The sequence below is a fragment of the Toxotes jaculatrix genome, chromosome 24 (assembly GCF_017976425.1).
Source record: "Toxotes jaculatrix isolate fToxJac2 chromosome 24, fToxJac2.pri, whole genome shotgun sequence".
NCBI classification, from domain to species: Eukaryota; Metazoa; Chordata; class Actinopteri; family Toxotidae; genus Toxotes; species Toxotes jaculatrix.
This window is the reverse complement of record NC_054417.1, coordinates 10319709-10391797: the sequence shown is the minus strand read 5'-3', so window position 1 is coordinate 10391797 and position 72089 is coordinate 10319709. Positions and strand designations below refer to the sequence as shown.

General features: G+C 43.8%; 1 protein-coding gene across 2 annotated transcripts; it reads right to left on the bottom strand.

Annotated features, from left to right (window-relative positions):
- Window positions 1-35591: 35591 nt before the first annotated feature.
- On the bottom strand, window positions 35592-63510 carry LOC121178129 (fidgetin-like). Of its 2 annotated transcripts, XM_041032656.1 has the most exons (3): window positions 63387-63500; window positions 62323-62353; window positions 35592-37873 (listed from the first exon to the last, which is right to left on the bottom strand). In XM_041032656.1, the coding sequence occupies exons 2-3, from the start codon at window positions 62345-62347 to the stop codon at window positions 35592-35594; spliced, it is 2307 nt and encodes a 768-aa protein (XP_040888590.1). In that variant the 5' UTR covers window positions 62348-62353; window positions 63387-63500. The 2 variants fall into 2 exon arrangements, with proteins under 2 accessions (XP_040888590.1, XP_040888589.1); XM_041032655.1 differs by lacking the exon at window positions 62323-62353 and having other exon boundaries at window positions 63387-63510.
- Between the last annotated feature and the right edge of the window lie 8579 nt (window positions 63511-72089).

The window sequence follows — 72089 nt, the reverse complement described above, 5'->3', positions numbered from 1 at the left end:
ATCAGCTGTCTTAGTTTACTCAAGCCATAATGATGTAATTAAACACAATTAATCAGAGCTGTCAGGAGCTGACGGTGTGATGCCATTGGTGCACCTCTGTGGCCTTCGGTGTAACAGGAGCCCCAGCTTCAGCTGCTGCCTATCGAGGGCAAGGGGAACTATAGAAGCCGTCCTATAAACTTAGACAATGACTGCTACAGCGCGGGCAGGATTCAGTTCCTCTTATAGGGCACCTCTGAAAGCAGCTGGCCTCATTAGAGGCTGCAAAGTTATGGAGATGTGAGGAGGGAAGTCACCTGTGAGAACCATCAGGATAATTTTACACTTGAGCGTCCCGTTAATTGCGGCTTGACAAATGCTTTCTAGCAGCAGTCTTTATAGATCTCTATAGGTGACTCACTGTATGATGTTATCCTCACCCTAAATATTTTATTAAGTGGCTGCCAGTGAGCGTATGAAGCAGAGGCCAGGGGCATCTCACAGCGAGCTCCAAAGCTTGGTTAGAAAATCAAATATATACGCAGCTGGAAGGGAAACGCTTCCGCTGAAGTTAAATCTCAGAGTCTCAGGGAATTTGATGGGGTAATAAAGAGGAAACCGTTGTTCTCATTGTAATGTATGGAAGAGCTCATCTCATGGAAAATCTGCTAAGATTATACCGCCCTCTGTTGGTGATGTGATTTAAACACACCTATTAAATGTCTGCTATTAAATGCTGCAGGAATCATAACACAAAAACTCACACCTGCCAGGAGAAATCATCTTTTTTTTTTTTCCCTGAAAAGCCTTTAAAATCTACCTGAAAACCTCAGCACAGATTTTTTTTTTTTTTTTTTACCTGACACTAAGCAGCACCTTGAAAAAGTTCTGAACTCCCGTCTAACACACCTGACCCTGGTATTCACCAGGGCCTGAACGGGGTTAATTTGATGAATCGCGATCATTTACAAAGAGCTTGTTCTCTGGAGGGAACACAACGAGCCAATAATGCAACACCGTCTGAAAGAGGAGCCACGACTTTCGCGTTGTCTGAGAGGACAATCACAGGCGTCAGTTGACCTCGGCTGTAAAGGTCAAGACTCAGGGTTGAGCTGGATTTCACAATCAATCATTGACTGCACCTTGTCAAATTAAACCCAGGCCGGTGTGGCTGAGTATCACTCGCTGTCATTAACTATATAACAACTAAAGTAAAGAGCAGGAGCAGAATGAAACTGGAGGAGTGAACTTCAGCAGCTGAGAGTAATACACCTGCCCATCTGTCTGCTTCCTTTCCTCCATTACTCAGGCTTAATAACATGTGTGTCCGAGGGGGGGGGGGGGGGTGCGTCTGTGCGTCTGTGCAGGACCACGAGAGAGATGAGAGGCCTTGTCGCGTCTGGAGGGATCTAAACCACTTAGAGGATGAGCAGCGGCCTGAGCTCCCTTCAGACATCGGAGCGCAGCATTCTGTTGAGAATAAGATCCTGGAGGAGCCCTGTTTAGCCACAGATAGCGGCTAAGTGCCCTGTTAGTTCACTCTATCTCCAAACCCTTCAAGCTCGATTCCCGAGAGCCTCTTAAGAGATGCTGTGCAGCTTCTTCTTTCTTTTTTTTTTTCTTTCTCCTCTCAAAAGCAGCTGAGCTCAGAAAAACACATTTGTCACACTGGGGAGCTTTACAGGTATCAACGCCTGTTACAGCCCATCAACCTCCTCATACAGGATAGGTTTATAGACACAGGCCACATTTATTAAACCATTAAATGAAAGAAGTGTTTGCTCTTTATTTTCTCAGCAGAGCTTTTATGAGCACGCTGCATTCCCATATGAAGTTCAGAGCGGCGTTAAAGGATAAAGTGGTGATATTCTATATATTTGTTGTTGACACAAATGCAGTGGCTGCAGTGAGAAGGATGCTGAGCGCCCCCCCGTGCAGGATCACCTTATATGGGCTATAGGTTTACTGACACTAATACACCTGGGTCACGTCAAAGTTGTTAAAGATTTCACGAAGAACGCTTACTGTAACTTCTCTATTTTCAGGCCCAGATCCCAGACCTGGAGCGCACCTGTCAATCAAACTCTCACACACAGACACACAGTCTCTTTCCATTGATCTGAGGTGGCAGGGAGTCACTTTCAGGCAAAGGGAGCAGGGTCTGGGTTGGAGACGGAGGGGGAAAGGAGATCCTCTGGTCACGTGGTGTTGTTTGGGTTTGGCTGGGAATCTCCTAACGAACACGTACAGCTCAAAGTCTGAACTACAAGGGGAAACAGTTCAATATTTTAACAGCTTAACAGACAGGCAGACAGGAGAAGTTTTTATTTTCTTCTTCCTGTTTGTTTGATTTTGAGATTTTTTTTTTATTTGCTTCCTGTTTTGCAGGTATTTAACCTGCTTTACGGGACATTGTGGTTAATCAGTGTGTCATTAAGAAGGTGTTAAAGTGGAAATAACTAAATGATAAATACTTACACTCACACACTTTCTTTTTGATTGTTATTTAAATATTCATGCTGTCTACTTAACACCGGAAACCCTATAAGGAGAGAATGGCCCAGTTTTCTTTCAGTCTGTGGGATGTTGTCAATAAAACAGCCATATTCATCAAATTACAACCCCACTTAGACAAAGTAATGTACACTGTGCATCATTATATGCTTCCATTAACCCATCATGTGACTGTCACATCAACTACACCCTGTTCTAATCTCAGGGAAGCTGTTTTCTGCATCTCTTAGTTCAGTTTCAGTTGATTTGAGTCATGAATCATAAAAAAAAGTGGTCAATTTTGATCATAAAAGCAGAAATAGAACAAAGGCAAAAAGGTTATTTCATGCAAGATGACAAAAAAAAAAGCATGGTGTCTAATATTAGAACAACACTATGATACATCTCAATGTTCGCCTCTTTCAGAAATCACATACTATCTGTCTGCACAGTGAGAGGGTCATTTTTTTTTTTAAAAAAAGGTAAAGCTGAATAAAGCTGGTTGAACAGTTGCAGTGTAGTGTAAAATATGCACCGATGTGAACCCTGCGTGTTTGAAATGGGAGAGTGCTCACTGCCTTCAGAACCAGCAGATGGCAGTCCTTTTGCATGAATGAGAAAAAAAACGAGAGCACAAATGAACCCCGGACACCAAAAAACTCCAAAGACCACATTCAACTATGGCAGTGATTCAATGATCAGTGATGACTTCTCTATCAAAATACTAATACTAATACTAATAATAATAATATTAATAATAATAAAATCTTTATTTTCATCACAGTGTTTTACACAGTGTCAAAATAAAATTTCAGATTTTGTTTTTTTGGCTTTGGATTGTTTAGGAACATTACGATGAACACTTACTAAAGTAAGAAATAATGTCCACATAATACAATAAAAAATATTGTGTGAATAATAGAATAACTTTCTGTGCATAATGTGACAAGTTCCTATAAGTGCACATTGTTACATTACATGTTTAATTTTGAGCCACTATAGCATCAAATGCATCCATCACCTTGTGTTTGAGTTACTTTCTAAGAAACAACTCCCCCCTGTAGCGGCACTTTTTTGTTTTTTAAATTTAGTTTTACATGGAATGATGTGTTCCATGTTTTTAAGGCCTTTTCTACCAGAGCTGAGATCTTACCCAGCACGGTCTCAAGGTGGCGATAAAGATCAGGAAACGCAGCAGCGCACACTGGACCAAGTGTGCTTCATTTCTCCTCCATGTAACAGACAGAAAAATGTTTCCAAGCGAGAGAGAGAGAGAAAAAAAAAAAACATCCCTGATCTCTTCCTGTGCAATCAAGGAGTGGATGAAATTAAGAGCTGTTAATACTTAAGGCGAATGATACCTTTTTAATTCCTCCTTAAACTGTAGTCAGATGTGAGGGAAAGGCCAACAAATTCAACCGTGGTTGCATTTGAATTCTAAAACAGGATGAGGAACAGATGATGAATATTTAACCAGGAGAGTTTACAGAGTTGAGCTCCGACAATGTAAATATGCCGCTTTGCTCTATTACACCACGTTCCTATTTAAATCTCATCTTTCACATCCCCCCCCCCCCCCCCCCCCAAAAAAAAATAAAATAAATGTCATTAAACCTTTTATTTTTTTTCAAATCTCATAATGTGAAATGTTAAATGATTACTACCCTGCTATACATAATTATCATCACTCTAATGATGGTTTTGGAACGACCCACTTATTCTGCCATTTTCTTGCACGTCTTACTTGATGATATCCAAACAGGTGCAATTTGAAGAATCCTTATGTTTGTTCCGAGGTCATCAAGCTGATTGCAGCCTCTTTGTCTGTGTTTTCATAATGTGTGTGTGTTGTATTGCATCACTGAGGTGTGTGTGTGTGTGGGGGGGGCAAGAACCTACAGGTGGGCTTTTTCTCCCGAGGTTGTGGGAGTGAAGGAGGAAGTAACTAAATCAATATCATGTGAATTATTAAGAGCTTCCTCCGTTGTCACGCACCGTGGATCTCCAGCTCCCTCCTCCTGTCCCTTCTCTTGTTTTCTTTCTCTCTTCCTTCATTTCCCTTTGTAAGTTTCCCCCTTTTACCATCAAATGAACACACACACACACACACACACCCTACTCACACATGTACACATACTATATGCTTTGTAAAAATACACATACGCATCAGCACACCGTTTCCACGCATGTGCACGCACGCACGCCGGCCGCACACACACACACACATGCACTGGTCTTTAAGCTCACCCTTGTTGGAGTGCTCATTAGTCAGTGCAGTGATGCAGAGTAGCCCTGTCATTAGCTGAGAGCTCTGTGTCCTCCACTCCCATCCCTCTGTTTTATTCTTCCTCCTCTACTAAGGATTCGTCTTCATTTTATCTCCGAAGCCAGAGGCATTCCAGAGATCTACATGACAAAGATCTCCCTAATCCCACTGAAGTCTAAATACCCTCTGCAGACTGTCTTTATTAGCAGAATTGAGATCAGGTATCCTAATTGCCTTTGCCATGCGTGTCACTTGTTACTGCCAAAGCTGAAACAGTTGAAGAAAGAGTTTGTGTAACCGTGCCTTTGTGTCTTCTCTGGATCAGAAATGTGACCAGGTAGTCGGTTTGGTCCAGCGGTTTGCAAACAGCTGCCGACAGTTTCACCTTGAGATATTTCCTTTTGATGGATTTTTATTTATTTATTTTTATGTTATTGCATCCATCTTAACATCAACTGTAAATGTCAGGCTTGGGTGTCAGCCCCTCAGAATCAAAGACTAATGGCCTTAACAATACATCGTTGAGGAGGCAGAGATTAAATGAGCGGTCTATGTGATCCAGCATGCAACACAGACCTGAGACATGTTTGGAGACACATTTGTGAGTTGAAGTGCACCTGTGTTGTAACCGGCAGGGGAAGTTCACGCCCCATTTTCTGTGAAAGGCATTTTGGGAAATGAGTAACTGAAGCAGAGCTGCTGAGTACAGGCTTAAGAAGAGAAGAAGAGTCTATGTGCAGTGTTTGTAGCACGTCAGGAAATCCCAACCTAACAAGAAGAACCACAGACAAACTGGGACACAATCCTCCATCGCTCCTTCCCTTCCTGTCTCTCTCTCTCCCAGCTTTAGCTCTCATGACACTAATGCTTGTTCGTCATGTTTAGCCTCCACGTGAATCCATCACAAAGAGAAGATGTATTTATTCTGTCGTCAGGAAGCCCACCCCACATCTCCAATCCTAATTTGTCTAAGCGGAGACGGGTCCGACACGCAGACTGATGGGATACGCTGCTGTACGCGTGTTATCCTATCAGTCTTCTCTCTCGCCCGTCGCTGCTGTTTCTTATCTCTGATTTGGCCTCTTGTTTACTGACACCATCAGTTAAAACACAACATCCTCTTATATCTACACAACTAATGACTGTTGTAGAATCTATCAATCTGAGGACAGAGCGGGAGATGCCGCCGAGGAGTAAAACTGTTAAAACCCGAAGTGTAAAGTTGTTGGAAAACACGGCAGGTAAATTTCCCAGGAGGCCTTCTTAACAAATATGAGTCTCAGTTCCTTGCAAAACCAAATTTGCCAGAATGTGAGCGATTTCTGTCACATAAACACTCATCCCATCCAACCTGCTGTGTTACCAACTACCATCAACAATGCAATTAATGAACACAATGATGATAGCGCCAGGAGGACAATCCTCTTTGCTCATCATGCATTCCGCACTGCATGCTATTACAAATGACCAAACACTCCATATAATAGCACATCATTTAGCCGATGTCCTTCGCTGGCTTGGCTCCCTGCATACTCCGCGCTGGCCATCAAAATCTCTGTGATAGAGCACATTAATTACACCCATCCAGAGACAGCTATGATTACAATTTCACACGTTTGAATGGACTACAGCCATTTGCCACAAAACTGCAGAGGCAGAGCAATGACTTTGTGAAGCAGGAGGAGGGACAGAGGAGAGAGGGATGGGATGGTGGTGGTGGTGGTGGGGGGGTGTTCGTAATTCTCCGGAGAACTGCAGATGCGGGATATGTGGACGCATGGATGCTGACAGCTCTGGCGTTTAAGCAATGCGCTGTAATTGCAATGCAAATGGACCTGAATCTGTATCTTAACACATCTTCATTAGCCAGTTCACAAGTGTCTGCAGCTCGGATGGAGGGACAATGGAGGGCTGAAGTTAATTCTTAGTAGGCTGGTTCTGTTTTCATATTCGACAACTTTAATTAAGCGATAGATTAAGTTTTGAAGGGATGGTTTAATGCATTGAATCCCATGAGTGCTCTAATAAACAGCAGAATAGAATCAGTCAGTGGATATCTAATGGGGTTGAAAATAGACACAGACATCTATATTTCCACCACCAAGTGCCTTTTTTCCCCCCATTAATTTAAATAGATCTTAAACATTGCACTAAATGTCTTGGTGTCTTGCAAATAGATATTCCTTAAAGGAAAAGTTCCGTATTTTGGGAAATAAACACAGTAATTAAACATTACAAAGTCGATATGACTGACAGGAAACAGGAAATGCTCGCCTATTTGGAAACGAGGTTGGCGAGAGCATTGAGTCGACACCAAAACATTTTAAAAAAAAGAATGCAGAATCCGGTGATCATTTTCGGTTGCTTCATCACTGAGAGCGACCCATTTTACAGTCACTTCATCCACTGTTAATATAAAAATATTGATTGGTGCAGCTTAAAAAAAAAAAAAAAAAAAAAAGCAGAGGGCATCAACAAGGGCACAGATTTGGTTGAGGATTTTCAGGTCTGACTTAATCATGAAGAACAGCTTTGGTGAGTAATAATCACTGATGGGGATGAAGTATGTGGCAGCACACATTATGTTCATTTTCTGCAGCGAAGGGTGTCTATGTTCCATTTTTTTTTTTTTTTCTGTGTGTGTGTCTGGAATCGTTTTGACCTGTAATCCCCCAGATTATAGTGGCTAAACTGCCCACTGTGTGTTTTCATGCTCTTTATCAACTCCTGGTATGCTAGGGCTGAGAGGACTGCTGGCCTCTGGATGCCCTTAGCCTGACATTCAGGGATCACAGGGGTAGCTCGCTGTGCGCGCGCTTGCAGGGGTAGCGCACGCGTGTGCTCCGAGTGGGTCGGCGTGAGCGCAGACATCGCCAATGCCCTTGGGGGCGGAAACCGGCTCCTAGGAGGTAACAGTAGGTCAAGGGGCACAGCAATTAGGAAGCAGTTGGAACCATTAATTAGCCAATATATCACTTACACTATTGTTGATATAGACTATGTACTATAAGCTGGAAATAACCTCTGGACAACTTTCCCTCCTCATCATATTCCTGGGGAATATTGGGCTCAAGTCTTATAATAATTAACACCCACGTCTTTAGTTCATCTCCTTAAATAACCCAAAATCTGGTGAGTAACACTCCAAGAAATGATAATGGAAGGAAATAACAAATAAGTAAGTGAACCTTGGAGATGATGCCTGGCATTGAGAGAGAATCTTTCAACTCTTTGCCCCGTCTTCAGGCAACATGTCTCCTGAATTCACATCAGGAATTTTTTTTTTCTTCCCTTCTTTTTTCGGGTTTCAGAGGGTTTCACCTGTGAGCCGAGCCCACCTTGAGCAGTTTGATTTTCCTCTCTGTGCCTCCAAGCCAGGCTGTGAACTTTCAAAGGCTGCGAGTAAAGCCGCGGTGAAAACTTGGAGAGGGGAATCTAAAGCCTGCGAGCTCAGGAGCTCCGTGGCTGAAAGGGATGGTGGATGGGCAGAGGCGCTTTTAGCTAGGGTTGTTTAGAAACCATAGAAATGCGGATAGTAATGGGGATTGACAAGGCCACCCACGTGAGGGAAGGACAGTCTACAGAGACGGACGAGAGTGGTTGCATGAGAAGGACACGATGTGCACGGACGTGATTGAGCAAGCCGACCTCTTCATGGAAACGTCATCAAGCCCCTTGTGTGGTGCGCACGGGGTGATATCCTGGCGAGCAACACGCCCTGCCAACCCTTCAGTTCAACGATAAGGCTTCTTCCTGCTGCTGCTGCTGCTACCTCTCTAACCCGCAACCAGAGGATAAGCGAGAACACGGCAGTGCTCCTCAGGAGTAGCAGAGGCCATTTTGTCAAGCCACTGAGTGACTGACAGGAGCTGACGATAAAGGCAGCGAGGAGCGGCGTTGAAGGATAGCGGCCTCGGTGATGGAGTGCTCATGGGGAAGTGTAGCTATTGAATCCTCTTTTTAATCTGTCTGTCAAGGTTATTGAAAGTGCTGTCTTCGTTATTACATGCCAGCCTTGGACGTGGAGGGGCCATAAGTATGAGGACACACCCTGTTCTGGTGGGCAGAAAAACAAGCTGTAAGCAAACGCACACGTAAGAAAAAAGTGTAAAGTGAGACAGATGCACAAACCTGCACACGCCTTTAAAGACACTGAGACAAATGTGCATTGCAGCTGAGGATATTGTTGCATTAAGAACATTGCAATAAAGCTTTTGCGTCATTATAAAAACCAAGCCTGGCAATGAAAACAGAGAACAAGGAGCACTACATCTATATTGAACCTTTAAATGTTCAGAGGTGGACAAGACCATTGATCCCATCAAGTCCTGGTTCTCACACGGTGAGGATTTTTGATGCACTCTTCATTCCGATGGCTGTTCTGTTTGCCCTCACACAATCTGCGTCTGGCCCTGCTGTTGTTCCAGCTCAGGTTAGACCGAGGAGGGGGTGTGGTGGGGGGGCTCCACTCCAAACCGGACCCCTTTTTCAATCGATGTTCATCAGCGGGTCCAGCAATAACTTGTCAATGGGATTCTCATTAGAATTCAAGTATGCTTTTGAATAATATTGTATGGTAGTGAAACACGCTGACAGATGACTGGGTGAGTGGCAGTTGAGAGCTTGTCATGGAGTGAATTTTAATCAAAAGAGGGGATAGAGTCAGGGAGAAATTGACGTGTCTGTATCAGACCACTGATAGCGCATGTTCCTGTTTGGTCTGATAATCGTTTGAAGGAGTTTATCACGTTTTATACAGGTTTACATCACGTTCCCGACAAAAAGCTGCCTATTTTTTTTTTTTTTTTTTAAGAAGCCCATGTTACACTCAACTCCGAGCTCATTGGTTGGTACTGAAGATGTCTCCAGTCACACCGGGGCATCATATTTATTATCAGTCATCTCATGTTCAGGCCAAAACAGCTCCACACTAATAGTTTTGGACATTTCTTGGGGACTGTTTCCAATGATGGACGAACACACGTGTTGTGTGTCATGTATCATTGGACAATAACAAGTATACAACACTACCACACACACATCCTTTAAAGGGATGTTTATATAAAGTCAGTTTGGAGTGGAAAGCAAACTTCCTGAAAACAACAACAAAAAAAAAAAAAAATCATCCCTCTGTTCGTTTGTTGTATCCTGGGTTGTGCGAATTGCATGACCAACCAAATGGAACTAAATGTAATTAAGATCTACTCAAGGTTAATTTGGTCAGTAATGGTATTACGTATGTATGGAGTAGCCTTTTCCTAAATACCAGTCCATTAAATCTGTGTTATTAAAAGACGATGCTGAAATGAGACCAAGCATATACACATTAAAAATAATGAGTTTGTTCTGTGTGTGTGTGTGTGTGGTGTGTGTGTGTTTGTTTTTTTTTTCTTGAAAGATAAGAGTGTAACTCAGGTTGGATCTTAATGTTTATTATCACTGATTGTCTCTTCATTGGTTCCGTTTTTTTTTTTTTTTTTTAATTTATTAATTTATGTCTTCATCATTCCTCTTCCTCGTCCCTCTGTATGGAACAAGTTATTCATGCGCATTGGTTAAAATCGATTGGTCGGCGTCCACTCATTTGAGCTCCTTTCAAACTACAAATAAAAGACAGTTCTTTTAGAATCGCGCTTTGGTAAGCAAAGGAGTGCTACTTGAAAACGGGCATCTTGCCAAGAGAAATAACCTTCTATTCTCTTATTCATTTCATTTGAAAACTTGGTCACAGATTGCCCTTATAAAGAATTATTTTCATATGCCAAAAGCGTTGCTTTGTCATCTCTTGTAAGGATAGCTTCTATCAACAAAGTGGTCTGAAATTACCAAATAATCCGTCAAGAGCCACTGCTTTTCAGAGGGCTCTACCTTGTATCAAAGGCTTACCTTGCCTTGTATTCAAATTTTTCCTGCATTATTTGACCATTCATTTCTTTAGAATAATAAACCCCTGGAAGATATAAAATCTCTGAAAGATGTATTCTAGTGGAGCAAAATCACTTATTTACTCATGAAAAGCCAGTAATTTGTGCTGTCCCTGAACCATCAATGGCCATCAAGAAAGGCGTAACAAAAGCTACAGTATATGAATACGCTCTTAGTCTATTCAACTCTTTCAATATGTCCTTAATCAATACAATATATGAATCTGCTGTTGACTGTTTAGAGTATGAAAAAGAATGCCTTTCATGCTATACAGTAGCCAAAGTGCGTTTTACATGCATGCATATGTGCATGTGTGTATGGGAGTATTTGTTTAAGAGGGAGATTGCTGTGACCATAACATTATCAGCTACAGTTTACACTCCAGTAGCAATTAGAATGTCTGCTCGTGTGTGTGTGTGTACATACTGTATATGTGCACTTGTGTGTGTGTGTATGTGTGTGTGTCTAGTCACAACATATGCTGGAGTCAGTGGGGAATAGTTTCCCCCAGAGAGTATTCCACACAGCCCTGCAGTCAGTGTCTCAAATTAGAGGGAGCAGCAGCATAGCTGTGCCTCATCCACTTTAATAGCATTTTAACTGTTATTGGAGCTCTTATATATGAGCATTCAGTGATGCTGGTCATGCCGGCACGCCTATGAAAAGGACAGTGCCACAATAGCCTCCAACTGAACTGTGACAGGCCAATTAATGAGCCTTCATTGGGAAACAGTCGTTACATAGGTCACCTAAGAAGTGTAATTAGAATGCATTGTAGATTCTTATTTTTATTGAGAGCGTTAAATTGAAAGAGGGAGCGCAATCAATGGCAAGTTGTTATAACGATGTCGGTTGATAGATTTGGGTGGGGAAGGGGGAAGAAAGAAAAAAAAAAACGGTGACTGTTTACGGTAGCGGCTCCCATGCAAGAGCGAGCGCATGTGTTTGCAACCACACACACACACACATGTACACACACAACATGCATAAATGTCGCCCATGAGGCTTGATAGATGTGTCACAGTGGGGATGTGAATGGGAGCCAATTACATTTATAATGTCAAACGTGGTGCAGAAATTAGCTTCAGTATTATTATGTGAAAGCTAATTGCAAGGAAATGCTAAAATGATTTAAATCACCAGGGCTATTTCAAGACATTAAGACATTTTGAAGATAGCTACAGCACTAACAATTTGTACCACCCATTTTATAATTACATTTAATAGGTTGTCTTATCAGTACTCTAAAAGTGGATTCGGATTATCGCAGGCTGGACCAGACCGACAGAACAAAATTGTATTTTTTTTTTTTTTTTTTGAGTGATGAGTGCTGGCTATTCTGCTCATAGGAGAAGAGAGAGAGAGAGAGAGAGAGAGATAATATTCTGGGGGTTAAACTCTTGGATTGCCTCTTCAAAAGGTAAAACGGAGCAGAACGCTATTGGCGGGGGCCACGCTTTGTATTTTCAAGAAGGCAGTCTGGAAGGTCTACTATTGGCATTCACTGCCACTTAACTACCCACCGCAATAGATTTCCTACAGTATGCACAGACACATACAGAAGCATGTTGCCAAGCCGTCCTCAGAATTGACCCCCATCCAGCGGCACTGACCTCACCATTGTTGGCGCTCTCAGCATTCAGATTGTATGCTAATAAGGCCAGCGGATGGAGGACAGGGGAGCCGGAGACATGCTTTGTTATTAAGTGTACGCAACACTTGAGTTGCCGCTACTTATTAATGTTCAGGGTCCAACACCTCAATAGTGCTGTGCATTGTGTTGGTTTTACAGAGCGATACAGTAAGACATGTAAGTATTGTCCATAAAGGCTGATTGTGTAAAGGTCAAAGGAATTAAATGTTGTCTTTAGGAAAATCTTGATTTTTAAAAAAAAAAACTCTAAGCACAGGAGTTTTCCCACCAAATTTATTTCACTTACTGTAGATCGGTTTGAAGGACACTCAGCACTTAATATACAGCAATTCATTGTTGAATACAAAATGGTGAGTCCTGCCTCCGGGTTAGCTGCGTGTGTCACAAGTGCTGTCTGAACTGTGACTCGGAGTCACAAAAAGAGCTACAGGAGATGGTGTTGGTGAAGGAGAATTACAGCGAGAGGAGCCGAAGAAAGGAGGAGACATGATCAGGAAAGTGTGGGATTGTGCGTGCGCCATGAAAGGGAACTTGGAGGGGAGGGAGATCTGTATTCTGTGAGCGTAGGCCGCCAAGGGCTTAGGGCTCTCTGTCCGCAGCACCTGAAAGCCTTATCCACAGGTGTACAATCAGCAACATAAGCAATAGGCCCCTTTACCCTAAGACCACATCATCCGCGGGCCAGCAACGCAGCCCCAGGGTGCCGCTTGGAGCTTAGCAGGAGATTAAGGTCTGAATCTTGTGAAGGAGGAAATGTATCATTCATAAAGCAACATTTCCTAATGCTGTATGATGTCTACGCCATGTCTTAATCATTTAACCTCTGGCTCAAATGAATTACCTTTTTTTTTTTTCATATCAAACATATTCTATTCAAAGATCCGTACATTTATCTACAGGAGGATTTGTAGTTTTTTGATGAACTGTGTCGCAGTTTACCAGCTCGTGCAGAAGAAATCATACCCAGCCATGATCTGCAGAAAAAATCAGGTGACACATAACTGCCAGCATCCAAAGCATCTGTGATTTTGAGCAGCAAACTTTAGATTTTCTTCTTCCCTTTACTAGAAGTCATCTCGCCAACCCTCACAATCATCTCATGAGCCCTTTTGGAGGTCATGCAATCATCTCAGTGCTATTTCAATACACCTAGAAACACATTCTTCTGTTTTGTTTTATTATCTCCACAACTTTTGGTAGTGGGTTTGTATTTACCGTCCAGAACATCAACCTGAAGAATCATCCATGTTAGTGTTTGAGCGACAGTCGGCAGCGGGGAGTTTTGTGGTGAAAGCCAGGGGTTGGGGATGATGTTGGCCTTGATTTGAGAGCGGCGGTAATCAAGCTCTATGTGCGGTTAATTCTATGTTCCATTATGTGCTTACATGCATAGGCACACGGTGAATGATTGTGCTCACACACACACACACACAAGCACACATCAAACAGACACAGCTCTATATGTGAAGCATCTCTGTCTCTCTACCTCACTGAGAGTCATTAGCCATTCCAGACGCAGGGTGATCAGCAGAGCCAGCCTGGCCTGAGACAATTAGAGACCCCAGAGGTGGCTGCACATCACAATGAGCCCCGCGGCCATGATTAAAACATCAGCCGCTCTCTATGCAACGCTGACGGGAGGAGAGAGAAGGGGGGGGGGGGGGGGGGAGATCACAAAAAAAAAGATGAAGGGATTGAGAGTTTAGTTCTATCAGCTCCTTATGTTCCTGATTAAAAGAGGGGTTTGTTCATCATTTTATGAGCTGGAAAAAGTCATCAAATGGGGGGCTGGGATTCATGTATTCTTTATTGTACACACATACCTCCCTCTTTTTTTTGGCACCACACGCGTTACAATTGGACGTGGTTCGTTTGAAATAGTCCCATTTAGACGTGGAAGACAGAGTCGCGCATGCACCTTGGCTGCTCCCTTATTATTTCACCTGATCCAATAGTGAACTCATCCTACGTTTTCAGAGAGAGCTGTGAAAATATTCACGGAGCTCAAACCCACAGACGCACTTGCATAAGTCTACAACAGGCAGTGGATTACCACCACTGCTGCAATGTTGCTATCTCCTTTGACATTTGTGGCTTTGATATGTATCTCAGCGAGGGGAGATTTAGATAACAAATCCCTCAAGTGCTTCATTGAGCCAAGGTGCATACAACTGAAAAAAAAAAGCTCACAGAGACGGTCAAAATAACTGGAACATCACTTGAAATAGGACCTGAGCTTTGAAGTAACTAATTCACGGTTACAAAGGCAAGTCAATGCATCTTTAGCGCCAGTCATTGAAGTTCTCAGGCGCTTTAAAGGCCAATATGAATGTGACCATTTACATTCAAAGCACATTCGCTTTCGAGTTTGAGCGCAATAGTTTGGCTAAAAAGGCATTCTGTGTCAAGTGCCTGTGTCAGGATGTAGGTTTACTGAGTTATCTGGAGAACTTTTCTCAGTCAGCTGAACAGTGGCCTCATTCCCCGAGACTGCCAAGTAACTTAAAAGACATCTTAATTAGGTGACCTGTCTGAGAGCGAGTGGAATGGGACCACAGGCAAGGAGACAACAGTGTCCCCCCGGTGAGGGAGGCGCAGTGGGTTCACTTAGTGGTATTATTTTGCAGTAAAACAACTAAAACAGGGCACGGTCGCCTCACGGAAAGAAGGTTCTGGGTCCGAATGTGTGAGGTTTGCACGTCCTCCCACAGTCTTTGTCCGCAAAGACATGCAGATTAGGTTAATTGGCGACTCTAAATTGTCCATAGGTGTGAATGTGTCAGCCCCATTCAGGGTGTGCCCTCCGCCTCTCGCCCCAAAATCAGCTGGGATTGGCTCCACCCACCCCGTGACCCTTAAAAGGATATGAAGTATAGAAAATGGATTAATGGACAACTAAAGTATGTATTTGTGATGTGGCCAATAGTATGTCTCAAACACAGAGACAGGACAGAAAGTCCAAAGCAGGTGGTTTATTGTGAGGTGGTTTATGGAGTGGAGAACCGGTGTATGTATGCAGCTGTCTTCAGGTGGAGTTGATGAGATGATTGAGAGCAGGTGTGCAGGTAAATTGGTGGGAGGACTACAACAGTGAGGCTTGCAGCAACACAACTTCTGAGTGAGCTGAGCTGAGCCAGAGTGTATTTGACAGTTCGAACCCAGAACCTACTTGTTGAGAGTGGACAATGCTGAGCCACCCTGTGCCCTTACTGCAAGATCAGAACAAGTTATTTAATTTAAACATTTGTAAGGAATGTTAAGGTTTAGTTCTGGGTGTGGAGCTAATTGACGTTGTGTTGTTGTCGATGTGAAACTGGAAGAAATGAATGAAAGACTGCACTCAGTCACACATTCTCGGGGAACGGAGGCTTGCCCAGGCGTGGCGTCACGACCATGGCTTCCTATTAAATTGGTAATTAGAACAACGATTCAGTCCAACAGACTTGTAATTTATTTTGGTGCCCTCTGTTTGTTTACTTCTCTGTTCAACTCTTAATGAATTGCAAAGGACTCAAAATAAACTGCATTAAAACGTAAGTCGAGGCTTTTTGTTTGCTGGCCGACACAACACTTTTAAAGGGAACTTCAGCAGTTTAGAATTGTTTTAATAACGTTTGGAGACTCAAAAAAAAAAACCTCAGCAGCAGAGTGCTATCATCCCTTGTAATGGAATCTTTTTGGTTTCTGCATTTCAGTTTAGTATTTCCTGTTTTATTTTGGTAATTACATCCCTAGTATATCTTTTCCTGATTTACTTCCTGTCTTTTTTTTCCCTCCCCCTCCTTGTTGATTGTTTGCTCCGCCCTAATGCGTGTCACCTGTTGTCGATTACCTCTGGTGTATTTCAGACTCTGTGCTCCCTTGTCTTCTTTTCAGTTCGTCTCTGTCCATGTCCTCAGCGTCCTCACTCAAGTTGATTTGAAAGTTTAAAAAAACCCAAATGGTCCTGATTTCCATAAGGTATTGACATTCTTTTGTTTCATCCGTCTCAAAACTTGGTGTTGTAGCAACAAAGCAAGTGTTTAATATGACATTTGATATCTAAATCCTACATCAGGGTCAGAGCAACGCTGAATTATTATTGTGTCGCTCAAACATGCATAACGCTCTAACAAGAAACTCATGAATATCAATCTTTGACTGCTCTATTATTAGCCAGCCTGAGACCACACTGACAATACTCTGCTCCAGTCAGAGAAAAACCAACCTATTCACTGGTATTCCCACTGTGATCTGCCCTTGTATCCCCAGTCCTCACTGCCTCTGCTGACCCTCATCTCCCCCCTGACTCCTCCTCCAACTCCTGCCACCCCACCCTGCTCCACCTCCCCTCAAGAGCCCGGCTGTCCTCTGATCTGGAGCGACACCACCACTTACCCAAGGCAGCGGTCCTCCCAGAGAAGGTTGAGCTATCCCAGAGTCCCTGTGGTGTGCAGCCCCGTGTCCCTCTGTTCTTATGGTTCAGTCACCATTGAGCAAAGCCACATGGGAGCTCCACTCCAGCGCCTGCCTAACCCACAGTGGTCCCACAGAAACTCCCTGCACATCCACTGTGCAGTTTGTTGTTCTTTTGTGGAGCCTTGAGAGGATGAGACGTCGCAGGTTTCAACTTTGTGACGGATAAAGAAATAAATCAAGGTAAACCACTGAAGGTCAAAGGTCAACTCTGCAAATAATCATGGTGTTTTCACTGAAATCTAACTCAAACTGAGAAAATGGAGCAAATGGCGCATAATTAGACAGAAGTTTGCTGGTTAAAACCTAAATGAAGGGGAAAACAACGCTTGTCGGACGCAATATCGTAGCTAATGTGTCTGAGTTGTGGCTGCCGATGCTGTCTCGTTGCATTTGAGATGTTGCCGCATCCCCTTCCTATTCTGACACACGCTATAACGGCTAATTAAATGTGATAGCTGGTATTATTCAATTCGGAAACAGTCGTACCTCAAAGAGCAAAGAAAATTACAAAATTGATTTGATGACAGCTAAATTGCAAGAGAAGGCCTTGATTTAACCAGCCAATGTAAATGAGTCCAATTTAGAATCATGTAATGCGGCCGGTAGAACGCGGCAGAAAATGATCAGGCCGGCCAGTCACAGATATTAAAATGAATTATATCTAATCGGAATTTTAGTCACGCTACATTAACTAATAGAAAGTTATTAACATTTCAAGAGCGAGAGGGGAGAGGGAAAAAAAAAAAAAAGGCTTTTGCCTGCAAAATTAACAGTGGCTGGGCTGACCTGTGGGGCCTGTGGATGTGAACACTGTAATGACAGCATAATGGCATATTTACATTTAAAACCTCACTGGCTAATATTCAAATTCAGAATTAGACGTGAGTCAAGGAATATTTGGTTTGCCCTCCTGGCCTCTCTGCGGAGGGTTTCTCTGATTTCAATTGATTTCAATAGTACAGTCTAACTTTTAATTTCCTTCGATATTTCTACCTAATCTCTTTGTTTTTTTTTTCTTTTTTAACCCCCCCCTAAACACACACACTCACTTGTCACTGCTGTCTTTGGTATGGTTGTAGTACGTCTTTAATCTAGCATGTTACAGTAAACCGCCAGCTCCTTCCCTTGTTCCGTCTTTACTTGCTTCCTTCATCTTTTCATTAGAGTGTATCTATAGAAATATTGTGTTTGCCTTTGTTTCTCTCTCATGATGAGCTCAGTCTGTCATTAGGCTAGAAGGCCATCCCTGACAGCTATTTTACATCTGGCAACAGAGTTTTGTATTTTAAGTGTTTTATATTCATTTTCTTTTTGCTCGCCAATATCACTTCAGTCTCCTCTGTGTCTTCAATCCGCTCCATTTTTAAGTTCAAGGGCTGCGGAGAACACAGAAGAGTGCTTAAAGACACCGCTTTTTGAGGCTGTTGATACCTGCCAGGTTTTTGCTAATTTTCAAAGTACACTGACTATATTCCGTAATGAAACGGCACCCACCAGTCAGCCAAGGACAGCGCAGCATTCAAAGACGTTTCATCACTTATCACACACTACCAACCGAGCCATTAGCATTCACAACATATTAGAAGTTTCACGGACATCATACGAGATCGATTCGGATGAACTCAAAGCGTAGTCAGTCCTTAATAAAGGCATCAAAATCTTTCAGCGCTCACAAAGTTTGTTTTTATGACCGGGGGGTTATTCAAATTCCAGTGTTTTTCAGTAAGTGAATAGAACAGTTTACATGCACACAATGTGAATATGTGTCTGTATAGATCTGTGTGTGTGTGTGCATCTTTGTGTGTGTGTGTGTGTGTCTCTGTTATTGTTTCTGGGTTTTCGCTGGAGTTGGGCTGACCTCTGGCTCAACACGTTCAGCGCCAGACATCACCGCTCCTCTGCTCTCCTCATTTCCACTCCTCCGCTTGTCTGCAACTGCTCTGTTCATCCGCAGCAAGAGATGAAATTTTTACATGGGACAGACTGCCTTTTTTATAATTTAGCACAGTATGGGGAAGAGCAGGAACGGATAGCAAGTAGTATAGTGTAGCGATGTGTTTAATGTTTGATTTAAAAAAAAAAAAAAGAGAGAACCGTGCTGCATTCCACGAGGTTGTCATTGTGGTTTTAAAAGCATTCAGGTCTGAGGAGGGGTTAGCATGAATGTGTGTTTGTGTTTGTGTTTGTGTGTGTCTGTGCGTGACGCAGAGACACATGTGGAGAGACAAAATCTGGGTTCATTTGTGTCAGGATGGAATCATAAAATGTTCCAGTCACAAAATGTACAATGGTATTTGAGGAGAACGTGAAGGCTTGTTTCTCTTTGTCCTTTTAGGTTGACACTTTTAGCTTTTGACATTCATGTGGTTTGTGTGTGTGTGTGTGTGTGTGTGTGTCTGTCTGTCTTGGGCTGCTTTTAGGGGCAAATTCCAGACTGAAGATCAGTGAATTGGGGACAGCTTGTCCAACTGGAGACAAAAGCTGCATCCTCAGTTGGAATAAAGCTGAATTTAGAGGCCAGTGGTTAAGGTTGTAGTTAGGCAAGTAGTGGTTATAGTTAGGGTTAGGGTACATCTCTAGGAAATGAATCAATGTAATGTCCCCAGAAGTGACAAGTAGTACACCTTGCATGTTCCAGCAGTCTGTTTAAAAAAATAAAAAACCAAAGAACGTCTCTCTCTGACGTCCAGCCAGCAGACCTTCCTCTCAGCCCACCATCTGCTCCCCAGGTCACCAGACCCCCCCCCCCCGCCCTCCAATCTCCCCCCACCCTGCTGCCTGCAAGCTTAGTAACTGTTTCAGTATGCACTGATGTGTGACGTGCTAAGAGACTGAGCTCTGATTCTCTGTCTGCAGAACTTTTCCCTCCACGGCAGCCATTTTTAAACACAGCTCTTTCGCTTAGTGCAGGGATTTTTTTTTTTTTTTTTATTGTCCATCTATGTCCAAACACTTTGATGTTAGAAACGCCTCACACTAATCTCGGGAAGGAGGAATTTGACATTGCACGTTCTTGTCTCAAAAGCCAACCATTTAAAATGTATCAGTCACAGCAAGTTAACGCTAAAGCTAAAACTTAACGCTAAGCCAGAAGGTCGCCTGTGTAACGCAGGTAAATACACAAAAACTTGACTGTGAGTCTATTTCTGTCTGCTGCGTTTCAGAATGTGGCAGCTCTGTTGCTCAGGTGATAAATGCACAAACAGAAAAAGATAGCTTGTGCCAAAAGTTGTTTTTTTTAAATATATTTTTTGTTGCAATGGTTTCGCCTGCAAAGGGAAAGAAAGAGCTGTAACGTAAAGTGATAAGTGCCTGCACGAGTCTGAATTTCCCAGCTAGCATGTCTGAGATGTTCGAAGTGGACGCATATTAGAGGACTGATGTATCCTTGCAGTCTCGAAAGTCCACTGAAGCCAGCAAAGAAAACTCTCACATTCCAATCATTTTCTTTCGCTACCTTGCTGAGGTAGTTTAACAGGAATGCATCATGTTGTGGTTACTTTATATAATTAGACTCCCTGTAATGGCAGGTTGAAGGTCTGCAGGAAAAAAAAATTATTATTATTATTATGTTTCTGTGTGTGTCTGTGTGTACCTGTATGTGCATGCTGGAGACCAAGGTTAGCCAGCAGAGCACATATACAACATATGTGCGAGCTTGCATGTTTACGTGGGGTTTTTTGTGTGTGTGTGTCTGCATCTATGTCTGTTAGCACCCTGTGGAAAAAAGAAAAAAAAAACTGAACAGTTTGTCTCCCCCCACCACTTTACAAATGAAATCAGTGCTGTGAGGCGGTGGATTAATATCATAAGGAAGGCCAGAGTGGGCCATTAGAGTGGTGTAATGTTGCTCCGGGGCCTTGTGATGGATGGCCATCGGCGCTACGGCCCTATTTGCACACAGTCACCTCTGTGGTGGCCGCCATTAGCAGAACATGGGAGGTAAGGGCTAAGGGATGGTGGCGAGGTGGCTGGACCAAGGTTTTTATTAGAGAGGTGTGAGTGTGTGTGTGTTTTACTGTATATGACTGTGTTCACATTTGTGTGTTTGCAAGCGTGTGCTTCTGCAATTATGAGTGTGTGTGTGTGTGTGTGTGTGTGTGTATCTGTTTCGACTCTTCAGCAGACAGATGTTGCGCTCCCCACCCTCCACTCTATCTAACGTGTCTGTCTCTCTCGGTGGACGGCGGTAGTAGGCAGCAAACACACTCGGTGTAATTAAGACAAATTAGCCCGGATGGCAGCTCGCAATAACAGCAGCATATGTTGGGAGGTTTGTGTACAGAAGAATACAATCAAAATCATCATTAGCAAATCACTTATCGTAAACACAATCACAGTTTTAAACGTCGGCGCTCGTGCCAGACTGAGTCCTGCATGTGTCCGGAGGACAGCTGATACGTTTTAATTACGAATGATTGGTTAAAAAAAACGATGACACCTCCATTTCTTTTATTTATCTCATCCACCCTTCCTCTCATTTTTTTTTTTTTTTTGCTCTCACTTTATCTAATTCTCTTTCTCTCTTTGTTTTCCTCATCTTCGTTCCTCCCCTTCCTTCCCATCTCTCTGTCTTGCTCTATCGCTCTCCATGTCACTCCCCCTTCTCCTCACTTCTCTCTCCATCTCCCTCAACATTTCAAAAGAATGAATTACTTTGGGCTGTCACTTGGCCCTGGCCAAGAATTCATTTTTGTGGGTCAAGTGTTTCAAACTGTCATCTTTGACAGGAACCATCTCATACAGTAACTACATGGATGGACCTTGACTTGGAGTGCTTTCGTTTTTTTTTTTCTTCTTTCTTTCTTTCTTTCTTTCTTTCTTTTTTCTCCCTCCTCTCTTCATATGCATGCTAAAAAGATCGGAGCTATTGTTGGTACAGAAAGAGGGAAGGACAGAGAGATGGGAGAGATAGGGAAGGTTGGAGAGCGTAGCCATCAAAAGGGCGGCAAAGCAGAGATCAAAACTGGATTAATAGATTCAACTCGACCACATGCAAAGTTATACGAGGAGTGAAAATTATCAAGGGCTCTGGCCCAGCGCTGAAACACTCCAGCGAGGAGGATAAAGGAAGTCACTTGACACAACAGGAGTGCGGCAACATTTAGCTATGCCCAGGTGTTTAACATAACTGATTCTTTAAAGAAAAGGAAAACACATGAAAAAGATTCTTGCTCAATGTGTGTGATAAGGTAAAGATGAAGCGAACATAAAGTGTGTTTGTTTGTGTGTGTGTGTGTGTATGTTTGCGGAGAACAGCAGGGCTTCAATGGCATTGGACTTGAGCAGACAATCTATTTACAGTGTGCTCAGGGGAGCTTATAAACAAATGTTGAGTAATTTCAGCCAGGAGTAATTACCCTTGCCGTTGACAAGGAGAGTGTGTTAGCACTCCCCTTCACCCTCGGCCCTGTCCAGAAGGCTTTCGAGCTTGTGCACGAAAACACACACAAAAGCGTGCATGGACGAGCAGTGATGCACATCCACGCCGAAGAGAACTTGGTCGTGTACGTGTGGCATTTGTCCAGCAGTCGATACCACAAACACCCCCCCTCGGCCCCGTCGCTTTCACCCTCAGATTTGAGACCGAGCTGATGAAATATTCCTGCCTGCTTAGAAAAATAGTTGTTTTTTTTTTTTTTTTTTACTTGCACACTGGAAGCTGAATATTTTTTGTTTTTGTTTTGTTATGAAGTTAATGTTAATAAGAAGTTTGCTGTTTTTTTCTGGAAAATGTGCCTTAACACTTACATTTCTGCTAACCAATTGCTAGCTCCAGGTCAATGACTATGTTACTTACTCACCTCGCTGTCGTGCCAATGTTGCATCTTGCAGCATTGCACACCAAGAACAAAGCTGCCGTTGCACGTTATTCCCATGGATTGGTAAATAAATAATTTTATTATTTGCTATTTAGCGCCAATAATTGCAAATAAATGGAAAACCATATTGTCTTTGAGAAAAGTAACAACAAAAGGATAGCTCGCTCACCTTCATTAGGATTCTGGGAGCGCAGTCGTCGGGCCAGCAGATCACGTTATCGAATTACAAAACCAAAAAAAAAAAAAAAAAAAAACAAGCAATCAAAGTCACATTCATTGCTCCATTGTTTTACATTTTAATCATTTGCAAGACTTAATTACAGGATTGAAATGTAACTAACGAACAAGCAAATTAATTTTCACCTTAACCTTTTGAGAGGCAGGCGGGGCCAGATACAGGCTTTATCCCATCTGATCGATTATGATCTCTCGGCTCAAACCGAATAGATTCCCATGCAAATTCAGCGGGATCAATCCGCAATGCTGCCAGATCAATGAAACAGCTTTTCCAGACCCTTCCCGGACACAACTGTATGATTAGGAGATGAGATGATAACGACCAGAGAAATAACACAGGATCAGGATAGATTATATTAGATCAAAACAAAAGGAAACCAGGAGAGTTGAGCCTGTAAGTAATGAAAAAGAAACTGCAGCATCTCAAGACGAGACTGTGAAGGAGACTGTTCTCCTTGTTTTTGATTCCCAGTGAACGGGGTGAAGATGTGAGAGGGGTTGCTGGGCATCACATGCACATATTCCAGTGTTGAAGCTATTACACAGCAAAGGGAGGACATGTTGTGTACGTGCGTGACCCACAAAGGCTCCGTGATGCAGACCGAAAATGTATACGCGAGCCGGTCGAGACTCATCGTCGGCTTCGGGCAGTCGAAGCCGAAAGTTTGGATAAAACCCCTGCTCGGGGTAGAAAACTTGCATCGGTTGCATCAGCTGGGAATGAACCAGAGGTCGTCTGAGGGAAAGTCACATTTTCACATTTCACTGAACCATTTCAATGTCAAACTCCTCTGCTGTGTGCGTCCTCCACATCGTACACACTCTATCCTCCACTTTCCACTCATACAGAACTTCATTTGCATTTTAACACACTGTGCTATATTCACATATTCAATACCAATGCACATTTGTGTGTGTTTGTATTCATGCTGTACCTGTATATGTTTTTGTGGAATGTAATACACACTTCTTTGTCCTGTCTTTGAACAACTTTTTTTTTTTCCCCAGCTGATATAATATGGTGGGAGGGCGGTGGGCTACGTTAAGCGCCATTGTGCTGCCTTGGCCGAGGACTGCAGGAAGTTGTGCTTGGCATGAGGCCCAGAAGCAAGGTGAGGACAAACACTCGCAACAAACACATCTACAGACGCAAATCTATGCTACATAGTACACAACCACAGTGTGTCTGTGTGTGTGTGTGTGTGGAGGGAAGGGTAGTGTTTCGGACACGTGTGTGAGCAGGTCCACCTTTCATCTGCGCTGAGGTTTGGAAAGGCTTCGCTCTGCACAGGCTTCTTAATTCTCCCTTAATTCATTTGTGCTCCAGATTCACTTGGCTGCCGGGATAACCTGGGAATGATAATGAAGGGGGGAAACAAAGAGATAAAATGAGGCAGAAAGAGAGAGAGAGAGAGAGTGAGGGAGAGAGTGGGGGACATGAAAACATCATAGCACGTGGCTCCTTCTCCTATCTCCCCTTTGAATGCGTTTGGAATGGATTTAGGGCTTTTCACTGAGTCTTTTAAGAGAAGATGGATCTTATTAGAGCTGATTGCTAGTCATGGGCCGTTCCTGCCTCGGGAACCCACCTTACTTAACCCTTTCAAGGATGCACAGGGACTGTAGCATGACCAAGAGTTGGAGTTTGACAGCAAATACCACTCCAGCTTTGACTCCACTTATCAAATCTGAATCTTTTTCCAATGCCTCGTCTAATTTACTGTTTTGTAGATTTCGTTAGCTTAAAAGGAAAATGGAACCAGCCAGTTTAGTCAACAGTCAGTTCTCATTTTTAACAATGGATCATTTTTCTTTATCTTTGGCATGAGTGTCCTATGTAACGGCAAATCACCTTGAATTTTCTGGCTTAGCTTAATTGAGCTGTATTTCATATCTCGGTTAAATAAGTTTTCAGAGTGGGTTCAATTACTTCTCTGTAACTAATTGATCTTGCCTGAAACAATGGCACCAATAGAGTAGTCCCAGCAGGACTGAGGCCTCCCCCTCCAGGAAAGCAAACGCAAACGCCGCCGCTAATTGAAATTATTTCGATTAATACGGAGCCTAATGGAGGCTAACTACGCGGCATCGCAGTGGGTCACGCAGCCGGAGCGTATTTCTGTTTCTCCCAGTCTCCTTTTTGTTTTGACCCCAGCGCCTCTGTGTTTTGACAATCTCGCCCTCCTCAATACACAAAGCAACAATTCATCCCGCGGAGAAGAACGAGCAGACACGGGAGGAAAAAAAAAAAGAAAAAAAAGAAAGCAGCTCGGAGCGGGTCCGATCGATAAACAGAGTCGGAGCTGTGATTTATTTACCGCTGTGTGTTATGTAGAGGCGAGAGGAGGGAGAAGAAAAGCCTTCTGATATGGCCACAGGCAGCCGACATAATGGGGCCCTCTCAATCTTCAGTGAGTGGCTTGTTGGATTGTCAGGCAGGTTTCCGCCGGTGTTCAAAAGCGCTATCCGATCAAACCCCCGAGACGCGAGCGACCAGACAGATGATTACTCACTGTAAACGATCCAGGAGGGGGGGAAAAAAGAGAAATAACTACAGCGGATATTGATGACTCAATAGACTCAGTGACAGACGATTCCATTTGTGTTGAGATAAAGTGTTGACTGTCTTGGATCAAACATAATATGGGCCTCTTATTGAGCATAAAAGCCATGTTTAATGTCATTAAATCCAGATCGAGCTCCTCCTCCTCCTCTTCTTCCTCCTCCTCTGCCTCTTCTGTTCCTTCTTTCCTAGAAGCTTACACATATCTGGCAGCCTTCTACAGTACGAGCATGTGAGAACGAGGCAGGAAGACAGTGGGGGGATGGGGATGTGAGTTGTGTTGTTGTTGGTGGTGGTCGTGGTGGTGGTGGTGGTGAGGAGGGGAGGAGGAGGAAAGGCATGGGTGAACAAGCGGAGATGGGAGAAGGAAAAAAGAAACCTCGGAGGCAATCATTTCTGGCAGAGTGGTGGCAGTCAGAGTGTGTGTTTTTTTTTTTTTAGTAATTTCAAACGGTTTGGACGCGGCCGACACTCGGCCCGGGCCAATAACAGTTTACAGACTGCTGATGTCATCACATTTTGACAAACTTCTCAATCTGGAGTGACCTTCGTGGTACTCAAACACTCTCACCCCCCCCCGAATCTCTGCATCTACTCTACTCCCCCTTCATCTCTGAGCACAAGTCGCCAGTAGCAGGGGTTTGTTTGGGTTTATTACAGGGATTTGCCTACGAGAAATGTACAATTTACATAATAGCCTGCTTTTATACAGTAATGAGGAATATGGGCTGGAAATACAGCCCGAGGAAATAAAAAAAACAAACTTAAGAAAGAAGGTGATTTGTGCGGTAATAAAGAAATCAGTTGAAAGTGGAGGAAAATAAACCCCTCTACAATCACTGGACAAACATCGTTACTTTGCTAATTAAAGGCTCTGCACACCTGCACACACCTGCACAGGTGTTTTCAGTTACGCCACCTGATTAGGCAGCAGAGTCAAGTTAACGACTGTCTTTAAATATATGTCTGTTTAATTTAAAAGCCTCTCTATGCAGATGAGTTAGTGGTTAATGTCTTTATGAGATTTGGTGGTGACAGTTGGAAGGAGTTCATCTGAGAGCAGACAAAAAAAAAAAGTTTGGGAAACATTTATGTAAATTACTTATCATTAAGTTACACGTGAAGCCTACATAAAAAAAAAAAAAAATGCAAATCACCAACCTGTGGAGGAACCCAGGGCTGACGCTCGACTCATCAGTAAGGTCCTGTCTTCGCCAACCCCTAAACGCCCCCACCCCCCGACCCCGCCAACCCCCACCCCCACCCACCCTCCGTCTTGCAGCAGATCTCCCCTTTCCATCCCACTCCTATTCCCATCCTCCCCCCACTGCCGGAGGCCTTCACCCTGGGGCCCACCTGACTGACAGCTGTTGATTTGGATCTCTCCATCACACGCCAGATAAAAGAGGGATTCAGGACTCATTCGTGCTTCTCCCTCCGCTCCGTTCCTCCCTCCAATCCCCGCCGCAAACGCAATTCCCAGGCACTGGACTTCAACAGGGCCTCCTAATGAAGTCATTCCCAGCACACATGATTGGGTGAGATTGCCACCACCATCATCGCCACCACCACCGCCGCCACCACCGCCGCCGCTGCTGCTGCTGCTGCTGCTGCCACGATCCCCACTCTCCCTGCACACATCTCAGGTCTCCCATCCCCCACCTCCACTGAGTGTACTCATGTGGAAACAGCAAGTGGTTGTGTGCATTTTCTCTGTGCATCCACTCCCTCTGTGTGTGTGTGGGTGTACACGCTCGTGTGTGTGTGTTTGTACATTTCCAACATGTGTGGTGTGTGTGTGTGTGTGTGTGTGTGTAGGTGTGTGTTCTTAACAAAGCTAACACAGCCTGACTGGCTACTAATTGGATGTCTCCATCGGCGGTTATACACGATGTGGCATTATGGCCGAGGGAAAAATCACATAGGAAACTGCACCTCCAACACGACGCGGCGTGCAGGAAACAGAACAAGTGCGGGCGACGAGGGATTTTCCTCGCTGTAAAGGAAAAATATCACATGATGATCAGATGACGGCGTCGGTACAGCATGTGCTGTGATGAAATCTATCAGAGGCAGAGATTGAGTTATTTCAGGCTGTCCATCACTGTCTGAAAGGCTTTGATGAGTAATGATGGAAAAAAAAAAAGGTAGACAGCTAATGAATCTCTCCTAATGTCACCCACAAAAAACAAACAAACAAACAAAAAAACAACAACCCCCACCCCCCGCCCACCCACCCACTTTGTGTCTTTGTGGAGGTCTCTTGCACAGCCTAATGCACATCACAGTCCCTGATAGTTCACTCAGCGACACCTCCTCAGTAGGAATCCTCCAGAGACAACCTCGCTGGCTGTCAGTCGGTCGGTCTGCCACTCACCGCTAACGCGACAGCCCGTCCCCGAGTGCCTGTGAACACTCCACAAGCGCCGCCAATCTGACAACACACACCAAAAAAAAAAAAAAGAGGCAAGAGAGTGTTTCTGAAGGTAACCCTCCTGTGACGCCCCAAAAAGGCTTGTTTTAAGTTTTTTCTGCCGAGGGATGGGTGGGCATCGGAGTGAGGATGACTCACGTCTGACTCCCTGTTAGTGAGGGGGCTGTGCGATCAAATGGATCTGAGTTTTGGCGCCTTTGAATCTCAACGATTGGCTCAGGAGCCTCGTAAGAGAAGCTCTGGACTGATAACAGCCAGCTGTTAAAAAAAACCTAAAGAACATCTGTGATCTCGAATACCCACTGATACCTTGTAGATAAGACAGGCCCCAATGAGTGACTGTGGTTTTGTGTGACACTATTTATTTCTTTTTTTTCTGAGGGACGGACAGACATTTGCAGCTTAATTACAAAACCACCTTCTTCATTACTTTTCATGAAATCAAGGCTCATTCCTGTTTGTGATTTCAGAGTCTCCGATAAGCGTCAATTAATAAGCTTCTAACATCGAATTTGCATGACAATAAATGCAGTGCATTATCAATATGCCAACATCATGCATTATTAAAGATGAACACCATTAACATAATAATATATTAGCATAATCGAGACCACCATTTGCATGGGAGATGTTGGTGTAAACCACCCAGGATCTCCACTAGTCAGCAGAAGGTGAACACAGTTCAGATCTTCGTGAGAACACCATCATCTCAATGAAATGGATCCAGTGCTGACTCCTTATACTTTATATTGCCGAGATCCATGGTTGCAGCTATTCTGCTACACCATATAGATCCCATATTGTTGCCCCTCATGGACCGATGTCAACAACATATAATCGAAAATAGATAATGTGATTAAATTTAATTATATGTGAGAATTCATGGTATCACATTGGGATTTTTTATCATTAAATCAGAAAGGTATGGGTTTTCAAGTTATATTCAAAGTGAAGCAAACGTGGCCCTGATAAAACAAAGCAAAGGCACTTAGCATGTGTTCTCCTAGTTAAGATTCCCTCTCAGCAGTAATACAATGTTTCTGAGTGTCTGCTGGAAAACAAGTGGAAGGTCAAGAACACGAACAATAGATGTTGATTCCAATTATGTGTAAAGCATTGAACAAGATGCGCTAATGATGGCGTTGTCGGGAGAAAAAAAAAAAAGGTGTTTATGTGCTACTCTCCCAAAGCCTGTGGAACAGTTTATTAAGCAAAGGCTTTATTTCCATAAAGGCTGATAAGACTTCAAATGATTCACTGAAAAACAGTCCTGGCATCAGCACAGCAAAGCAGCGTGTGTATTTATCTCTCTCTCGCTGGGAGACAATCAAGACAAAGATGATAGCACATTTTGAAATGCAGCACAGAGACATAATGAGATTGCAGCTACTTCAGGAACAAAACCAGACAAAATGCTTTTTTTTTTTTTTTTTTTTCATAAATGGCTCCTTGTTTTATTCACTCACACCAAAAAAGGCCATCGTTTTCAATTAATGAAGCAGGGAATTGAGTCCGAGGTCCTGCGGGATATGGATTAACCATGATGGCTTGAGGGCCCAATCTCACACTGAGTCTGCGCTGCGGTCTGCATGGAGGAATTTCTCATTCAAGGCCTCCACCAGCCTCCCCCCGACCCCACCCCCCCCCCCCCCCCCCCCCACCACAACCACCACCTCCTACCTCCAACTCATCCATCCATTCCTCATCCTAAGGTGAGCTGCTTCAGTGCAGACTGCTATTAGTGGTGGGGGGAGATAAAACTGTAAGTGTTGCTCCCAATTAGTGCATCAGTGACCGCTCTGTGCCTCCTCCACGGCGAGGCCTGCGAGGAGGAGGAGGGATGGTGGTGGTGGTAGTGGTGGTGGTTGGGGGGGGGTTGGAGGGGGAGGAGGGGCCACACAGGGTGAAAGATTGGAGGAGGGATGACAGGAAAGGAGAGAGCGGCGTGATGAAGACGGCGGCTTTGGGAAGGTAGAAAAGAAGGGAGCGGGTTAGAGAGGGAGCTCGATAAAGAGAGGACGAGAGATGAAACAAAAAGGCAGAGAGGGGAGAGTGAGTGGTGGTGAATGGAGGGAGGGGTGAGGACGTGGGGTGGGGTGTGACTAAAAAATGGCTTAAGCATTCATTTTGAGTGGCGAGACAGGTCCTATTAACATTTAACAGCGTTTGTGCAACTTGGTGTGGAGGTTAGGATGCAAATGAGGAGGAATTAAAACTGGCCAGAGGTTTGTCATTGATGGATTGCAGTCTGGCGGTACTCACCACTTCCTAGTGTCCATCACAGACGATTACTGTATAATTAAACCTTATTTCTGGACTCTCTGGCGCATAATTACTTGTGTGGGAATGTAACCATCATCTAAAAGCTCCAGCAAAATGCTTTAGCATTTAGTCTGGCAGACTGCAGTCATTTCACAGTCCAGTGACAGATAGAGCCATCTGATGATCGGCAAAAGAACAGTCACTTTTAATAAGAGGTGGGAAAAAAATATTAGGCGACAGTGTGCTGATTATAGGAAAATTAGGCTTTCAAGTGGTAAAGTCCTTTGTGTTATTTGCATAATTTATTCCGGCTTTACCCCCCTGTTCAACCACCTTTTTTTTTTGCGAGCTGTGGGCAATTTCCTCTCATATTTGAATAGATTGCACATTTAAGACTACTTAAGGAAAATGATCACTTAGCATATTTTAATTGTCGTGCAAAGAAGTGAGCAGAGGTGTGAGGCGAAGCTTACGGAGCGAGGAGCCTTTAAAGCGAGGAGGACACTGTCCGTGTTGTGGCAGATAACCCCGAGGTTCACACACACACACACACACACACATCCACTGACTCATACACACCTTCTCACACACACACACACACTCTCAGTTCTGGATATTGCAAGAAGGCGTGTAAACATTTAAATTATGAATAAAGCTATCAAAGTCGGGCTGCCGCACGCCAATCTGGATAAAAACTCACACGTCAGTTTGTCGATAATATTTCCTGCATCGCCCCCCCCCCCCCCCCACCCACCCACCCCACCACCACCCCCTGCTGAGTCCAACCAAGTGCAGCTTCTGAATGCAGGTTATTTACAGACCAGCTTGCTGCTACAGTATTAATGAAGCTCAGAGCAAGGAAAAGAAGAGCAGAAATGATCAAATCTCTTTTGGGCTCCAAATCTGTAAGAAACAAAAACTACATTTAACAGATTTATATTTGACAAATAACTACAAAAAAAAAGCTTGTGTCATAAATTATTACTGATCATGGCTATAGCATGTTTCAGAGTGGAAAAATAAAGCAAACTGCAGCCCCCCCCCCCCCCCCCCCCCCCCCCCCCCGATGCACTCTAACCTGTTGTGAAGTGTTTGAGTTTTCACAGATAATTATAGAGGCTATACAGCAGCTTCCCACACCTCACCGCCGGATATATAATGATACCTTGGAAATGTAGTGGGCAAATGCACATCATTTTCATTAAGAGTACTCACATAATCCAAATTCTTTGTGATGGAGAAAGATAATTAATGCTTTAATGTTTTGGTCTTGCCACTCTTACCACAGCAAGAGAAATGAATTGTTACATTTTAATGAGAGAAGCGACAGCGCTGGCTTCCTGCGCAACACGGATGATTTTATAATTGCACACAAGGGTGACTAACTCAAGGCTCATTAAGGCGATTTTTCAGCTGGGCTATTTTTTGGCAGGACAATACATTTATTTTTCCATTCTACTGATAAATAAATTCTGTTGTTTTTTTTTTTTTTAATTCATCCCTCAGAGCTTTAATGTGATCTGTGACATAAAATCTAAAAAAAAAAAAAAAAAAGAGATGTACAAGATATAATCTCCCAAGAAAATGTCTTTAATGAATCGTTTGTTGCTGCTTGTACCTCAGATTACATGAAAATACATTTAAGTTGACTGCAAGTATGGCAACATATTCACACATATAAACAAGTGGTGCATTTTGTATTGTATGTATAGGTATGTACAACAGAAACACGTTACACTCTGCTTTAAAGTTGTGCAAGTGTGTTATATATACTAACAATTTATAAAATTCAACACACTAAATAAAAAAAAAAAAAAAAGAAGAGTGTGCCCACGTATATACACATTCACACGCGCACAACCACAGTAGTTCACAAAAGATTAAAGCAAATGTATTGGATTATACATTTCCAGGTCACCTTTAGGCTGACCCCCCCTCTCCCCCCAACTGTTTTTTCCCCACAAATCGCTTGTGAGTGTGATTTTGACGTCAGTGTTATCAGGTATGTGTGTGTGTGTGTGTGTGTTTTGCCTGTAGCTGGGATCTGACACACAGTGACAGAGAGACACACACACACACGCACACACACACACACTAGGCTATGCTGCAGCCTGCAGTTGCACCATCAGCTAAATGTTTTAAGTACAGTCATCTGAGGTAGACTGCGCAAAACTTTATGGTGTTATTCTCTCCGCTTCTTCTTCTTCTTCTTTTTTTTTTTTCAATGCATTTTTCACAAATGTCTGACATTTGGAAAGACATAAATCAAATACCAACGTGTGTTTTGTAGCCATGAGGTAGAAATGCTTTAAAGAAGAACTCTAGCATCCATTTAAGGAAAGGTTTCCAAAAAAAAAAGAAAAAGAAAAAGAAAAAAAAAGCTAGATTTAAACACCATGTAGAAAAAGATCAAGACACAAAAGGAAGGACCACAAAACACGTAACAAACAAGCGTAGCATTGACCAGTGTGTGTTTCAAGTCGTTTGTTCGTCTGCTGTGGAGAGCGGAGTGAGAGAGAACGCCTGTGCTGTTGTTGTGTGCTCTGAAGTGCATTAGTAGGTTTTTCTGTCTAAAGGGACTCTCTCTCCAGAGGATTTGCTGACAGAAGGAATTCTGGTACAGATTGTTTTGAGGGTGGTTTTCTGACGGACCACTCTGCTTTCCCCTTGTGCTGCCGCCACACTGCCTGGCCTGTCTTTCCTTTCCGTCAATTTTGCTGATGCTCAGCAGAACCCCCCCCCCCCCTTCTCCCTCCCCCCTCCCACCACCACCACCACATCAGGTGCTGCACTATTACCAGAGATAGCAACCCAGAGTGGGCCTGCACGTACTCTATGTCGCTCCTATTTCGACCATGATCAAATAAAATAAAATCAAAATTTAAAAAAAAAAGGATGTACAATAAAAGTGTGATAACCCATTCAGATAAATGGAAAATCCTTCAGGATAAATACCGGAACGGACAAAACAAAACAAAGCAAGCGCTGTCAGTGGCAATGAGACGTTTCAACAAAACAACATTACACACAAAAATGCTTCAGTGCACATCCAACAAAACTATCTTAGGTACTCCCTATGCCATAGCAGTAGAGCTAAAGGACAGCTTCTTACAGTGACAAGGAAGAGACAAAAATACATTCTGATGCAATACAATGGGCAACAGATAACCTTCAGGGATGAAGGACTTGAAGACTAGTGCCAAAATTCCCCACTCGTGTTACAAAGCTTTTCAGTAAACTGAAAATGCACTTAAGAGTGTGTGCTTCATGACTGTCTGTGTGAATATAGAGGAGAAAAAAAAACGAACCATATAGTTACAGACAGGTAGAAAACAGGTTTGAATTGGATTAGTTAGTCTTTGGATTCAAATCAATTTTCTGATTAAAATGATGTGATTTTTTTTTTTTTCATTTTGCTAACTTCATATATGCCCATTGGTTGAACGATAAAATGGCCATGACAATAATAATAATAATAATATTAACTGCAATGCAGAGATGTCAGTCTGTGAAAATTGCTATTATCAAATGACCTCTTGACCTCTGGCAAAAAGAAAAAAAACAGTAATTTACTGCTGATTTTCTACTTTCCACACTTGGACATGAAGTGTATGAATGTCTAATTAAAATTACAGAGTGGTCTCCCATTCTATATCTAATCCAATTCAAATAGCTGAAACAGTGCGAGTAACAAGGCCACTCCGCAAAACCCTTACGTCCACTTAAGTCCAGTTACGTCTATCAAATCCAACGTAGAAATTACTAGAATATCTGGCAGTAGCTCTCTCGATGCTAGCTGACACACAACAGACGGATTATTTTGTCCAACACAGCATTTCTGGCTGAAACCCACTGGAGTAAACTAGACAAAATGATGTTAAGTCAAACATTTAATTTAAGACCCACACACAGAGAGAGATACAGTAAAGAACAGCTTGACATTTCATGAAATACTCCTATTTACTTTCTTGCTGAGACTTAGATGAGAAGGTCAATACCACTTTTATATATACATGTCCTTTCAGTATAAGGCTCCAGCCAGCGAGCCTGTAGCTTAATAAACCCCCCATAAAACTACAAGTTGTCATTTTTTTTCTTTTTACACTTGAGTAGATTAAACAAACAAACTATAACGTGCTAATTGGATTTGTTGTTACCTTCTGAAAGAGCCAGGATTTATCGAGACACGAGCGCGGCACTGATCTTCCCATCTGACTCTTGGCAAGAAAGCAAAGAAGCGTATTTCCCAAACTGTTCCTTTAATTCATTTGAAGCTTTTCATTTGAAGTTCCTCCATGTCAGAGAATACATCATTCCTTTGCTAAACAGTGTGACAAATGAGCTATTTGAGGTATTTTTGCGCAGAAGTTAGCTGACTGATGGAACCTCTATGCAGCCTAACCATATAGCCTAGATCGCATAATATAAACAATGTTGATTATGGTTGTTTTAATAAATATACAACTCCCACCGCCATCCCGAAAAACCTGCCCGTCTCTGAAACCCGCCCACCCCCACCCCCGAACAACAAAGCTGGGCAACACTGTGTTACTTTGTCTTTTTTTTTTCTTTTTTTTTTTTTTAAAGAACAATGGAAATAAGCTTCAGGACTGGTCAAGAAGAAACAGGTGAATAAAGCACCTGCTGGGAGGGAAAAAAAAACATGGAAAGAAATAATGTTTTTTTACTCTCACCATTGATTATGTCCCATCAATCCAGAACATATCTGGTACATTCATTGTCACCTCTTTGCTATTTATCCTAGCCAGCTGAGGTACACCTAATACTGCTTTGCTAGACATAAACTGCCAAACCGCCTCGGATTCCCCTCTCAGATCTTAGTGCTTTTCGTCAAGATATCTTGAGGTACTGTACAATTCACAAACGCTTTCCTGAGTTTTGTTTGTTACGTTTGCTTTTGCAGACACAGGATCAGAAGAGATGAGTGTGAGTAAGAGCCCAGACTACTGCCGCTCTGATGGATTACTGCTCTTAGCAAGACAATACAGCGTGATTGACCGCCGGCAACAGCGACTGTCAATCTCTGTTGTTCAGACTCACTCGCTGAAGTTTTAAAGCTCTTAATAATCATCAGCTCATGCCATGAATGTAGATTGTGAGGCAAATAAAGAAAGGAAATCAGAAAGCACCACTTCAGGCACTTGGATAGCCAAACTAAATCTCAAGAACAAGAACAAAACCATATATATATACACAGACACCGGGGCATCTTTCTTCTGAAGCCAACTTGCTTGCAATGTGTAAACAGTGCCTGGCTTTCTGGAGTGTCAAGCATTCAAATTAAAATTCTTGCTCATTAACTGCAAAACTGCCAGTTGTCTAATCAAACCAGGTCTCTTGGAGAGTCTCAACCCTGCTTGTGAGAACTCGGTGGGCTCGTGTTGGCCTTCTGCGTGCCTTTCCCTCCAGCACAATGCTTCTGCCCTGAGGAAAGGAATTGTGGATGCCTCGTTTTCTCAAGGGCGGAATCTATCTTTTCACTGGCTGCAGCCAAACATTTTGTTCCACTCAGTGTACGTGTCGATCTCTTTCTGCGATATACTGGCTTGGAATTTACAAAAGACACTCTCAAAGTCCTGGTAGGTGAGGGGCCTGATCTGTCCTCTGGGCATCATACCTGTCATGTCCATGCCCTGTGCAGAGACGTGTAACAGACCAACGAGGGCCTCCTGGCAGAGTCTGGCCAGATCCAGTCCAGAGAAACCCTCTGTACGCTGGACCAGCAGCGCCAGCTCCTCCTCGCTCAAGCAGTATTTGTGCTGAGACTGGGCCAGGAGCTGGTTCACGATCTGGTGTCTGGCCGCACTATCCGGCAGGGGCACCAGGACCCTCCGAGCAAAGTACCTGCGTAGCCCTTCATCCATGTCCTGGGGTCTGCTTGTGGAGCAAACCACCAACACTTGGTTGCCTCCGTCCTCGCCAGAGCCCATGAGCAGCGAATCCAACTGGGTGAGCAATTCCCCTTTCAGCCGGTTGATGGGGCTCTCTTCACTGAGGTGGGCTGACAGCAGCATGTCGACCTCACTGATGAACAGTACTGAGGGCTGCCGGCAGCGCGCCACCAGGAAGGATGCTCGGATAATTTTTTCTCCATCGGCCAGCCATTTGGTGGCCAATGTGGAACCACTGAGCTGGAGGAATGGTGCCCCCAGCTGACTGGCCAGGCAGCGACCCAGCAACGTCCTGCCACTGCCTCTGGGGCCAAACAGCAACACGCAACGTGGGGCTGGTCCTAAACTGCTGAACATGTCCGGTCGAAGAATTGGCCACAGGACCTCCTCCTTCAGGGTTGCCTTGGCTAGTTCTAGACCTGCAATGTCACTCCAATCCACTGGGGGGCCCTGCTGAACGATTTCTGAGGAAACCATGTCCAGGAGGTGAGGGTCACTAGTTTTTAGCTGCTCTTCAGCAGGCCGGGAGGAGGAAGTGGATGAGGAGGAGGTAGGCCCTGGTGCTGAGTGGGAGAGGTGGAGACGGTGATCATCAGCACCTTGCTCACTGAGGGAGGGAGAAGTGAAGCTGGCAAGGGAGTCTGCTGAGCGGGAACCCCCCAGGGTGGAGGATACATAGGCCGGTGGTGTCAGTGGCCCACCTGTTGCCTGGCTGCTGTACTTCCTCTGCTGCTGCTCAGATGGCATCGTGGACTGCTTCTGAGGATTAAAAGGTAAAGATGACTTTTCGGCACTCCTGTCAAAGCCGCCACCGCTGGCGCTGTTGGAGCCTCCATTTGCACTGCTGCTGTCTGCTACCCTGTACATGGGGCTCTCAGCCGAGCTCCGAGCCTGGCCATAGCCAAAGTTACCATAAGAGGAGTCTATCTCTCCTTGGCTTGTCATGTAGAAGGCTTTCCTCTTCAGGGAGTTGGAGGAGCTACTGCTGAGAGGGGTCGGGGCGATTGGGGTCAGGTTGTGGCTCTGGTATGGGTATCCAGGTAAAGCAGATGAGGGGGGAAGGGGAGTAGGGGCAGCGATGCCTGAGGGGAGGTATGAGGAGGGAGGGGGTGCTCCCCCAGGGCTGTATCCTGGCCCGACCGAGCTCTGAGCTGGGTATCCTGCTGGGGGGTAATTATAACTAGACAAGTTGGGGGAGCCTCCGTTGTAAGCTGGGACTAAAGTGGGGTGGGAGGGTGGTGGAGGGGGCGGCTGCAGGAGCCCAGAGCTGTGCAGTGGGGAGGGAAGAGCTGGGGCAGGGGCAGACTGGGAGCTGTAACTACTGTGCAAGTAGGAGCCGCTGTACGCCGGGCCGTATTCCTGAGAGGGCATGGAGGAGGAGTGGAGGGCGGTGGCAGTGTGGCTCCCACAGCTGCTGCTGGAGTAACTGGGCTCACTCAGGGTGCTGGAGGCCAGGCCTGGGGAGCTGCACATGCCAGACACCACCTCTGAAGCCGCCGCCACACCTCCTTTTCTAACCGAAACCCCTTCTGGGATGCAGCTCATGGGGTAGACGCCATCCTGCCAGGGCTCCGATTCACCTTTCCGTCCATTCATCACTCCCGGGACCCCAGGGGCCTCCGAATACGAGCCCGGCATCTCCAGAATGCCGGAATACTTCTCGGCATACTTCTTGAGCAGGTTGGAGGCGGTGAGGGCTGAGATGTCATCGTTGGCCCAGGCGTACTGGTAGGTGGCAGAGCGCTGCAGGTGGCCAGGTACCGCCCTGTAGGCCTCAGCCTTGTGGGCTGGCGAACGCGTGGTGGAGGAGATGTCAAAATGCTGTTCGGCCCACTGGCTGTGCTCGGGGGTCCACTGCATCTTTAAGCCTGGGAGGACAAAAGAAACAGACAACTGCATGTGAACACGCTGACGCGCTATAATCATTTGAGCAATAATTAAAATGACAACACCTTCAAATTGGCTTTGACGGGGGGTGGTCAATTAAAAATGTGATATTCATCTGGAGGCTTGTTCGGTGTGGTTCTCCTTTTTTACATATTCGTTTTTCCTCCTTATATTCATCATGAGAGGGTTTTGTGTCAAACTAGACATGAATTGTTAATTTCTGCAGATCATAAGGAGGGCAGAGTGTGTGTAGGCAGGTATAGCGCGGTGCAGAGGGATTGTGGGATGGCTGGTTACGGCAGCCTAATGCACCCTGGCCAGACCAATAAGACAGAGGCATTGAGGGTCATTCTATAATCCCCGGCTCATCTGAGGTGGCTGGAGATGGGTTTGAAAATGTGCCTCGCAGAGTGCCACAAAGCAACACGCACACACACACACACACACATACATCCACCCCCCCACCCCCCTTCTGCTCATGGTGCTTTCATCGAACACACACACACACACACACAAAAACACACAAACCCCTGCTCAGACACACGGGCGTTTATAAAAAACACTATCTATGCCTGCACTCAAGCATGCTGACGTGCACACGCGCACACACAAGCTCGCGAGCTCACATCCACTGACCCAGACGGACAAACACAGGCACGCACACAGGAGCTGTAGCGAGCTATGAATTACAACACATTGTGTCTCAAGCTTAGTTCCTGTCTGCACAGCTCCACCTTGACCTCCTCTCTCTACCGTTCTCTTTACCTTTCTGTCTGCATCTCTTCTTCATGCCTCCCTGCCGCCTTGTCTTCCTCCTCACTCTCTCCTCTGTGCTTTTTTTTTTTTTTTGGTCATCTATTTTCCACCTCCCCTCCTGCTAGATCCTTCTTTATTTCTCTTCACCCCCTTTTATTCTGACTCCATCTCTTTCGATATATATCTCTTCTTTTCATTCCCTTTCTGCTCTTTCTTCGCGGCCACCCCTCTTTTTATTTACTCCCTCTGTGCTTGCCTCACCTCCTCCCCTCCCTCCCTCCTTCCTTGCTCCATCTCATCTCAGACACACTCACCTGGCTCTCCCCTTTATTGCCTCAGGAGGCTGGAGGGCCACTGTTTCCTTTAATCCCAGCCAATGCCATCTGCAAACACTGACAGTCACATAGCGACTCCATCGTTGTCTCACTATCAAAGCCGTGGCGCTATCAAAGGCTGGACGGGGCGTAATCACAGCAGCCGCACAGCAGATTGAACCCCGTTTGATTTGACTTAGTGCACACAAATAAAGGATAATATCGGTGTCATTTAGGCTGCTTCCTCTGACTTATTGACTGGCGGTGGATGCATGTAGAGATCCACAGTTGGGGGTCTAGTGAGCAATACCTGCTTCAGAATTGGTTTATGTGTGTGTGTGTTTGTGTCTGTGTGGGTAAAGCAGGCATGCACAATAAAATCCATTCACGGAGCTGCAAATCTTCCCTTCCTCCCATCCATTTATGCTACTGAAAACACAGACATACACACAAAAAAAAAAGAAAAGCACACAGGCACAAACACATAGACGTTCACACTCTCTTGCTCTCTTTTCCGAGGCCCTGTGTTTGTTTGGTAACAACACAGGGAGGGAGGGGGGAATCCCCAGACTCCTATTTCCTCTCTGATTCTCCTCTCTAGCCATCTCTCGGCAGACGCCAGTGGCTAATTAGCAGAATGGTGATCTGCTAATTGTGTTAATTTACAACATTTTAGCCGAGGGGAGTCTAGCAAGGGCTGGCAAGCCTGTCACCCTCCCAGTGTACCGAGAGGGGGGGAACGCCTCAGACAAAGAGCTGAGCAAGAGGGAAGTTTTGTATTAGCTGGGAGGCGCCTTTAAAATTGAGAATATATTAAGAGGAAACAGCGCAATAAAAGGGCAGTATTTCAAGGAGAAAATTACAAGTCAGGAAAACTGGACAAAAGAAGAGAAATTGAGGCTTTAGGCCAAATACAGATTTTACAGCAATGCCACTAAAGCAGCAGGGTTTGGATGCGCTATTATATTGTTGTGAGCTTTTGAAAAAAACAATTAAAACAACGGTGGAAATGTTTCTCACAGGTTAACAGTAAGTAAATCATATCATTTCTGAACTGCAGTCTTATGGGAGCGTCGTAAATCAAACAAGTTTTAAAGGCTTTTAAGGTTGGTCGCATTCAGGATTGTGTTCTCAAGCTATATGTTTGATCTGTAGCCAGAGGAATTATGGTGGTTTGGCATTGCACGTGAAATCTCGATTGTTTCTACATTAGTGTCTTCAGCATTATTAGATAATATATACAACACAAAGCAAAAGACGTGTCTCAGAGCCTCAGCCCATCTGATTCAGGAGCTACAGTCAGTGCACGCTGTGTCCAGTCTTAAAAGGTTTGCAGACACGCTGCTATGAACCCGCCTCATTGACGTGGGGTCAGTCTACAGTGCGTCTCCTGATTCTGCTGCACAAGTATCCACGGTCATATGTTATTTAAAGGGGCACTGAGTAACCTTCCATTCAGCAGCCTAATTATGACGATCAAGGAATTACAACAACGCTGTCAAGTACTTGACCTCGTCTGGTACTGATATAATCATAAAGTGCCATTTTAAATGTTTTTTTATATATATATATATAGTGCAGAATGATGGAGTGAAGTGGTCATTTACAGTACCAGGATATAAAAATGATGTGCTAATTATGAGTTTTGCGATGAGACCTGAGAATGAAATATCTTTGACACCTTTACTTTCCCCGTCTCTCATCCCTGAACAAGAGAGACAGCGAGTCGAAGAAATCTCAGCACCTGTTTAGCGATTTATCAACGAGGCTGCAGCCGACTAAGAGCGGCTTTGGTACAGCAACATAGGATAGCTATGTCAGGTTAAAGCCAGCTGTCGAGGTAGAAACAGCTAGTCTGAGCTAAAGCTATAACTAAAATTTCCGTTGGCTTAAAATCTACATTTAATTAGATTCTTTACATTTAAGCCAATATTTTTGGGAGGAAAGGCACGAAATGAGAGCAATCCAAACTTTCTTTAGTTACACAGACTGCTGAATCAGTGTAAAACACCCCTTTTCTTTCATTTTTACTGTTTCTGAAGTTAAAATCTGTGGATGACAATGGACTCCTTTTGGTTGTTGCATTTCTGTTTAGTACTTCCTGTTTGGTGCCTATTTAGATAGTTACTAATATATTTTGGTATCTATGATCCCTTGTGAGTCTTTGTCTGTTTTCCCTCCTTGCTGATTGCCTGCTCCACCCTAATGTGAGTCACCTGTTGCCAATTACCTCTCCTGTATTTAAGTCTCTGCGCTCCTCTGGCTTCTGTTTGTTTCTCAGTTGGTGTCTGTGCTGACTGATTGTTCCTGCGCTTCATTCTCCTGTTTTGTTCCTGTGTCTGAGTCGGGTTCCTCACGTCTCCTTGGATTTACCGAACAGACTCATGCTCAGTGATATATTTATTTATTTATTTTTTATTCAAAGTTATTGTCATTCAGCAGTCCACCTCGAGCGTCTGCCTTCGGGTCCTCTCACCTACACACCACAACACTCTCCCCTCTGTCTAGTTTGACACTCCATCAAACTCTGATATGTCCTCCATTTAAAGAAACATGAATCTTTCTAATTCCATCATTAATAAAGATAACATATATAAAAGAGTGTGTCAGGCTCCATCAGGGCTTTCATCTCTTCTATAATGAGGTTAATGCAGAGACGCAGTGATTACCCCAGCAATGCAAATGAAGGCCAAATGATAACTTGCACTATTTAAATAAGGTAATAGCGATTACTCTACGTTATTCAAATGAGGACAGATGCTTTGAACTGAGCGCTTTGAACTCGCTGCTCCTTCTCCAAAACATATGGAAGAGATGGAGGAGGATTGACTTTGGAACCATTCAGGGTGTATCCTCTAATTCAATGTGATGTAAACCAAGGGCAATGAGCAAAAAGCAACGGTCGCTTAATGTGGTGCCGCAGGATGGGCGGGGCTGAAGGTGGGTGGTGGGGGGGAGAAAAAATATTAGTCAAGGTAACTTGACTTGGTAGACTGCTTTACTCCCTTGGAAAGACCTTGAGACTGAAAAGCCCTTGAATTCATTGTCAAAGTGAAAAACAAGGACTCAAAACTGTCAACAACAAGATATGGATCAAAATCAACACAAATATTGTGTAGGGGTTTTTTTTTTATGTTTTTTTTGTTTTTTGTTTTTTTGCTCTTGCTTCATTTCCCCAAACTTTCAAGGCCCTTTTCTCATTTTTTTTTTTTTTTAAAAAAAGGAAAGATTTCTGTTAGTGGTGGAGCCCAATTTGCCCGAGATTTAATATGAAAATGAACGTGCTTTCGCCTGCAGCAGCCTTCGTCTGGGGTTACAGGATATCACAGACACAGACAATGCAGTTAAAAGCTTTGTCTGAATTTTCCTAAAGAGTAGTTCAGTTCTTTCCATTCATTCATTCGTTTTTTTTTTTCTGATTAAAGCACCTTGATGGAGCCGCAAGGCTGGGGGATATTTGATTCCCTCCATGTCCACAATGGGTTTTGAGGCCTGAGGGAAATTTGCAAAGCATTCGGATAGACACATGCAGTAAAGTGTGTGAGTAAAAAAAAAAAAAAAAAAGAAAAGAAAAGAAAAGAAAAGAAAGAGATGTGTGTTTGTGTTGCAGCGAAAGAGGGAGGGAGAGAGATCGTGCACTCAGCTGAAACAACATCCAACAGAAATCTTCTCCACCTTCTTAAGCGTCAAGTCTGCCAGCACTTTGTTTTTTTTTTTTTGTTTTTTTTTTTTCCTCCTCCAGCCTCCACATAGAGAAACCTAATCATTCTCATTACACTCGGCGTCCATCTGCATCAACAGAGCTGCCTATTACTGTGCGTGTGTGTGTGTATGTGCAGTAAACAGCTCTTTAGAGAGAGCTAATGAGCTCTTTTAAGTCTGTCCGCTGTGTGATTCTGCAAGCGGGGTGTCAGAGCAAACTGCCCATTTTGGTAACGTCATAATTAAGCCGTGTGAGCGCAGGGGAAGAGATGCCGGCACACATGTCCACACCAACATGCCTCTCACACACACACACATATTCTGAGACAAGACGTGCAAATGTGTGCGGCCTTCTTTTGTCTTTCTAACATAAACACACGCTGAAGACCTTCAAAAACAAACTACCATGTCATAATATATATATATATTTAAAATCTGTTCCAGCTCCGTTAAAGGAGGAGGAGAAGGAGTTGCATGACAGGCGATAACTTCATCAGGAGAGACCTGTTTTCACACACCACCGGGGAAATCTAACCAGCCGGTTATTCAAATCCATATCAAATACACCAGAGGGCATCTTTTAACCTCTAAATTACCACACACACACACACAAAAAAAAAATCCCTGAATATGCAGTGGAAGTAGCTATTGTTTTATTGTGTGTGTGAATTCTCATGCGCACAAGCATTTGTGTGTGTTTGACAACCTCCGGACCACCTTGTTAATGAGTCCAGCACACTGTGACTAAGCCACGGGCTACGCTGTATTGGCACACAACCTACAGTAGAGAGTCAAATAATGTGATTAGGTCCTCCAAAAGGCAATTAATTATGAAATTAGTCATGAGCTAGTGTCACACACTCACACATGGTCACACACACACACACACACATACCATGATCAAAACTCTCCCTTCTCTTGAATCCACCTCTAATGCCTCCTCTTCCAGAGCAACATTCGCAGGCCGCAAATTAAAAAGAAATGCCTATGAACATGGATTCATTTCGATTTTAAGTCAAAACTTCATAAAACGAATTGGAAAAGACAAATGTGGTGTTAACAGATAAACAAAATTTCTCTTTCACCCTCGTGTGACAGAAACAAAACCGTCCACCAAGACTTTTCCTCTGAAAATAACCAAAAAAAAAAAAAAAAAAAGCCCAAATCCACGTCTTTGAAGCCTTCAGTTCAAGCTCAGCCGCGGCTTACCATTACGACTAGTCTGTCGCAAAGCAACGACGACGAGGACGGCGACGACAACAACAACAACAGATAAGGGAGTAAACAGAGCGAGTTCAAAGTCTAGACGGCGAGCAGTGACCGGGAGAGATGAGCTGTCACTAACTCAAAGACAGTAAAGGAGGGGAGGAGGAGAGAGAGAGAGAGAGGGGGGTTGCTGTAAAGATGACAGCTCAGAGCTGCGATATAAGGATATTTGACAAATGACAGCGTCTTTAAAAAAAAAAAAAAAATCAAATATTCATTGTAATCTGTGATCTTTGTGACCTTGCGACAACTTTTTTTTTTCGCAGCTTCGACCATCAAACTTTGAAATCTTTGTGGAGCAGATTTGGAGTTTAAAAAAAAAGAAAAACCAGAAACTGAGCTTTGAGAGATGGGCTTCAGCACGGTATGGAAACGTTGAAAGCTTTTTTTTTTTTTTTTTCAAATATTAGGGTATATTTAATGACGTCTCTAAATTTAGGTCCCAGAAGAAGCCGGAGTTAACCGTGATAAATCTCTAACTAAATTCCAGAGGCATATCATCATCGTCGCCCCTGCCCGGCAGTATCAGATCTTCCTTAGAGCTGTATAAATTGACACTGTCTAAATTTCCTTTTACTAGACAGACTATTGAATGGGTGGGTTAAATGGGTAGGGCGCAGTTAAACAAATGCTCCGGATCAAGGAAATTGTGCGTGGCTTCTTTTGTCATTCACAGAGGAAATTGAGAGATATTCGGCGGGGGCTTGGAGCTGCTAACGCATGGCATTCATCTATAATGCACTCGGCCTGTCCGTCAGCTACTCCATTTCCTGTGACTAGCGCAGCGTGCCTAATCACCCGACTCGACGCGGGGTTCCTTCCTCAAAGACAGCCCTGCATACACACACACACTCATGGTCACACAGGCGAGAATGAAGGCAGACACGTGCAGGACATGCATAGAAACATCAGGCCCGCTGAGGCAAACAGATTATTCTTATCTGGCGAACAAAACATCTGTAAAGACTCTCAGCACCACTGTGCTCTAACAGTGTCACGACCCTAACAGCATCTCCACATCTCCTCTTTCATCACTTAGAAAAGAAAAACCTTTCACGAGCCGGGAGAAATCCACACGCACGTCATCATCAGCGAGGAGGGAGGGTGGGAAAAAAAAGAAAAGGCGTACAGCAATGCGACTTAAACTGAATGACACACCTGTCTTGTGTGAGTCATGGGTGATCCCTGGCTTAAGAAAATCATATCTTGCAGCTGCTGCGTTTTGTTTGCCTGCTATTATTTATTTATTCATTCAAACTCAGGTATTATTATATCAAATTAAAAATCTAGATAAAGCAAACAAGAGTGGCATCTGATGCAGAACTGTGCTTGATGTGCAAATGTGCAACTTACAAGCTCTTAATGAATCATCCTATATTAAGCTTTAGCAAATAGCTTCATCAAGTAAATAAACTAATTAATTCTTAATGCTTATCTATGAATCATTGATTTACAGTTTACTAACTCAAAAAAAGCCATTTAATAAAGCTTTAATAAAGCATCTGTTAGGGGATTATCACATTTTAAATGCTAATATATAATAAATCATTTAAAACAACTTATAAACATTAATTATTAAAGTGCACATTAGCATGTGTTTTCATTGTTACACTGTGGTTTAATACAGTGTTAGGCAACAAATTCGACAACACAAGCTGAAGTTAAAGGCTTGACAGACTCGTCGTGCAGCCAACGTCGGCAAACAGCTCTCAGTCTGCTGCTGCTGCTCGTACCTGAGGGTGCAGTCAACAGGATCTTTCAGAGTGGCCCCTGAGGTTAACATGGGGCCACACACTATCAATACCCCTCTGACGGCAGGGATCCATACCCACGAACCACCACCACTTTGTTTACCTGTGTGTTCAGTAATTAAAATAGATTTCTGAGAGGAGGCCTAATCCTTTTAGAAATGACATTGATCCGGCTACCGATGCAAGAGAGCTGTGGTGAAACTGTTGTTGTTGTTGTTTGTTGTTTTTTTTTTGGGGGGGGGGGGGGGGGGTGGTTCTCTCTGACACTCTTTCCATTCAACACCACACGCGCTCAATCCTTCCTCCTGGATGGAAACTTTGGAAAGTCCTCGACATGAAGGACGTCATTTAGGGCCAGGCGGGGAGGAGGGGGTGGGGGGGGGGGGGGGGGTGGGGGGGGTGAGGAAGGGAGTGGGGGAGCCGGTGATGTTGCAGTAGAGGGGTGGCAGGTGGAGATAATAGAAAGGCAGCCTCTAACCTCGTCTAAAGCTGTCTGTCTTCGTAAATAAAATGAGATAATTATTGAGTGAACAACATTATACGCCGACGTCGCACTCTTTCTTCTACCCCCCTCCTGCCGGCGCAGTTGTAAATCTCAACAAACACGGTGCTTTTGGACATTAAGTGCTCACTAAGCACAGTGGATGCATCATATTTCAAGAGCAGGCGTTGTGTGGGTGAGGAGCTGGGGGAAAATGGAGTGTAATGGTTATCCATTATCTTATACGGCAACGGCGGCGATGATCATTTTCAAGTGACTCATTTCTGGAAGTACCTATCTATTGGCCACTTCGAGAGAAGACTTTGATGGCTAATCCAAAACAACTATTCAGAGGTCATTTACTGCGGCAGCACAGAGACACTCTGCACAAGAGAACGCTCCAGCCTCCCTCATTATTCAAATACAGTCCTCAGGAAGATCCACATCACAAACATCGGCGCCGCAGCCCCAGAGTGGGCGATTTACCTACACAGCATACTCCGCGGTCCAGAGTGGAAACATTAACAATGCATCAACAAATGAATATATCACAATCCAAGTAAGAGTTTGAAAGCGCACAAGAGATATTTGTCAGGGGAATTAAATAGTGATAGCAGAGTTTATTAACATATCAATGATCCCACTGGTTGGAAAAAAAAGCTTAGTAGTCAATAATATCCAGGTACGAGTCGTGTCTGTGAGAGAACTTTTATATTATTCAATCATATTATATTATTCAGCCGTGGTAAATGTATTTTTAGAAGTGTAGGTGCGATGTTTGTTTGTGTGTGGTCTCGGCTCCACATGAATGGTTACTTAACACCACACTGATTTCCCCTCAGCAGTTAGAGAAAAACCAGCCGATGCTCAATGATGCATCACCGTGTTTGTTGCCGCCAGGCAGTGTGTACGTGTGTGCATCTGTGTGTGTGTGTGTATTATCATCGCTGGCACATAGACAGCCCAGGAGCGACTGCCGGAGTGTCACCATCTGTGGATGCATTTATGTCTGTCTGCACTGGGCTCTGTGTGTCTCAGTGTGTGTGTGTGTGCGTGTGTATATGTGTGTGTGTGTGTGTTTATGTGTGTGGGTGGTTTGGAAAGGGATGGGGGCTGGTGGCGGGAAGGGGGGAGGGGGGGGGGGGGGGGTACATTCAGTCAGACAGTAGACTGGACCACAGCTCCATAGTTTGTAACTTCTAACAACAGGCCAGCTCGCTGCCTGGTCCTAACTACACTGCAAAAACTGTCAGTTTCAACAAAATCACAAGCTTGCAGGTTCAAAATTACACTTTTTTCAAAAATTTTTCTTCAAACTAATAATATTGCATAACTTATTAAAGAGCCTGTCTTGAATATTTCTTCACCTTGGCTGATAAATAAAAGCAGGATTCTTTTTTTTTTTTTTTTTTTTTTGGAGTGGAAAAAAGTGGATTTTTGCAGTGCATGAAACTCTTGGCAAGCAAGTGAGATTAGAGTTCAATAGCAGTTGGTGAAGATTAACGCCGCCGTGAGTGGTGCACGTGCGAGGCTGTGTGTGTACGTGTGTGTGTGTCTACCTGCCTGTGGGGTATGTGTGGATTACTGAAGAGGCCCTGCCTGGGATAACCTCTTACCCCCAGCCTGTGAACTCGCAGGATCCTTCACGGTGCATGTTTGAAGTATCAAATCCTGCTCGCTTCATATAGATTCGGGCGAGATCTGCCAACTCACGCCTTCTCTCGCTGTCCCAGTAAAAAAGGGAAAATGGGGAGCAGAAATTGGTCTCAGAAAGTGTGTTTCTGGAAAAACACCTGGGTGGAAAGGATGGATTTTTGAAAAATTAAAAATAAAAAGTTTGGAGGTTTTGGAGGTTAAAGGTCATGAATTTATATATATAAAAAAAATGTCATTTATCTTAATGCCAACCTTTAGCTCTGTGTAACAGCACAGTACACAGGATGCAGTGGTGACTGGCAGGACAGGTAAGAGGGGAACGAGAGGACACGTTGCTTAAGGTCATGGAGTTGGATTCAAACTCTACCTATAGCTGCTATGAGCTCCAGCCCACACTGAGTCATCAGTACGCCTCAGGAGCCTGTCAAGCTCGTCCTACAGCTGCTTCATTTCCATTTGAACTCTCACGCGCTTGTATATGTGGAGTTCCGAGGCGTTGGGGGGGGAAGGAACGTGCGCTCAGGTGTGTGACAGCGGCGCGTGCGCGTTCGCAGCGGCTACGCAGACGCGCAGTGGCTGAAGCGCGCGAGCGCATCTTTTAAAATCCACTGTGGGGCTCGCATTATGCTGGAATTCACACAGGTTGTCTAAACAGTCAAACAGCGGATCAATACGCCCATCGATCGGTGGCATTGAGACTGAACTGGTCGTGTCGAGGGGGCAGGAGATTCTCACTGGAGCTCCCTGCGCGCGCTGCTGGCTGGCTGGAGAACGCACACGCGCAGACACATATACACACACGCACACATTGTGTTACAACCACACACACACATATTGCATATATATATATATATATACACACACACACACAAACTGCACAACCGAGGAGCTGGTGTGGTATAGGCTGCAAATATTTGTGAACGCATGTATCCAGATTTATGAACACAGGGTTCCATGGGACAAAAAAAAAAATCCAACAACCTCCCTCCACACCAACACAGCGGCGGCTCATCTCATAGGAGCAGATTCAGGTCCTGTCTGTTCTAGTCAGAGCAGTCTGCCAGCAGTTTGTCTCAAAGTGAGGGCATCCAGTCAGCTTCAGCAGCTGAATATCAAGCTGGCTGCCGCCGCGTCTCCTAGCGCTCAACTGACACAGTCGATAGCTCTGCATTATTCATGGATGGGGTGGGGTGGGGTGGGGTGGGGGGGTGGCGGTGAGATGGCCTCTCACTGAGGGCTGGATTTCAGCAGTCCCAAACTTTTACAGGGGTGGGGGGGCTGGCGGACGCGTGACACCTTCAACAACTGTTTATCGTCAGCGAAAATGACAACGAGAGGCACTGGAAAGGGCAGGGAACTTTAAAGGAAGGGGGTTTGGAGCGGGGGTGGGGGGTTTATTAAACAAGTGTTACAGAGCTAAAATAGCCCTAGTCTGAAAATAAAGTACATATTATGATTCTCTTGTCAGCTCCTCTTGTTTGCTATCAAGTCAATAAAACAGGGATCACAAAGTGAACACGGCAACCTGACGCGTCTTCTTTGCACTAATAAAAAAAAAAAAAAAGAAAACAAATCATAATTTCAAATGCTGCTCATCCGTGTTGGCTGATTTCCATTACACAGACCTAAAGACATCAATTAGTTAAACAGAGTCCAATCAAATAAGAATTTTAAAAAAAAAGAAGAGGGAAAAAAAGCAAGAAGAAAGAAAACAGACAGTTATTTGGAGTAAATCAAACAAGAAGCAAAAAAGAACCAGAGGCAATAAAAAAAAAAAACGTCAGGCTGCTTGATATCAGATCTCGGAGGAGAAATTTGATGGGCACCGATGAGCAGAAGGCATCTCGGGAGAATTGGACAGAGGAGAGATTTAATGTGATCATAGGGGACGCTCATCTTTCAGGGAACGGGGTAATAATGAGCAATCAATAACGTCCTTAACAGAGTTAGAGCGAGTGGCTGACAGCAGATGTAAGGCTCCGGCTAACAGGCTACGTCTGATCTCACATTACCACACTGGATCTGGCTTTAACATGCATGCATGCACATGCACACGCACACACAGTATGTATGTGCACGCGCAGACACCAGCATATGGAGCAACACACACCAACATATGGACACACACACTCTCTCTTTTCCTTTCTGTGTGCCTGTTTTTTCTCAGTCACCCACCCACACACACACACACACACACACACGCACACATAAACACACACTCTCCTCAGGTGACATCCACCAGCCTAGTGTCATTGTCTATCGATCAATAGCTGTAATCACATTCACAGGCGATCAACATGGCAGCAGCCTCCGCGCTGTGAACACAGGCTTCTCGGTTTATCAGGCTAAAATGACAACCACAGCTTTCAGATCCCATCAGCTGCGCTTACAAGCTAATGTAAAAAAACACACACACATCATTTACTTATAAAGTAAACCAAACTCTCCCATCTCCCTCAGTTATAGCACTTTACAATTCAAAGATTGGAATAATGAAATAATCAGTGTGTAAATATCTGTACAAAATGAATTAATCTTCTATTTTTTTTTATCAGACACATCATTTTAAGTGTCTGAAACTTTTAAAATAAGCTCCACTGAACCTCCAGCAGAAATATTCATCGCACCAAACCAGATTTTTCTCTGTTTATAAGTTAAAGTGTAGTTTGACTTCCACCTGTTACGGATGATATGATTTGTAGCTACCACATTCTTCCAGAGGAGCCTTCTCCACTCAGTGCCACTCGGGCTGTGCGAAGGAAACACAAGCTGAGATGTTTAACACCTCTCTCCGTTCACTATTCTTGCATTTCCCCTCCAGTTCTGCCTGATCTGGAGTGAGAAAGACCAGGACCTTGATAACAGCGTGGCTGTATATGTGTGTGTGTGTGTGTTTGTTTGTGTGCTGGCAACTTCATCTACTTTCACATATTTGCAGAGCAATATTTCTCACAGCAGCGGCAGCAGTTAGAAAGTCTTGTTTTCACTCTCACTAAATAAATAATTACAGCTTTATTACTGTGGGGCGCAGCTCCAGGCCTGAGGGAAACACAGGAGATCGTACTTGTTTGTCATCTGGATAAAAACCAAAGAAGTGGATCACCAAAAAAAACAAAAAACAAAAGACGATCCAGCTTTAGGAGACATTACGTCTCCCATCAGGATGGACAGGCCGCTTCTCTTCACTGTGGCTCTGATTTTTCTCTGCTGCTCATCTCTTGAATCTCATGTTACACACACACATACACGGGAGAACCTGGATGATAAACATATTCTGGTCCGTGAAGAAGAGGGAGGGAGGGGGGGCACAGGTAGGAGGTAGAAAAGGGCGTGAAGTATTTATTGAAGCGATGGGTTGTGATAAGGAGGGACTGAGCTGTCCTCTTGGAAGGGGAATGTCATTCCTCCACTGAGGTCCCAGGAGGGAGATGAGTCAAGGCTGAGGAACGTAGGGGCCAAGAGAATGGCCCTGAAATTCAGGACATGATATTATCATTTTGGAAACTTGGGAGTTTTTGTCACATTATAGTGATGAAACTTATCGGTGACGCTTCCTTTATGCTTACTGTTTCAACACAGCTGCTTTTGACTGAAAACTACTGTCACAATTATTTATTTAGACTTTTTTTTCCCCCACACTTTCAGCCTCAACTTCAGCTCCTCAAAGCTTCACCTATTTACCTGCTTCTCAGAGACTGAAACACCGACTGACATTAAGTCTATACAGTTTCATTTTGTAAACAATATCATGCTGTTACAGATGCTCCAGCCCTCGTCAACAACATGCACTAACAGCTGACCAGATGTGTCCAAGGGTTTCGCTGTGGTCTCCTAGCAACAGTAAAACGTTATGGCGCTGCCGGGCAAGTCTGAAACCACAACACAGATTTCTATACTGAGCTGTTTCTAATGCTTTTCCTGTCCAGCAGGACTTCAAAGAAGGCTGTCGCCATCATTTTAAGTTTCAGCACTTTCGAAGTATGACGAGGAGATTCTTGTTCTATATGTTACACTGTGTTTGGGCAAAGATTACCATGTGGGCGCCCGAGCACCCCCCCCCCCCCCCCCCCCCAACTCCCCTCCTCTCCCCTCCCATCTCCTCCGGCTTAATCACGGCTGTAGTGCTGCCGTTCATCAGGTTGTTAGTTGCGCTGAAGGCTCTCAGACGTGGCTACGGGCCTCTTATCTTATCAGTCCATCGGCAACAGCATGCAGGAAATGAGACACACAACAGTGATACTTGCCAACAACACTCATCTGTCGAGACACACTGGCTCAATTACCATACGGTAGCACAAAGACTTGCACACAACAGGATGCACGGTGGTGAAGTGGATAAATCGAATTGCTGACGTTATACAAACTAAGTCATTAGTGGCGTCCGTGTAGGGAAACCAAAAGCTCGGCGGGAACAAGAGGACAGAGGTGTTGTTTTATTCGGCGTATCTGTGCAAAAGGAGGAAGTGGTAAACTCCTTGCCGCCTGGACATAAATCTGCCTTTTTCTAATCACGAGTGTGAGTGTGTGTTTGTTTTTGATGCAGCCCCTTAAATGACTGTACTTGTTTGCTGCCTCTGTCTGGAAACAGAGAGAAAAAGGGAGGGAGGGAGGGAGAGGGGGGGGGCATATATAAAGAGAAAGACAGAGATAGAGACAGAAACAGAATGGGAAACAGATTCACAGAGAGAGAAACAAACACTGAGACAAACACACAGAGAAAGAGAGGAATTGAGAAAAAGAGAGAGAGAGAGAGAGATAAGGATGCTGGATGTGTGTACTGCATCCCAAGGGATCACTTACTCAGTATAGACACAGTACTGGAGGACAGAGCACAACAAGGGTTCATTGGCCAAAATCTCTCCACTTTACACACACATACACACACACAATCCCTCCAAGCAATATTCCTGTAAGCACTCGTCCGCTGAGAATAACCGCATTGACTCAAGTGGAGAGGAGGAAGGAATGTAAGAGGATGATAGAATGAGGAGAGGAAGAAAAAAAATAAAACAGAGGGATCAGGACGAAAGCAGCAGGAGGAGGAGGAGGAGTTGTCCACCTGGCTGGTGTCCAGGGGAATTAAACAGTCTGTTTACCATCTCAGCGCCTCAGCAGCGCCATGTTAGCCTAATGGCACGGACATGAAGCCAATTGATTTGTGGACCAATAGACCTGTCCCACTGCACAGGCAGATTACCTAGATCACTGGCTCTGCATCGAGTAGACATCGCTTCTCATTCGCGGCCCACGGGCAGCGGAATGTGAACAGGGTTTAACATGTGTGTCTGTGTCTGTGTGTGTGTGTGTGTGTGAGCAAGCTTGCATATATGTACACGTGTCCCTGGGATTAGAACATGAAACAAGGTGTGGGGGGGGGCCAGGTTCATGTCTGTGAGGTGGGATGGGATGGGGGGGTTAATGCTCAACTTGCATATCATCCTCGTCAGGTAAAAACTTTGTTAGGCCTCATTTATTATATTTCCTGAATGGTGTTATGCTTTTTTTTATGTGTTTGAGCACCCAAGGGTGGGTAATAATAATGCTCAGGCACCATCATATCTTAAAGAGCTCACAGTGCCCTGTTACTGCACTTGAACGCTCCGCTCCCAGAATACAGGCTTAATTGTGGTTCCTAGAATGGGAAGCAGAACTAGTGCAGGCCAGTTTGGGTCCAGGAGGCAGACACCCTCCACGTTTAGGATTAGGCTTAAATCTTTCCTCTTCGATAAAGCTCAGAGTTAGGACACCAAACAACAATAATATATCCAGGATACAGAATACACCTGATGTTCTGATGTATAAGTTTACATTTGGCTCCATGCACGATACACATTTGTGGCATTATTGTTCCTTAAAAAAAAAAAAAAAAAAAAAAAAAAAACGAAAGAAAAAATAAAAGCTTGCTGCCGGACAATAAAAGACCACACACACTTGAAACTACAGTTGTCCATGTGTACGGCTGTGGAGTGAGAATAATTCCACATTCTCCACAGTTTTCACTCATGTCACTGTCCGAGTTGATAAGCATGAAAATCCATTTATCTACAAAGGAACTGTATGGTCCATATTGGACAATGTCTCTTTCATGGTCTCTTGCAGGCCCCTTTTTCGTCCACAAAGCCACCCAACTGACTCCGCCACGTCTGTAATAGGCCACATTCATTTGATATAGACACATCAAGGGAGATATTGCAGCGTTTTTTGCCGTGCATCAAGAGAAGTGGGGCCGGTTCACAGACACAGCAATATGCTCTGAACATAAAAGAACAATGGACACAAGGCAGATGTAGTTAGGCAACAAAAAAAAAAAAAAAAAGAAAGAAAGAAAAAGATACAGTGGACACCGTGCAGGCCTGCGTATAAACACCAAACATGGATCCTTGCATGAATGCATGAATGGAAAACCATATGGAGACGCGGTAAGCCTCGCTGTCATTCTCACTCAGCCTTTTCCTCCCTCTGAGTGTTGTTCTCCAGACTGCAATTGCAAGCAGGAGGACGGAGATCTAGAATTAGGCCTCTGAGGATGAAGAGGAGGAGAAGGAGGAGGAGGTGGAGGAGGTGGAGGAGCCGTCAGATTACAGATTAGAAGGTGGGGAAGCGGTGGGATTAAACATGCGGTCTAGATGGTAGCCTGACTAATGCAGCTCACGGCTCGGCTAAGGCCGTTGTCAAATTTAGTCCCGTGGATTATGCGGCGGTTGTACCACTGACAAACTGCACAGAGGGAAATGTTTCAAAGAAAAACAACTCTCCTGGATATTGTTATTGAAACACTTTCCACAGGGGTCAATGTTATTCATTGCTCATCTAATCCATATTTGTGTAAATGAGGTGCACGGAGCTTTACAACACAAGGCAGACACAAAAACCTTTGAGACTTCGGTATTAACAACGATGCTACGTCTTAACCACCCTCTGGCTAATGCAGCTAATGAATGAGAAAGCGCTAGCAGGCTAACGGCTCTAATTCTCCTTCACAGGCTATCATGTTGCAGCCCGGAGACAGATCAATACCATTTGCTCAACACACAGGAGGCCTGGGAATCTATAAAAGGGCTTTTATTGAGTAATTAAACACCCATTACTGTCCCGTGCAGCCAAACAATAAATTTGATCAGCCTCTCAGGCACAGATCCAGCCGTGATTAATACTCAGTGCATGCATGACATAAAAGACCACAATGACATTTTACTAAGTCCTGTCTTAGGCCCTTTTGACGGTGTGTGTGTGTGGGGGGGGACGAGAGTTCGGCTGCTTACAGCGGCAGTTTCAAGGTTGTTTAGTGCGGCGGGACCTCCAGAGAGCTCCATGTGAGCTGAGCGGGATTTTGTGGGCCTCTGCAGCGACATACTGTCCACGCCCCACCACTACCTGCTGTCCTGAGGCCGCCATGGCGAGTGACACGCCCCGCTTTCATTCAAGAGACACCGACGGGGCAAAAAAACTCTCAAACTTGATATTTCAAAGCTTTTCGTCTCTGCACTTTAGCCTGTAGCATTCAAAATGCTGAAAGTACAGTAAGCTTATCAGTATTGGTGACTGGGGAGGCTATTGTAGCTGATGTATAAAGAAATCTAAGGTAATTTTACTCCTTATTTAGCTTTCACAAGCACATAGTACATAAGGTCTGATGCTTTAAGTATACGCAGAAGAAAAGAAAAATGCCCACACTGTGAAGACTATACTGACAAATTCTTGCTTGAGTACAAATATAAATAAAACATTTTGAGCAAAGTAGGAACGCTATCATGTCACAGTTGTATTGGCTGTTGCTTTACTATTCACCCTTTTCAGAGTAACTGAAGGCTAGATGCTTTTTTTTTTCTCCCAATTTCCCAATGTCCTTTTCTACACTTGCACAATTCAAAAACCTGTTACAATCCCATCCTTGTTGGAGAATATTTAGCGTTGTTGAGCCAACAATATGGCATCTGGGTGATTCTCCTAAATATGAATGGCCCATTCACAGGGCTCAATGGAGTCGCTTGGCAATGGCCCTTCTTCCCCTCCCTCCTCCATACTCAAAACAATATTCAGCGCAGCAGTCTTGGCACTTTTCCCTGAAATCAACAAAAGAGGAACTCGAAGCTGTCCCTGAAACCCTCAAAGCATTAAGCCTCTGTGAGATGCAAGTACTTGGCACAAGCAAAGCGATTTAACGACAATGGGCAAATCATACAGTGCTTTGTGAGATTTAGGGGATACAATAGCACTCCGTTTCCAAAGCACACATTAGTAAGCATGTCATTGGGACCCCCTGGGGGATTTGAGCAGCCTAGAGGATTGTGTAGTGAAGAGGATAAATATATGTTACTGGGCAAGAAGATGGACCACTGCCAATGCCTCCCTCCTTCACACATCATACTGTGGATTATGAGTGTGTGGAATACATTAATAGAATAATCTTCCGAACGCACAAGCTAACCCACAAACTGAACCCATTTGGCTTGTTAAGAGTATACATTGCAGCGCATCCAAATCAATTTACGACCATTTAACAGAGCTCAAGGGGTGCTGATGAGGAGAGATCCTTGCCTTATGAAAAAAAAAAAAAAAAACCAAAAAAACGAGCTCCTGCCATGAAAATAAAGCAAAAAAAAAACACTTGTTATAAATGTACGGCGCTTGCAGCCATGCTGACCTCTGAGTACTAAACAAAACCAACAACGGAAAAGCAGACACCCACTCAAAAGTCAATACCATGCGTGCCTCCTCTTCCTCTTGTATGGTTAATGCATGATGCCAGGTAGGGGAGACAGACGGAGAGTAGGATCTCATTATACACTGCATGCTATCATTAGTTATCTACCACATGTGTCCATCCTGCCAACAGAGTCGTACAAGCAACATTCTAATGCTCTTGCCTGCTTCCAGTGGGGAAACTTGGCCCGCACACACACACACACATATACGGTTAAGCATACAAACACCTTTCTTCCCAAACAAGTCTGGGTACACACTGATCTGAAGTAATTTTTCAAGCACCTCCAACTCCTTCGATATAAGAATTTACTGCTTTTCTTGGTTTTATTTCATTGCAAACTGTCTTTGTGTTTAAGGCACACAAAAAACAAAAACACATTTGAAGATGTCACCTTAGACGAAGGGGAACTGGGGGTGAACACTTATCAGTTGTTGGCAGATTATAAAAATAATCATAACCTGCAGGTTCAATTCAAGGCATGACCGGGACGCAGCATGTGACACGTGCCACTGAGGCAAACATCAAAGTTAAGACAGTGCAGAAAAAAAGGGGGAAACTATTTTAGTCAGTGTTTCAGTCCTTAATCAAATAATCAAAAAAATAATAATAATACAAATTTCCACGATCTGCTTCTTGTCAAAATAAGACACGTGAAGATGTCACCTTGGACTCTCACAAGTTGCAACTGGCATTTTTAAACTATTTTTTAGAAATTTCCCAAACCGAATAATTGATAAATTCATTGCAACAGTGATTAGAAGGCTAATCGATAATCTAATCAGCTGCAGGAAATAATTAGTTGCAGTATTTTTTTTAGCAGACGCTGGATTTGTTTTTGCTCTCATTCCCAGTTTGTGTCCATCTCCCAGAGGCCACAGGCAGCTCAGTGATGCTGTGCCACACGCCCAGCCACTCAACATCCTTTGTGTCCATCCCCTGGCAGCCTGCCAAGCTTAAACACACACACATACACACACACACACACACACACACCAAATTCTGCCTCATACCCAATGAGCCATTGTTCATTAACGCGCACGCACACCTTTGCCGCCTCACAGACACAAAAGTGTCCGAGTTACTTGCCGCTCGCGCAAAGATCCCTCGCTAATCAAGACATTCAAATGGAGCTGCAGACGGGGAGGTGGCATGGTGTGGTGGAGGGGGAGTCGGTGGGGATTGGGGAGGGTGGGGTGAGGTGGGTTGGGGTGGGGGCAGCAGACGGCCTCTATCTAGCCAAGGCTCGCTGTTTAACAAAATCAGATCATCCAGCCAGAGCCGGCAAGAGAAGAGCAGTGGCGGTGAGAGATTACAGTCAGATCCTTCCCCTCTTATAGCTGTCATTTTCTTTGGCCCCTGAAAAAAAAAAAAGGCTCTCGTCTGCGTCCTCCATCATTGGGCCAAATGAGTGGCGAGCTTCTCCGCACATCAATGCACAATTTAACTTAAGACTTGCATGGCAATAACCTAATTAGAAACGGCGCCTTCTCATTTGAAGGCACAATGTAAAGGATAAGCTGTACACCGCCATGTCTATTGAGGTCTAATGGTGTGGAATATTCCAAAGTGGAAGTTAGATTTTTTTTTTCTTTTTCTTTTTTTTTTAAAATAAGTCCTTAGCATATTTAACACTTCCACACACTGAATGTTTTAATATCTGCCAGAGAATCCGGGCCATGGGTTGGAGATTGCCGGTGAAGAGTAAAGGGAGATGAGCGGGGGTCTGCTTAAAATTCAGAAAAGGGGGCAGAGGCTTGCAAAAGAAGGTAGGAGGGAGGGAGAAAAAAAATCTACAGCTCTGATTTGATTAAAACCTATGAAAATGACGCATTACATAAAACGAAGAAACTTCAGTCATTTGGGAGGGGTGGGGGGGATTCAGAGTTCAAAGAAAGTCAGATAATGCTTTTAATGCCGGAATTAACACTGAAACGAATTTTACAGAACGTCTCTAGGAGGATGGAGAACAAGAGGTGGAGGAGTCTGGAAATTTAGTGACACTGATCTTAAATCAGTTTCGCCTCTCCTGGCTCAAACACCCCCCCCCCCCCATCTGTTATCTAGACCTGAGCTGACCCTGGAGCTGCTGCTGTTTGCCTCTGACACACTTGTTCTCATCTTTTATTAAGACGAAAACTTTCATTTCTTTTCTTTTCTTATATGTTTTTTTTTTTTAACCTAAAAACTCAATTGAAACACATTTAAAAATTTCTCTTCTCCAGGATTTCTCTGTTTAGATTTGTCAGTTAACATCCTGACCACTGGCTCGGATACGTACCCGCAGAAACCTGATCAAACACGCCAGAGCTTTCAAGTGTTACGCATCGCCATGATACATAAAAGCATTATCTGGGTATTAAGTATAACAGGTTACAGCTGGGTACAAAGTCGTAAGCTCTAAGTGTTATTCCACCCCTGAGTCTTGTGTGGATACCCCTCACCTGAAGTACCCCCCATCAGATTTTGACTGGATAATAACCAGTCAGCACTGGGAGAAGGAGGGGTGAGGGCAGCATGAATATATGTTTGAGAAAAATGTTCAATTGCAACATGAAAAAAAAAATCTCCAAACCCCTATTTAAAAGGAAAAAATGGAGCCTGTGTCAATGAAAGAGGGGAGGAAGGGGGAGGGAAGAAAGAGGAGGGGGTGGGGGGGATTGACTGGATCATGGTGTCAAGGATTTAAGGAACTGGCGTCCGCTCATCTACGGAGAAACGCATCTCGGGCAGTGGCGCTACCGACAGCTGCCTGCCGTCTCCGGGAGAGGAACTTAGATCAGCGAGGAGGGGCTGTCAGCAAGCATGCAGGGAAACACACAAAGACTACACAACACCGCTACAGTTAGCTGACACACAGCCCCAGCACTGTCTTCTGGGACAGAGAGAGAGAGAGAGAGAGAGAGAAGGAGAGAGGGAGAGAGAGAGGAGGGGAAATAAGTGGACAAAGAGTGAAATAGATGAGAGAGCAAGAAGACAAGACAGGCTGACGCACTGTCGAGCAAACATGGAGAAAAGAAGGAGGAGGAGGGGGGGGGGAAAGATGAGAAGACAGAGAGAGACAGAGAAATGGAGAGAGTGAAACAGACAGACAGGTCCGAGAGGGATTTGTTCTATTTGCATGCGCCGGGCTCCCATGGGGTCCAGCTCCGCTCGGCGAGCCGAGAGCACAAAAGATAACACTTAACATATTTGCTAAAAGATGACAACCCTGCCTGGATCTCGTTTGAAGAGGCCCTTTGTCAGGACGCGCAGACAGGAGAAATCCACTGATATGGACGCGGCAGAGACTAACAAATGTCTCTCTCTTCCTTACTGTGTGTGTGTGTGTATGTGTGTGTGTGTGTCTAAAAAGCACAATATTTCCCCACATCGCCTTACATCGGGCAGAAGTCCCACGGGGCGGGCCAGATCGCACGCTGGTGGCTCCGGGACGGTAAAACAGCTTTTAATGGTAAACATTACAGACTGATAGAAAGTGTCAGGATAATTTATTTATACGGTCCCACTGGGAGTAGCTTAGCCACCCTTGTAGCACAGCAGCTCTCTCTATTCATTTGAGGGAAAAGTCCATATTTAGATAAATAAAGGAAGAGTAAAGGGGCGCCTGTTTGTAAAGCAGTTTTTCTTCTATTCCTATTATCTCTCCTCTCTCTGTCCCTATTAGCTGTATCCAGGGGCTGCCAGAGATGTGAGGCGATACGTTATGTGTATAATGAGGGGGATTATTGCTACTGTCACTGCAACACGCGCAGACAGCGGACGCAGAGGGACGGATCTTAAGCCGAGGACTGTAGCAAACAAATAGACTTAGAGGAATAAACAAACTGCTGAGTATCTACATTATCTACACTACACACAAAAACGACACATGCATGGTTGCACCCGGGCTTCCTCCTCGTCTCTCTCTCTCTCTCTCTCTCTCTGTCTCTCATACACACATATATATATAAACTTGCATTTCAAAACTCGCACACCTCATCAGTCCCCATATGTTCATCTAGGAGAAAGTTAATTTTTTTTTTCTTTCTGTCTTGTCTTTTTTTTCCCCAAGCCAAACAAAAGCAGTAAACTTTCGAAATGCAGCCGCATGAGACAGCTTCGCTTGTCCTTCGATATGTCGGATAAAATCAGATTTGGCAAATCTGAATCACAAGTGGCAAACAGAAGTCAGTCAGTGAGTAAAGGGGGGAGTTGGGGGGTGGGTGGGGTAAAAAAAAGCTTCAGAAAATGTGGAATTTTATGTGATGTGATGTTTAAATGAAAGCACATCTGCATGTCTGTGGAATTTTCAATCATTTCCACAGCTAAGGATCAAAAAGAAATGTTGTTACCCCACGTTTTATGTTTTCCTTACAGTTGGAGTTTGAGAATATGGACACACACACATATAACACAAAAATGCAAACATTTACATGCTGCACGTGTACAAGCAACGCACACACAAGTGCATCAGCAGGAGAAAGGAGGAAACAGCACATGATGTGAAACAAATCACTGTGTGTGTGTGTGTGTGTGTGTGAATGAGAGAGAGAGAGAGAGAAAGATCAATGGTGAAAGGTTGAGTCCTCACTAATAACTGCTACAAAAAAAAAAACGAGTATGTGCAATCGTGGAACTTCAGTGTGTGTGTGTGTGTATACAATCGAGCACACTGTGGTTTCCAGCGTGATCATTCATTAGAAAACTATCCGCTGCACTTGCAACAGGGTGGGTTGGCTATTTTTTTTTTTTCGCTTTCAACAATCTGCCATTGTTCCACATGAATGTGGAGAACATTTCGTGAGACGACTCTCTGCAACGTTAGAATCACCTCATTTTTAAAAGACCCGAAATCTGAATGGAGTCTGGAGGGCTGAATATATTTCTGCAGTGTTGTCGTCAATACTTGTTTATGCCTGTTATTAACACACAAATCCCTCACATGATGATGCTAATAATTATCAGTAAATTCATCTTTAATGTAATACATTATCAAATATTTCATAAAGTCCAACTGTTAAAAAAAAAATCCTAATCATAAATATGAAATTTTGACTTTGCAGTGATTGAGGCCTCGTTCACTGTGACTCCATTCACATGCAGTTACATCCACATGCCACTTGAATTTGACTATTTTCAATCAAAATAAAGCTCTTTTGTGAGTGTGTGTGTGTGTGTGTGTGTGAGAGAGAGAGAGAGAGCACAAATGTGTGTGTTCCAACGCAAATGAGCATAAAATAACTTCTGGTTGGTATCTATCTTATTAGCCTGCAGGTTTGATTATTTTAAAAAAAGTTAAAGAAAAATATTCTTGAACTGATTTGTTATTTAATATCTTCCAAAAAAAAAAAACCTAATTAAAGCTGCAAATGAAGCCATGTGTAATTTAAATGTAGCACACTTATTAGTCACCAAATATTAATTACCAGGTGCTGTGGCTGTTCTGTGTGTGTGTGTGTGTGTGTGTGTGTGTGTGCCATGGCTGCATTTGTGTGATAGGAGTAAAATATCAAGATGAAAAATAAAACCAAAACATGACAGCCACGATTATTTTGATTTATATATAAAAAGAATAATAATAATTAAAAATGCACAATTTTAATCCAAGATGAAGGTGTGAGTACACACACTATCTGGTTTCTGTTTCAGTAAAATGTTTAGTTGTTTTCTAGATAAATGCACCCAGTGTGCGTCATGCCGACTCTACCCTCATCTCCTACACCAGCCCCTGAAACTCATCACTGCGTTGTACACCTTTGTAACACACCAGTAATAAAGCGAAAAAGTGCAGAAGTTAATGGGAAAAAAATCAACCTACCATAGACGCTGCTGCTGCTGATCATGTCGTGCTGGAACAGGAAGAGGAAGAGGGAGAGGAAGAGGAGATGAGAGCATTGGAATTAATGTGAGGAGGAAAAAGCGGAAGGATTCCCTCTGAATAAAACGAAAAAGCTTTGCATTACAAGACACTTCTTTTTTTTCTTTTTTTGGGGTCCAGAACTGCTCGGATTTCAAGTCGTGTGAAAGGTGGGCCCTTCAAGTCTTGGAGCGAGCAACTCAATAGGAGAGGCATCTAACCTACATGCATCTCATTAGAAAGTGGAGCCCGGGATGACAGGCAGCGGTGGTGGCACATGGGAGAAAAGGGGAGGGGGGGGTGTGCATGGGAGAGAGAGATGGGGTGAGGGGGTGTGTATGCGTGTGTGTGTGTGTGTGTGGGGGGGGGGGGGGGGGGGGGGGGTGATACAGAGAAAAAATCAACTAGTGCGGCTCCATGGTTGTGATGCCCGTGAGTATCGAGTGAAGTTAAATCTGTTGATAACGCCCTAAAACGTCCCAGCTTCTAAAAAATACATGCTGCGGTGACATTGGATCCGCTCTCTGCACGCATGCATAGGGCAACTTGTTGTAACCGTACCGCGGCGGCCGCCCTGAGAACGGCTGGAAAAGCCTCCGTGTGCATGCAAGTTGTTGTTGTTATTATTATTATTACTATTATTATTATTACTATTATTTTTCCTCCTGTTTAGTCAGTGCCGCACAGCCGACACGGGGAAACAGAGGAACCTATAGTGCAGCCTACGTGTCCATTCCTCTGCGATATAACCGTGGCGCAGGTGCGCTCCTTGAAAATCACATTTAAAAAAATAAATAAATATGTAAAGCGCAAACCTGCACAGCAATTCGCGCTCAGGTATCGTTTGCAATTCGGGAAACTTGTTAAATCATAAACTGCACGTGCATTATTCCGACATAAGCGGCGCGCACCAGGCTGGTCTGAGCTCGTCTCCTCTACAGACGCGCTGCCTGGAGAGAGGCTGTCTGCTCTGACCACTCTGTCTAATTGCAGACGCAGCGGATCCCCGGACTATCCTTCCTTACCTGTTTTTTTAGCGACAGGTCGACCTCTCACGTGGGGGTTTAGGGTCGCATCGATCCCGGGGAGGGGTTCTGCTGATGATCGGGGTGCCGAGGTTAAGCCGGGTTGCGTGCGAGCTGAAACCATCCCAAGTTAACGCAGGAAACACTGACCACAGCCACTGCCATGTTGGAATTTCACCAGCCCTGAACAGCTGCTTCTCAGACTGACCAGTACGCACCCCACTGCGCATGCGTCCAAAGAGGCGGGGGGTGGGTGAGAGGGGAAAAAAAATTTCGATTCCAATTATTCCCATAAGGTTATTATGGGCGTCTGGTTTGTATGGCGAGGTTGGCAAAGTGGTTAAAGGGAATCCAAATGGCGAAGCGCGACATGAACAGGAAAGTGTTTTAAGAGCCAGAGACAGAATGAGGAGAGGCTGAGGACCCGCTGCAGGAGATGTGCTTTTTATAAGTCTGTGACAAGTGATCTGAATCCCAGTTTTACCTAAAATAAGAAAACAAAGGTGATATAGCCATTTTTTTTTCTAATGCACATCATCAACTATAATAACAAAGCAAAGAGTGTATGTCGTTTAAAATAATTATTAACCCCAGAAAGCTGTTGCTGCTGCAAAATAAGAATCAGATCAGGTGAAAGAATGAGGATGAACTTGAGTTCACATCTGTGAAGCTTACTGAGAAAACAGCACAGAGAAATGAGAGTCTTCTTAAACGCACTGGAGGACCCCTATAAGACCCCCACACCCCCACCCCACCCCCCTCCCTGGCCGCAGTTTGGGCACCCACTAAAGTGAAGAGACACGGGTGTGCCAAATTTGTTCACCCGCCTCCACGTCTGCCCGAAATGTGGCTGCAAAGGCGCCGGCGGAGCGCGCGTATCTCCCCGTGATAATTATAGCAGCAATATGGAATTAGCAATTGAAGCCCTAATTAGAATGAAAATGTCCCAGTTAGCGCGTTATCAAAGCATCAGCGGGGAGACCAGATTTAAACAAGACATCAAAGATGGAATAACTGTCAGTTCATTGTTCCTAATCACCCCCACAAGTTGATACTGAAATTTTTATTTATTTATTTATTTTTCTAAATGTGCTCAAAGAAAATCCGAGGTGGGGTTAATAAATGTAAACAAAGGTGGCATCTGAAAGGAAGGGAAATAGTGTCTCACACAACACTTGGAGGGTCAACTTGTGCGTCCCGTGCTGAGGTCAAGGCGCGCGCGCGCACGCACGCACGCACGCGTGCACACGCACGCCTCTCTACAGTCCAGCACGATGTGTCCTTGAGTCACCACCAGTGTGCAGCATATGCAGAGAGAGAGAGGTGGACTGTTTCCTTCCTCCACCTGCTCTTATTCCCAGCCTTTTGTTTATTGCAGCGCCGGCTGCAGCACATTCCACACTCCTGCAGGCCTGAACTGCAGCTTCTCTTTCTATTAATTGTCTTTATATTCTTTCTTCCCCCCCCCCCCCTTTTTTTTTATAAACAATTCCATCAGTTCATTAAATTTGTCAAGCCTGCAATGCAATCAAGGCTTTGTTAGAGTGATTAAATTGATTGAAAACTCAAATAATTGCTGTGTAATAGCTTCATATAGAAGTGTTCTTTTTGTTATGCTGCTCTAATTATTAGTTAGTAATTAGAAAATCCTTAAATGAGTGTCTTTAATGCTTAAGTGAGGAAAATAGGGCTTTGTGTTATATTAAAGTGTGCAGATACATTACCAGGCGTTGCTTTCTCTGCTCTCTGATTTACATACCGAAGGCAAAGGTATAATTCAAGTGTGTTGAATATGCAGTGTTTCTATAAAAGGCTCCCACACCGGTATGGAAAATCTTGTGTAGGACACTTTCAGATTTAATTTTATAACACATTTTCTGATTTGTGATTGCCACAAACTCTGTGTGTGCGTGTGTGTGAGTGTGTGTTTTTGGTAGAGGAGATTTAACGGCAACATAAATCTAAATAGATTTTAACTCATTAGCCATTGGAGAGGTAATGATGTAAGTCTACCACTAATGAGCTTAAGCTCTTAATTGAATAGGAGGGGGGTGGAGAAACACACACACACACACACGCACATACACACACACACACATTACACAGCATGGACACCCACACTAACCCTCAGTGCACAAAAGGATGTACACACAAAGACACACACACCTACAAATACAATCCCGCCTCCTGTGTTGGTATGGGGTGTTTTTTTCCTCCCTTCTCTCTCCGGGGTCATGGGGGGTGTGAGGGTGTGTGTGTGTGAGTGGGGGGGGGGGGGGGGGGGGGGGAGTCATAGTCACATGACCAGCTAAATTTCAACTCCACTGCCTGCGGACTTCAGTGTCGGCCTTTATCACTTCAACACTGCACTTTTTTTTTTTTTTTTAAACGTATTTTTCCCCCCAATGCACACTCTAAAAATAAAAATAAAAGAGGGAAAACAACCCTGATTTCATGTTATTTCTCATGTGTTATTTATTAAATCACTGCTTCAAATGAAATACAAGGTGCGTTCTTTAAGATGTGGCAAAAACAAAGCCACTGTTCAACAATAAGAGCTTAATCAAAGGCCTCATTGATCATCACACTAATCAAACCTTCTAGTGCAAATGCTCCATATTCGCAGTATAAGAGGAAAAACATGCAACGAAGCCCACGTCTTTGATGTCGCCTCTTCTCGACACATTTCACATTTTTATTCATCTCTTCCAAATAATTATCAGCACTTAACCTGCCATGTCTGTGAAGACGCAGAAATGTCAAAATCAATTTGAGCAAAGAGGGAAGCTTATGGGATAAAATGTCCACTCTTTATAAACTGTACAATACATTTAGAATAGACCACATTCCCTTGGTAATACAGCCTGTGAAAATGATGATATCCAATTTCTTAGTGTCTTCTATCAAGTGTACCCTGGTATAAACAAAGCCCCAGTGAATGGGGGACAATGGTGGTGGTGGTGGTGGTGGGGGGGGATCTCAAAGCAGGAAATCCAGTGGGAGAAGAGGGAGCAGATTAGACAGTGTTTCCAGTTGCTCAGATAAAGAAGAGGGGAAATAATGTTGGAAAATAGAAGAGGGAATGAGTCGTCTTAGCTCAGAGGCGAGAGTGTGTGTGTCTGTGTGTGTGTGTGTGTGGCCAATCCTCTTTTATGAGCCCAGACTAACGCCCTGATGGGACACGGCGTATATTTGAGCAGAGCCTATTGAGCATAAGCTGCTAAATTTGGCAATAAAGGGAATGTGATTTACTGTAAGCTCCAGTGGGCCGAGAGCGACACAGCCCACGGCATGTGTACATGCACACACGCACACACCTGAGAGCATAAAAACACACACACACACACATACAGTAACAATAATTCACTCACTCTGTTACTGTCTCTTGCTCGCTCCCTCATTCTCCCTGACACACACACACACACACTAGTGAATGCCTGGCCAGCTTGCCTCTGAGCCCCACACACTCACGCAGCCACTCATGCGGCTCAGCAGCACTGACTTTGACAAATAACCAGGAAGTCCTGGTGTTGGCTTAAAAACTCCAACTTGTTCAGTTGCAATTCTGCATTTGTCCTGCTTTAATGGCTGTGGAAGTGGCTTTGGAGGTAATCTGTCAGTGATTGATTAGACCTCGGCCAAATCCCCTCACTGAACGCATTGGTAGGCTGCAGGCCCGCCTGCTGCTGTGTGAGGTGGAGAGAGAAAGACACAGAGAGCAAAAGACAGAAAGATAATCACTGAAACAGACTTCTTCAGTGTGTGAGTACATGTACGTGTCCACATGCTCTGACAATTCAAATGGAAAAGTTTGTCCACACTGGTAAGAATTCAATAGGTAAATTATACTGGATCAATTCCAGAAAAAGGAAAAAAATCAGTCTGGAAATTCTTTTGTTTTTAACCCTTCCCACAGACCTCAGAGAGGTCTATCTGTCAGACCTCTTACTATAATAAAACTCCAATAACGTGAACCCAAATTTTTTGGGACTTATTTGGGATTTTGGAGAGGTTGTGCTGTAAAAGAGACCCGGGAGCAGAGGTCATGTGAGGTCACTTTCTGTAGCTGACCTCTGAAAAATGTCATCAATTCAAAATCATTTTTATGAGCAATTCTCTTTAAAATCAGTTAAAGTCATGAAGTAGGAAGTTACTGAACCTATGTTTTTCAAGAACACTCCAAACAGAAGACTTACAGTTTAACTGGCTCACAGGGTGACCAGTGACTGCAAACTACATTGTCCAAATTTACAGAGCCTTTATTTTAAAGTCTAGTAAAGATCTCAAACCCAATGTGCAAGACATATAAATTATGATTATATTGTGCAGCTTATTTTTTTTTTTTAATCGGGGTCATGGTAACAACCTGAAGCTGAATAAATGCAGAATAAATATGCAGTGTTGGAAGAGGTTTTCTGATCCTGTTCTAAAGCAAAAGTAGAAATAGCATAATGTAAAAATACTCCATTACAAGTAAAAGCCTACATGTCAGAGAAGTAAATCTGAGCCTACAGTTTGATTTCACACAGGTGATCAGTGCAGCAGGTCTCACACTACTGCTCACAGAGCACTGAGAGCTCCCCTGGAAAATGACTGGAATCTGCTGCCTTGCACATGAATACCTCAACAGCACTCACTGAGGTGAGGAGGGGTGTGGTCTAAGATGCAACGTCACCACGCCAGAAAGCTCTGTAAGGACTGATACAATTAGTGATATCAGCACAGGTGTGATCACAGCTGCTGGAATTGGAGCTTTCCATTTTAGCTTTGTCAGAGCTAGGAGTTATTTTCTGTGAGAACCAGAAAAGGGATACCAATCTGCCCTTCAGCCCCAGTATACAGTAGGAAATATGTTAACAATGTCCTCCCATTTCCTAGTTATTTTCAATTCATTTCCGTCTGTTTCCGCGCGTGACTCCGCCCCCCCCCCAAAACGGAAGGCTTGCTTGCGCCTGTGGTTAGCTAGCATGTTAGCATGTACAGCTCGTGCTCGTTCTGTGGTTTAACGAGTCGTTTTATTCCGTTATTTTAAATTAACGGCTCTTTAAATTAAGTCAGTCAGTCAGCGGAGGAGGACAGATGGAGGAAGTGACGGCTAAAAAACGGAGAAAGAAGAACCGACAGAAAGTACGAGACACTTGTACTTTGAGTGTTTACATTTTATGCTAGTTTATGCTTCCATTCCACTACATGTCAGAGGGAACTATTGTTATTTCACTACATTTATTTGACAGCTTTAGTTAGTACTTTTTATAAGGTGAAGATTTTACACAATAGATATTCTAACAAACTTTTAAAATATAACACTGTTAAAGGTTAAACCAGTGGTTTCCAACCTGTTTGTATTCAGTGTGTTGTTGGGGTCACACTTCAAATGTCTGAGTTATTAACAGCTCCAGCATACAGTGAGTTTTCCTTCTAAACTTCTCTCTTGGTTTTCATTTCAATAAATATTCAAATGCTTCAACATCTCACCAAAAATCAAAGATCAGAGAAAAAGTACAAAAACTGAAAACAGATATCAGAATCAGAACTTTCTTTCTTCTTTTCTCTCCCATTAATCAGATTGATCTTCTGTCCCCGTTTATTAAACTGTAGTGGTTCAAACCAGCTCCACCTCCATCAGTTTCAACAGTAACATGCTGCTGACACACTGATGCTTCAGTGTTAATCATCTAATTGTGTCATATATAATAATATATCAGTCAGAGAGACCAAACCACTACTGTAACTTACTGTACTTTAACTAGATTTTGTTACTAATACTGTGTGATTTTCCCTTCAGTAATTTTACTTCTAATGGAGTCTTTTTACTTATTGTTAAGTAAAGTATTATTATAAGCAAAATTGTATTTGTTCCTGTGGTAAAATAATGGTATCTGGTAACAATGCAGGCAGCACAGAGAGACAGGAAGAGGGACAGAGATGCTGAAAGCTGTGGCCAGACGGGGACATGATCTGGAGACACAGATGATCAGGTGAGAAAGTGGAATGTGAACTATAATGAAATTTAGCAGAGCACAGAGACAGTAAGTGTATCTTAGTAATGGACTGCAGGTAACTGCATCCTGTCTATGAATGACTGTGGTTACATGGACAACCATACTCCAGTATTAATCAGATCAAGACACAAGTGGACAGCATCAGTTTTCCATGAGACATTTAACGGGTGACAACAATTGTGGGAAATGTACTAAAAGACAATTTGGGGGAGGACTCTCCTAGGAACCTCCCAATGTCTATACCATGGTTACGCCCTTGCATTAAAGAAAAGAAGAAGGGATGAGTCTCTTTGCAGCTAAAATCCATATTATCCGTCATCTTGGAAAAAAAAAAAGACTTCTTAATGGCTGCACAGATTTAATCAATGCTCGTGCTTCACATGCTGTAAATGAATTAGTCCACTGATGATTACACTTCCAATGATGTAATCATGTGTTTTCATCGGATTTATACAGTATATGAGTTGATGGCTGCATTTGAATTTTGTGTGTAGAGCAAATGAAATTTTAAGAATGCAGTTGTTGCAATACGTTTTCAATTTGTGCGAAATGGACACTTGTGTATAATATTCATACTCCAAGTTGTTAAGACTGTCCGTGATAATGAAAATAATGGCTGTTAAAAAGAATTTAAAATGGTTTGCAATGTTACTGTCCCCTGTTCTAATCAGTCAGGACTAATTTCTACAGCTAAAAAACATTCCATTTCTTTTTCTTTTCTTTTCTAATCAAAGATGGGCACATCCTTCTGCCAAACATGTAGAGGCTCTGACCATGAAAATGTTCAGAATGAATCTTAATATCACTTAAGTGATAATTATTCTGCTCGCCACAAACCTGACTAACAAAATGGAATTCAATCAGAGCCTGCGCATAATGACAGTCATTATGAAAATAATGAATAAAAAAGTAATAATGACATCCCTATCTGCATTCAGACCGCTTTTTCTCACACATCTCCATGGTGATCTGAATTATTATTATTTTTTTTTTCAACTCTTCATTCTGGCTGGCCCATGGCCGCTTTAATCACATTGTTTATGGTAAACCAGGCGTTGTGCACTAGCACTGTGCTTGGACTCATTTAATTAACCACTTGAGAGGTGTAGCCGAGTCTACAGTTGTCCAGCGTTGTCTCCTGCAGTGGTGAGTGCAGGGTTATTGTTGCTGACCGGTCCATCTCTCAGCAGCTCTCTGCAGCTCTCTCTGCTGGCTCTTTGAAATGAGACACATCTCCCCCCTCTGAACAAGACTTTGCCTTTCTACCGCTAATGTGAATCAACGTCTGACAATCAAGAACAATATAATTATGTGAAAAACATCTCACCAGGGTTGTGGAGGAACAGATTACACATGCTGAGATTAAATGATAAATCACTGGCTGCTTCTCTCCGCTACAGCCTCCGAGTCACATGCAATAAACTGTGACAGTAAAATGTCTATTTAACTTTATATTATACAGATTTTGATTTCTCTAACTAGATTGTAAATTCCATTTTCAAGCGTTTACTTATTCATGACAACCTTTTAAACCCACATCTGCACCTGTTGTTGTTACTACAGTCATTATTAGTTGCGTGCATGTTTTCTGCCTGTGCACCTGCACGGAATCCAATTTTTTGTGTGCGCCATAGTTTGTACGTGCGAGCATTTTTCAGCAGGAGTGTGTGTGTGTGTGGTGGACCATGTCCTTGAGGTTTACTCTTTTGATTCAATAGCGCTCCACATGGATGGACTCAATCAGATACCTCAAACCCAGTGAAGGGTGATGTTCAATGGAGCTGAAGTTACACTACAGCAGCTCCTCAGAGAAAAGACGGCCTGGTTCTCAGACGATGTTTACATGTAAAGACGCTATTTTTTATTTTTTTTTATTTTTTTTTACCCTGTAGAAACCATAGACAACCTGAATTTTAAGTACGTAAACAAAGTCAGTTTGACTTGTTGACATGAAGCAGCGCTGCTAAATTGCTTAATTGTTGTTACTGGCACAGAAAAGGATTTTACATTTGGGAACAAACAGCATTTCAGATGCAGTTTTCTGCTTCACATAGTTTGCTGGTTGTCAGTCTGTGTGGAAGGTTTCTTGTATGTTTGAAGCATGTGAGAATAAGGCTACACTTAAAGTAAATCATTTTTGTTGTTTTGTTTTTTTACTTTTCTACTCTTAAACCCATCTTAAAGGAAAGGTTGAAATGTGGATTTAAACAGATGTACAGCTTAAAAAGGATCAGAGGTTTGTCAGCAAATACAGCAGTACAGATCTTTTCAGGGTTCTGCTCCGTCTCTGCTAACACTCGCATGCAGTTCCCGAACAATAACTATGAAGGTCTGGCCAAAGAACTTGAAATGGCCAATAGGTTTCTGGCCCTAGAAGCCATTACTCCTTGAATACCTTGAGGATAATGAAACTGGGCCAAGGGAGAGTGGAGATGGAAAACTGTGCTGTTGGAGTGCAATGAGCCATTGCAAATTTCTGTTTGAACCCATAACACTGTGGCCATGTGACAAATGATAGCAAACACGGAGCCCGAGCCGCTCGTAGAAGATTACGAGTCAGCTGAGTTTAAACTACCACTTGAGAAAAAAAAAAAAGAAAAGAAAAGGTGATTTTATTTTTCCTGGTCTTCTGGTTTGAGGCTTTCACTCTTCATGTTGCGTTTGCAGTCATTACTTAACCCACTTCAGCTGACAAGGACCT

Coding starts and splice junctions, on each gene's coding strand:
- LOC121178129 (XM_041032655.1), bottom strand. CDS start 63,510: ATGGTTTCAGCTCGCACGCAACCCGGCTTAACCTCGGCACCCCGATCA. Junction 37,874..63,386: donor ACCTGTCGCTAAAAAAACAG/GTAAGGAAGGAT, acceptor TTGTCCTCCCAG/GCTTAAAGATGCAGTGGACC.